This window comes from Juglans microcarpa x Juglans regia, chromosome 4D, assembly GCF_004785595.1.
Source record: "Juglans microcarpa x Juglans regia isolate MS1-56 chromosome 4D, Jm3101_v1.0, whole genome shotgun sequence".
Taxonomy (NCBI): domain Eukaryota; kingdom Viridiplantae; phylum Streptophyta; class Magnoliopsida; order Fagales; family Juglandaceae; genus Juglans; species Juglans microcarpa x Juglans regia.
In genome coordinates this window covers 14,731,937-14,804,025 of record NC_054600.1, presented here as the reverse complement: position 1 = coordinate 14,804,025, position 72,089 = coordinate 14,731,937, and the positions used below count along the sequence as shown (strand labels likewise).

Genomic DNA, 72,089 nt, shown 5'->3' with positions numbered 1-72,089 from the left:
TCAGCTCCTTGTTCTCGTCTTCATGGCGAGTGACTTTTCTAGCTCACCTACCATGGGACGAGACGCATATTTCCACCTCACTATGGGACATTACAGCTCGAGAGTCCACAAGGTGCTTGATCCCCCACATGTTGGACCAGCTGCACTTAGGGGTGGGCAACGGGGCCCCACACCTCACTGCCCTTCCCACGTTCGCCCAGCCTCAGCATGGCGGGACGGGGCGGGCAACCCCGCTCTGCCCATGCGGGGGTGCCCTGCATCTAGAGCCCCTAGCGGGGGCGGGTGGCGGGGAGGGCCCAACCCCGCCCCGCATTTTCCTCGCCTCGCCTAGATTTATATATATATTTTTATATATAAACATAAATATATATTTATATTTTATAAATTGTGTATATATAAATATATATTACAATTTGTTAGACTTGTTTACAAAATATACATTTGTAAATTTAAAAACTACATAGTTTAAAAGCTAATACACTTCAATTTACACAAAATATACACTAACAAATTTAAAAATTACTTAGTTTTTAAATTATAGTTATATTTACAAAATTTAAATTTATAATTTGGGTCTAAAAATATATTTTTAATTACTTTTGCACTTAAAAATATTTTTTAAACAAAGTAAAATGTAGTTTGTTTTTAAGTAGATGGAGGCAGGGCAGATTGGGAATCCTCCCTGTACCCCTCCCATCGGGGCGGGGTACCCCGCCCCCGCATCCTGGGGGCAGGGGAAGGGGTGGCCCCGCCCCGTAGGGGCGGGTAGCACCCCTTAGCTGCACTTTGTGGCACCCGCTGTCATTCTCCTCACCGCACCAATGGAGTGTCCCTCAATCTTTCTTTCCACTCAACTCTATTGGCGATATGTCCCTGTATGTTGGTGGGGTCTTCACAACGTGCCTAAGACCATAGTATTGAATCAAGATCCAAGATTTACTTCCCATTTTTGGAGAAGCCTACCACCGGCGATGGGTACAAAGCTAAGGTTTAGAAATGTGTATCACTCGCAGACAAATAGATAGTTTGAGCGAACCATCCAAACACTAGGGCTGTAATTGAGTCAAGCCGAGCCGGTCTTTGACTTGCCGAGCTTGGCTCGACTCAAAATACTCGAGCTCGAGTCCCCGCTAGATTTTTTTTTATTATTTGTTCAAGCTCGACTCAATAAGTTAAACTCTCAACTCGAGCTCGAGCTCAAACTCGTCCCACAAACGTGTTTGAGTTAAGCCAAGCTCGAGCTCGAATTGTTTATACAATTAATAAACAATAAACAATTAATAAATTAAATAAAAAGAACAAAAGATCTAATATTGAATTTATAAAGTAAAACCTCTATTGAATTATAAAATTTAAAAAAATTTATAAATAATTAATATCTAACTAGTTGATATTTATCCAGAATAACAATATATTATATGCCTACATATATTATTAAGACATACACTTAGTATGATAGTATATATCTATTTCATATATGGTTCCCACATACTAGTATATGAAATTATTAAATTTTATCGACTAATTATTATATAAAATATACCTATGAAGTATATTCACTATATAGACATAAGTAATTAGATTACATATTATATATTTAATTATAAAAGTGGTATGCTTATATTATTAGCTAATACACATATATATATGTATATATACATAGGTGTATATATATTTATCAATATGCATGAGTTTTAATCGAGTCGAGCTAACGAGTCGACTCGAGCATAAACGAGCGGGCATTAATGAGTCTTAGCCGAGTCGAGTCGAGTTTTGTCGGATATGTATCATTTACAAATTTAGCGGGTATCTACTTTCACAAATGATCTTTTTTTTCACGAGTTAAGTTCGATTCGAGTTTAACTGAGCGAGTACCGAGCGAGCTATCGAACAGACTAGTTCATTTACAACCCTACCAAACACTGAAAGATACGATAAGAGCCTACATGCTAACTTCAAATGCATTTGGGAGAACCATATCCCACTCATCGAGTTCGCCTATAACAATAGCTACGAGGCAACTATCCAAATGGCCCTTTACAAAGCTTTCTACAAGAAGAAATGTAGGTCATCTTTATATTGAGATGAAGTTGGAGAATGTAAGGTCATTGGGCCAGAGTTAATCCAAGAAATGAAGGATCAAGTCAAGGTTATACGAGAAAGGATAGTGACAACACAGTGTCGACATAAAAGTTATGTTGATACAAGAATATGAGACTTGACTTTCGAAGAGCGTGATTGGGTGTATCTTAAAGTGTCATAGTGTCACCCATCAAGGGCGTGAAGAGGTTTGAGAAGAAATGAAAGTTGAGACCAAGATATGTTGGGCCCTATTAAATAATGGAAATGGTAGATCGAGTAGCATATAGAGTAGCACTACCAAGAACCCCGAATAGTTAGTTTAAATGAGATTTAGTTACAACTGACTATGAACTCCATGGCAGTGTCATCCCATTTTCACTTTGGGATAGGCAAAGGTTGCAAATTCTCAACATGTCTTTGATATTCTACCTTCACTTAACTACACGTGAAACATCTTTAGATAAAGTGGGCAATATCCCACTTCATTCCTTCCTACCAACAGTTTTTCTTCAAATCTCCGCACATTTTTGTATTACCCAGGTGTTCTGAATGAGCCTCAGTGAGCATCTTTCCTTTAATCTCCTAGTCGATAGGGATCACCCTTTGACCTATATACAACACGGTTCCATTTTCATTGAGACTGAAGTGCATGGGCCCTTCAACTTCCTAACCCTTCGTCAAATGTCCAATAATTTTGGATCTTTTCGTTGATGCTCTTTTAGTCCATCACATTTAACTCCTGCATCGAGGCGAGGGCTTTCCCTTGTTGTGAACTTTCCACCAGTAGTCACCTCATCCCATTGAGGAGGGAATCCATGTTTGTAGACCCATCGACTCCCTTCATCTAAGATTTTCAACTTAAAGCATCGATGACCAAATTGGCTTTTCTGAGATGGTACTTGATCTCGCAACGATAGTCACTTATGATCTCCAGCCATCTCCTTTGCCTTATATTGAGGTTCCTTTGGGTGAAGAGATGTCCAGACTCTTGTATATATTTAGCAGACTTCTCTGTAATGATAATGTTGCCAAATCTTTAAGGCAAAGACCACCACTGCCAATTCCAAATCATGGGTAGGGTAGTTCTTTTCATGGTGCTTCAATTGTCGTGAGGAATATGCTAGTACTCTCTCATCTTGCATTAGAACACACCCAAGTCCATACTTAGATGCATTACTAAACACCACCATTGGCTTGCGAGGCTCTGGAAATGCTAATACAGGCATCGTGGTCAACATTTTCTTCACTTCCTTGAAACTCCTTTCGCATTACCTGGTCCATATATATCTAGTGTTCTTCCTAGTCAATGTTGTGAGTGGACTCAAAAGTTTAGAAAATCCCTCCACGAATCTTCTGTAATACCCATCGAGTGCAATCAAAACTCCTAACCCAATCTATGACCGCTTCAATCTTACTTGGGTCTACTGAGACTCTTTCCTTGGATATCACTTCATCGAGGATATCACTTCACACTAGGATGCTCTCGAGTCAAATAAGGTGCACGTATAGTACCCAAATACCTTCACTTGTCTTGTTGCAACCAAACCTCATAATTCTTACAAAAACATTCTAATGATCAATGCATGCTCATTCTAGACCTAGGGAGTCCGTACCTATAATGATGCCCGCCTTCTGGGTTTCTGGGGCGTATTCATCACCACCCATGGTGTCAATGTCAATGCATACACCCTTGCCTACATCACCTGTCTTTGGCCTCCTTTTCCTCCCATAGGGCTAGTCCTTCCTTACTGGACTGCCTTCGGGCACTCCTTGGCATAATGTCTGACTTGACCGCATCGATAGCATGTGAGCGTGAGTTAGTGATAATTCTCCTAATGGGATTTGTTACAGTGGTCACACACTAGTGCCCATCCTCCCATGCGCATTCCAATGATAGCTTGTGGACATACCCCTGTCCTATATGCAAACTTTTGGGGTGATCCAGATCTACTTCCTTCCCCCAACAAATTTCTAGCCCATTGTCATGGCCGCAAGACTACAATACTCCTACTTAGAGATTGAGGCCACATTTACTAACCTCTGGAAGTCTTGTATTTGCAGGCAAGTCACTTGAGTTCGTAATCACAGCTGTAACCCCCATCTTGGAAGCACTCATCATGCATTTCTTTCGTGGCGATAAAATGTGGGGCAAACCTTCCCAACTTCACAAACTTAGTAGCATATTGTTCGACTGTCATGCCACCATGAACTAAACCGGTAAAACCTTCAACTTCTGCTGCCTCACTGTGGTAGGGAAATATCAATCATCAAATTCCTTCTTAAACCTTTCCCAAGGAATGGCTTCCACAGATCCTAGTTCTGTGATAAGCAGTTGCCCCTTGGCATCCCACAAAATTGCTACTTCTACTTAAAATAACTAGCTAGCATATAGTATTTTATGATCCTCCGTCCAACTGCACACTTCAAATGTCCTTTCAATATCCTTAATCCACCTTCCTGCTTTTGTTGGCCCTTCATTCCCAAAGAACCTTATATATCAATAGGCTAAGGATCGTTTGTACATACATCCTCTATGTTCAATGTGTGGGTGATTAACTTGTTGTGTTTGCAATTGCTATTGGAAAAAATCATGCTGTCCCTTCAACATGTCCTTCATACGGTCGATCGCTTGGCCTGTGGCGTGGTTTCCATCGTTACAAGGTTGATCATCTACGTGATTGCCCCTGGGTCATCTAATATGTGAAACTCTCAGTCACACCAAATTGTAATCATGCCACAGAAATCCAAGCCTATCACTCTCACGCTTGAGCCAAACTTATTTGCTAACATATCGGCCTATGATACCCAAAGATTTCAGCCTATCACACTAAAGGTCACATATTATTGCTCTAATGCTACCCTAAATAATATTATGGATATACCGAGAGTCGTAAAAGCTCTGAGACCAAGTTATGGCACCCCCAACCCCCATTGTAGTTTGCAGAGGAAGAACCACGATGCCCGAGATGTGAGCCAATCAGCCACACCCCTTTCATTTGTGGGGATCTCACATTCTCGTATGCCAAGCACATGTGTATGTGGAAAATTTATCACAGTAGAATGAGTAAAGGTGATTAGTCGGAGACTAGTACTAGTTGTACTAGCAAAATTGTACAAATACTCCTTCATCTAATAAAAATATCCATACGTCATCCTTCCTTCATCTCATATGTAATTACATACTATCATTAGATTATCGCCCACATCGAAATACAGAACACCAAAAATTGTTTATTGTTTGTCGCCTAACTACAATAAACATCTTAAAACTTACAAATATATTAAACTGAATGGAGACATTCCTCCATGGCTATTCTTCAGGTTAGGTAGGTCGTTTATTCTTGGGTTGGTCTTCTGGACTACATATGTATCAAAGTCTACAGTTCCGAGGAGTGGAACCGTAGTGGGACTAACATAAAGATTTTAATGAAGCCTTAGTAAGTTAAACTCATAACAACACTAATAATAAGAGACAATGATAATGAATATGCATAACCAAGTTCCTGTAAATAAAATCGATAACACATATATCTTAAGCATGGTGGGGAATCACCCTCTTTGCAAGACACACATATTCATTAGCATAGCAAGGAATCACCAACTGAGCAAAATGCATACATTCATAAGTAAGGTGAGGAATCACCCGCTGAGCAAAACTTGTATAATGAGAAAAACATCATGATCATCACTAACTACGAGGAATCACTCCACACATCCGACACGAGAAATCACTCCACCCGCCCAACATGAGAAATCACTCTGTCCATTTGACACAAGAATATCTACCCTGCCAATGCATGGGACATATTCACCAAAGTAGCACAGAGAGCGCTCCACCTAATCAACACAAAGACACTTTCAACCCATGTTATCAAATGGAGTTATACATAAACAATTCACCCCGATCATCACGGGAACCCCTCTATCCATACGAAACTCATGGTCCACCAAGAATGGTACGGGGAGCCCTCAACCCGATCCCATGAGTACAAAGCACATTAAAGGCACATCACTCTAAATCACATCATCATGAAATCACACCATCAAAGTAATCAATAAGTATAGTGAGAAATGTATTTACTTTATGAGAAAAAGAGATGAGAAGTAGAATATGACATCATGAATATACCCATAAACATTTACCCCACATTTCTAGTATCATCGTAGGAGTGAACCTACCTAGACAGCAACTAAATGTTAATGGTCATGTTGGGATCGTCGGCCTCCTTGTGGATGAAAACTCTAAGCTCTTTGCTTTGTCGAAGTCTTCAAATAGTAGAAGAGAGAAAAGATAAATACTTTCAAATCTCAAAAGTGAGATGTTGACTATTGTCCAATGCCTTTTATACTGCAGAACTGTCAGTTACAGTCCTGACGGATCCTAACCTCTAATTGACTAAAAAGGCAATCTTGAATCTCGGTCGTCCATGTGTCCTCTGGATTGAAGAACGGTAGAGACCGAGTGGACTCATAGGACAAGGCGCACACATCTCTACTACTTGCCTTGAGACTAAGCTTGTAGTCATTCTCCTTATGAGAGTTGCCCATGTGGCATTAGGCCTTACTTCTAAGGTTAGACGATATAGGCTACAAATCTGTAACCTCTTCCCCAAGCGTGCTCCTATTGTGACTTTTGTGATGGCGCATAGGCTTTGGGTACATCACCTGCTGCCTTCTAAGCTCCTCCAGGTTATCTCGGAGTGCTCTCCTCCTTCACAACAAGCTTGCCTTTTGTATGGTTAGCACATCCTTTGCTCGATGGGTGTAGGGTGAACCTTCTTTAGTCACCTTCTACTGTCCGCATTTGCCAAGCTCTCTACAACATCCTGCTCACCTTACTTCTTTTTTGATTGCATGTTGCTTGCTTAACTGCCTCATTTCTGCTAATGTTTTGCCTACATGAGGAGATTCCTTCCCTCGACTCAACATGGTCCACACATCGCCCAATCTCGTTGTTGCCAAGCGACAACCCAGGGACGTTACTCAATTTTTAAGCGTTCCCGAGTAACCAGAGAAGCTCTACTAAGATAATTTTCCATCATAGCTTGGATTCGTGATACACACACACACACTTAGAACTCCTTGAAACCGATACATTAAATACTTTGAAATCACATCATCAAAGTAGTCAGTAAACATAACGAGACAAATATGCACTTTCATGAGAGAAAAAGACTAAGGGAGGTTTGGATTGTGAGTTGAGATGAGATAAAAGTTGAAAGTTGAATAAAATATTGTTATAATATTATTATTTTTTATTATTTTTGTTTTGGTATTTGAAAATTTTGAATTGTTTGTTGTATTTTGTGTAGAAGTTTGAGAAAGTTATAATAATTAGATTAGATGAGATGAAATGAGTTGAAAGACTTCTTGTATCCAAACAATCCTAGGAAGTAGAAAATGAATATCATAAACATAGCCACATAAGTAGTTTAGGTGAAGTAGAAAATGAATATCATAAACATACCCACAGAGACTAAGAAGTATAAATTGAATATCGCCCATGTGGCATTTGGCCGCTTTACTTATCGCTAGCACGCCTTTTGATCGCTTGATATATAAAGCTTTTCCCTTGGTCATCCAAAGTGGCGTTCGACTTGCTCACATGCATTTCTTGTCCTGTAAATTTGCTCACTATAATGTGTTGCTCGCCCTACAATGCTTTCGGCTACACGTTGTTCAACTAACTACCTTCTTCTCGGCTGCGTTTACCTTTGTGTAGGGGAGTTCCTTCCTTTGAAACTGTACAGTCCTCACACACTGCATGGGTGCTACGGTACCCCTAGAATGGAGAAGATGATCACCTACGTGCATAAGTTTTATTTTTGGTCTATAATTTTATATTATACAAGTTGGTCCAGTTTTCATAGATTTGATCCATAAGTGTTAGGATCTCCTAGGATCTACTTGACGGTTGTTTTTCTTGCGCCTTGTATGCGGTTTATCAACTCACTTAGGTCTATCAAGGCTTGTTTGAAAATAGATTTCATCTCAAAATTCTCATCTCATCTTATCTCATCACATCTCATTTTCAAACATAATTCAAATACAAAATTTTCAAATTAATCATTACAATTTTTTCAAATTAATCATTACAACTTATACAATATAAGTCCATCTTTAGTTAGGAGATGCTTTAAAATTTAGTTTGACACCATCCAATCAAATGCTGAGAGCTCAATTTCATGTACTCCTTTTAAAAATTAGGAGAACCACTAAATCATTCCCAAACAAAGGTATGAAAAATATCCCCCTTATCTGTGAGTTTCAACCAAGAAATTCGAATGACAAGATGAAAATCAATGCACATCTTAACAGCAATATGAAAATCAAAACCCAATCACACGAGATCCTAATCTATGCAAATCTAAAGGGTAGTGCTAGTGTGCTACCCAGCTTTGATCGCTGAACATGCCCACTAGTACAAATTTTACTTTTTATTTTTTTCTTCTTTTTTTCTTTACATTTTTTAACATATTTAAATATTTTAAAAAATAAAAAATACACCAATATACTAATAGTCACTTCCTTAATCAGTAAATTAAAAAAAATATATGAGTGGTCAAAATGAGGCGGCATAGTAGCATTATTCAAATCTAAAATAGAAATCCAAGTTTTGATGAACCCAGAATTCTCCAATTCAAGCCTGTGCTCCACGCCTCTAAAAGCAAACTCCATTTGACACTCACAACTCCTTCATTACAATTAAATTCTTATACACTCACTGCCCTCAGTAAGTGTTCTTCTGTTAGAAATTTAACACACGTGCTGGGGGTAAGCCATTGAAGAAATTTTAACACAAATAATTCTGCAAGTAACTAATTATTTGTGTTAAATTTCTTCAAAGAAAGTTCCACAGAAAATTACTGACACAAGCCCAAACAAAATATTTAGTTAATTAGTTAAATTCCATTGTATAATTTAACTAACAAATTAGTAAGTATGAGTGTTCTGAAATACAGCACTAGGTGCCTCGACAGCTTCCATAAAATATCGTTCAACCTCAGATGTACACTGCATAATATTCCTTGTTGCAATGAGTTGATGACACTGGTGCATAATACGATGGCATGTAACCCTTATGGATGAGTTAGTATCATCTAAGGAAGTTGTCGACCCCATCGGCCTCGAATGTGAGGAGCTACCAGCTGCGGATGGAGGTTGACAACTATTGCCGTAGTGACTATATAGGTCATTAATATCACTTTTTAGCACTCTAATAAACTTTGCAGCCTTCACTGCTCCAAGGATGGAATTTACCCAAAATTCTAGAACGGCCAACTTATATCGAGAGTCAAGGATCATAGCCACAAATAGTAATCTATTTATCTTCTCAATATTTCTCCAATATTTATCATATTTGGTCTTCATCCTCATAGTCATAGCAGATAACAATTCTCTATAGTTAGCACAACTACTTTGCAAGTGGAAGTGAAGCTCCAAGAGCTCATTGAAGTACAAGTTCGTAGTTGTATATTTGGATCTAGATATCTGCATGGTTATGTCATAAAAAAATTTTAAAAATTGAACAAAGTACCTCATATTAGTCCACTCTGAACTCCGATTTCGACTATGTCATCTAATTCGGAGCTACTCCAATTCCGACTCCAATTTTTTTAAAAAATCCAGATGTAAAACGACGTCGTTTTACATCTGGATTTAAAACGCTGGACCCCTTCCCCTTCCCTTCTCCCTTCTCTGAACCTCTCGAATCTCTGTGTCTCGCTGCCTCGTTCCCTCTTTGTTGCTACCGGCCTGCAATTGCTCTTTGTGCCTCCGTAGTGCGCAACAAGATTCCAAGCTTCAGTCTCTGTTCAGCTTCAGCCTCTTGTAACTGGTAAGAGTACCTGATTCTGAGTCCTAAAATTAAATCAAGGAATTAAATTTTATGTATTCTTTTTTTCCATGTTGTTGGGTTGCCTGAAATTAGTTTGTTTTGGGATTAATTGTTGTGATTCTTGTGAAGTTGTATTGTAGTAAAGAAATGTGTTTGATAAAATGTGTAATGTGTTTGTAAGTTGTGTTGTATGCATGCAATGGGTTTGATAAAATATGTAAGAGATGTGTAAGACATGCAATGTGCCATCATTCATTACTAATTAACTATCATGGAACTAATGCATGCTGGAAGTATAGCTTAAAGTGGGAGGATTAGCCTACGCAGATGTGGTCATTAATTTGAATATTTGATGGATGGCACGCTGATGAGTGCCTGGCTACTTTGTGACTTTATCTATACCATTGAGTCTCTCTGTTTCATAATTCATTCCACGCTGCTTGACACAATCTTATTCATCAGTCTCAACATTGGTTTCCTTTTGCATAATCCGTGTTAGGGAGTGCTGGTTCTGGTCATTTAAAGCCGAACACTTGCATTAGTCATGGTATTTGATTTTTAAAATCCCTTTCTATTTCATCTTCGTTTTAAGTTTTTAACCATCATCCTCCACTTATAGAAAAAAGTCTTCGGGGTGCCAAGTTTCTTGAGGCAAAATGAAAATGATTGAATTTGTTCACTCCGGTTTTTATTTTCAAATTACAAAATATAGCAATAGAAGCAGTGAGGAGTCAGAATCAATATGCTCACATAGCATCATAATCATTCACGAGCAGGCTTATTAGTAATCAGACACAAATTAGACACCACCTGGAGGCTTGCTAATTGCTAGACACAAAGTGTCCAGGTCCAACATTCAAAACTCGTTCTCACAGCTCCTTAATACATACTTCCATCCATACAACATACCAGACTCATATGTATTTAACAAAATGATAATAAACAAAAAAGTATGTTATTGGCTACCCATAAAAAAAAAAAAAAAATAGAGTAGGTTATCAACTTGGTGATTGTGGCATTGGCCATGTTCTTGTTTATTTACGTGAATGCACATCAAATGTTATGGTTTACTATACATGTTACATTATGCAATTTGCAGGCAATTCTTTTCTTTCCTTTTTTTTTTTTTTTTGAAAAAGGTGATGATTTAACATCTCTAATACTCTATTCATATGAAGCTCTATGTATAGGAAGCTTCTACAAAAACAAATCATTAGTCTTAAATGAGAGAATTTCATTAGTTTTCTATATATAAAGACTAGATTCCCTCCTCCCCTCTAATCAATTACAAAAGCCTATTCTCATGTTGCTTGAGAATGAGACCACATTAGCAGGGAGGGAGATAGTTTTGCTATTTATAAGCCTCACATATCACACACCACACATTTTTTTTTTAATTTTATTCTTTTTAAAATAATTGAATTTTTTTACTCATCATCCATATATCACATATTTGATAAGAGAAATAAATAAATAAATAAAAAGAATGATATATGGTGTGTGAAGCTTATGAATAAAATTTTTCTAGATGCTAATACCTATTTCAACTTTGCATTAATTGATTCAAAAAAAAAAAAAACTTTGCATTAATAATAATTTCTTCGGAAGGTATTACCATTTAACTTTGTGTTCCACTTTAGGCCTCTACTTTCCTGTGCCTTTTTCTGCCCCTTTCAAACCAGATGCAACTCTCAAACATTATTTAATCCTTTTTCGTAAGTTATTATTTGTTAGTTGGGAAAGGCAATTCAACATATTTCATAAATTTTATTTGGATTTTTTTTCAAATTAGGAGAAATTGATAAAATATAAAGCAACGAGTCCAGCTTGGAGCAGTTCCGCTATGCCTGTCAAAACAAAAGCGTAAACCCGAAACCCAGATAAAGAAATTTCAGTTTCCCCACCCCCTCCCCCAAAAAGAACCCGTTCAAGAGATCCATTCACTATTTGAGACCCGAGGAAGAAGATCATGATGCGAAACAAGGAGGTATGACTGGGAATATATATATATATAATGGGTTTTGCATTTAGATCCTGAATATTTACTCTTGACATATATAGGAAAAAGAGGTAAAGAAAGAAGCATTCAGGAAATATTTGGAGTCAAGTGGGGTTCTTGATGCTCTAACTAAAGGTTTTTTCTGCTCTCTTTAGATCAGAATTTTTAGTTGAGTTGTATATTTTATTTTTCATGTCTGGCTTTGATCACTTTATTAACCTTTTTTTTCCTGGCTGTCTTCTTTTCAGTTCTGGTTTCATTGTATGAGCAGAATGACAAACCTTCCTCTGCCCTTGAGTAAGTTCATTTTTTAAGCAAATGCATTCGTTGAAACCAAGAGATTTGATTTCAAATTTCTGTGCGTGCGTGTATGTACTTTGGCAAAAGGATGGGCTATGTAAAGTTCTTCTGTATCTTTGTTCGGATTAGTTAAAGAGCTCTTCACTTTGACAAATTTTAGAATTGGAAGAATAATTAATTCCCTTTTCAAACCATTGGGCGTATTTGCTTCTTGTGCAAACCATAGGGCTTACATTACATTCGATGGAAGTATTCTCAAAGGCGTGGAAGATATAGAAATATGGGTACTAGCAAAGATCGTCAAATCTTATTGCTATATACAATCTAATGCTGCATGTTATACTTTATAAAAACTGACATTAACTGACTTTTAAATTCGCCATTGAGCAGAAACAGGTTTACCATACATGCAAAGATATAAAATTTCCCAATGCAAAGTAAATGCTTGATCAGTTTATCTGTCCCATAAGTGAAAAGAAGGATAGTGTTTTATAGCATTATCAAGAATTAGGCAACCTCTAAGGGCCTGTTTGTATGCCATTAAAATAATGAAATAAAGGCCACCTACAATTATTCATTTAAAAATTGGTCTTTGGAGTTTTCCATTGTCCAATTGCACTTAATTGCGCCTACTGCTTTCACTGATGCTGACTCCATCTCAATGTTCCTAGAAAATTGCATATACGTGTCGCTGCATGTGTTTACAAGCCTTTGAGATATAATATCTTGCATATTTCTTTTGGCAGATTCATCCAACAAAAATTAGGTGGTCCATCAGTGTCAGAATATGAAAAGCTACAAGCTGAAATGTCAAATTTGCAAATAAGATACGATGAGCTTTTAGCAGAACACCAAGAAACCTGCAAAGAGGTGGGTTTATGGTTGCGAATAATGCACTTATATATCAGTGGCTAAGGAGATCAATATAGGATTGATTCCTCATGTTTGGATACTTATAAATTATTTCTCTATAGGTGACTAAACTTTTGATAACTTTTTTTGAGAGGTAATAAAAAATTTTATTAAATACTTCCAAGCCTTAGCCCAAGCACACCAAATGTAGACAAGAGAAATGTCTAACTAGGAACATTAAAAGATAGTAGAAATCATGAAGAATTAGCCTGTTAAGGACCTATAGCTGAAACCCAAATAAACAACCTTTTGGTAACTAATGTGAAGACTAGTGAACATAACAAATGTGGGGGATGATAAAAATGCAGTTATGAAACTTTTAATAAGAACTTCTGAACAGAAAAACTACTAATTAGAATTATGAGTTTATGGGAGTTTTTAGTGCAAATCTGGATCCCTTTTTAATATTATTTGTGTGAGAAGAATACCAATGAACAGAATACCAATGTGGCATTGCCCGGCTACCAATTTTTCCTGCTATTATATCTCTTACACATGTCAGCCACATGTAAGTCATGTTGCTGGAATTATTGTAAGTCATGTAAGTCATTCGAGGCCTTTTTGACATGTTCGGATGTGCCCAAAAGAGTTTATTGGTTGATATGGGGTTGTATCTGCCACTTACCTGGCCTTTAGTATTAAGGCATTTGAAATTGAACTGCTTAAGTGATATACAATAGAAGAGAACTTACTCAGAATCTCAATAAAACATTACTTTGTTTAAAACTTACTTTATTATAATTATTTTTCTCTTCAGCTCCTTAGAAATAAAAAAACATTAGGACTGCTCTTCCAGTGTTGGTTTTCGCATTATAAAAAAAAAAAAAAAAAAGAAAGAAAGATCGTGATTCACCCCCTATAAGCAATTTTTCTGAATGTTGATCAACATTTGTGCCTAAATCCTTGATTAATACTATGACAGAGAGGTATACTTTCATTTTAGGTTTGCATCATTTTATTTTTTCTGGTTTTAAGGATGTCTTTTATAACCATTACAAGTGGAAGTACTCAATCATTTAATCAAGTATGAGGCTTCTTTCACTAAACTTTTGCAATAATGACTTGAGTTTCATACCAATGGTGGGATTTGTAAGAATGTCCAATATAGATGTCAAAAAGATTAAAGTTATGGATTGCTTTGTACATCTTTTGTATCCTTCTCTTGCTAATGTAAACATTGTAAGAGTTTTGAAGATTGTGTTGACAATGCTAGTTTTGCTTTGTATAAGATCAGATGAGATTGTACAACAATATTTGTTGTAGTTCCCAACATGGAGAAGGTCTTAAATGATTTGGACTATTTGGCATTGCTGTTCATAGTGGCAATATGCACGTGGGATTAAGCTGTTCTAGCAAAGAAAGGTGCTGAATGGTTTTGCTTTGGTAGATCACCTTTCTTCCCAAGATGCATGCTTCATGATATTGTACCTGCTACCTACTTAGTGAAGGCACAAAATGAAGACCAAATTGATCATAAGTTACCCAACCATATCATATGAAATAGTATGGTTTGTGTCTATAACTGCCTTTTCTTTGACATTGATGGACTTAGGATGTTGAATTTTAATCCCATTTAGAAAAGTGGTCCTTAAATCTTCAGAACCCTTTATCCTTGGAAGTGTGCTTACTTTGGTTTTAGGATTTCTTACACTTTTTTCCGTTTTCTTGATAGGTGTTTCTCTTGTATCTGCCCTGTGTTTCTCTTTTGACCATTCCTATAATTCTGGTGTTCAAAACAATTGTCAAAAAATACATCTTTAATAAAAACTGATCAATAGTACCTACCTGGTTGGTGAAGTAAAGCTAGTTGCCAATTCATTTTTTCTTCCTTGAGTGGTTGCCAATTTCCCTTCTTCAACTATAATTATTTCAAGGCAGTTCCTTTGATTTATCCAGCAAAGTAATATATGGTAGTCATTTTGCAAAAAGCATGTTTGGCCAAACAAGAGAGGATGTCTGTACATTGTGTTAGAAATTTCTTGTTCAATACTTTACACTATTGGTCGATTGTAATTGATTAATTGCATGAATTTTCATGAATTTCTTGCACTAAACTAGCACATATAGGCGATGCTTTTGTATATAACCCTATAATTGGGCTCGCTCTTATCTCTTATAATCAATAAAATTTTATTTACGAGTTAAAAAAAGAACTTTGGCCTCATGACAGTCTTTCTTGCTGTCTACTGTTTCTTATTTTCAACTATACAATGTCATTTTTTTAGCCTTATCAGAGGTATAATACAAGTCGCCAAATTCTCACTTTTGTCACAGCTGGAGGAACTTAAGATTTCAAATGCCATGGAAATGCCATTAACAAAGGAGACCATAGATGAGAAGGCTCACAAGGTTGTGTTTTGAAGGAGCGTTCAAAGAACTTGTACATTGTTCAAAGCGTTGTTTCCTAGAGTGCTGTATCCATAGCATTCACCTGGACTTTTAACGTTGTTTTCTTCTTTTCCGTTATTTGACTGTTTTCTGTTAAAGAAAAGGAGAGGGAATTTGGCTGATTTCAGTGGTGATTATGTTCATATCCACCTCTCTAGTTTTTATCTTTGTTGAAATTCTGCTGTTTGGCAGGAATAATTACTCTTATAGTAATGCACTTGCTTTGAATTTATTTATTTATTATTATTAAGTACATTTGCTTGAAGTTATGCCGATTGACCAAAAGTTTTCTTCTTCATTATTCCATTAAAGAATGAATCTAACATCATATATAAGAAAAAAAGAAGGAAACAATAATTAACTTGAGATGGGCTCACATTATTCTAAGAGCCAATTACATGAACAATTTCCATACAGTCGTAGAGTGCGGAAACGTCGTGTAATCACTTTGAAAAAGAGTAGAGTCTACTATTAAAAATTTAATTTTTTTTTATGTATGTCTCATATTTATTTATTTTTTTCAAAAAGATTATACAACACTTGCGCATTCTGTATAATTACATGAGTTGCATCCAAAATCAGTGTTTAAGACACATTTCCTACTTTTGCAAGGCCCAAAAAAAAAAACAACTAACTTCCAGGGATGCGCATTCGTTATGCTAACAGAAAACAGCAATCAGGGAAATCACGACAATGACCGAACAAAATAATGCCTGCGAGATTTTGAAGAGCAAAGTAAAAAAAAGGTTATAATCTGCAACATAGAATTTGGAAGACAACATACATAGATCCGGTGGTGTTGTGTCTGTGTTTTTGTTTATATGATTTGCATTGCATACTTACAGCAATTGCAGATGCAGCAAGGCCAGGTCGTTCCCTGGGGTCTTTAAGATAATATTTTCCCAAGTAAAGCACCATAGCATAATACCAGAGTGGTGGAAACACAAATCCCAGAAGAAATCTGACACAGACAGACGCATTTAGATTGATTAAAAAAAAAAAAAATTATATTTCCTGTTTGTTGGGAAGGACAGACAGTTGCCATGACTTTTTTTCATTTTCAATGTAAAAAGGAAACTCACGAGAACCAGCCAATGCCACATCCAAAGCATGGAAGAGGCTTATCGTAAGGCCCTGTGGATTGTCCACTTCCTAGCAGACTAAAATCCCCTTCGTCAGCATGGAGTCCTCGCACTTGAACCTGTGCCATTTCCTTACTCTTATGATCATTTTGATCTCCACCTACGCACACCACGGCCATTAGAAATTACTCAAAACCAATGAATACTGCAAAATCATGTAAAGATTTTCTGCATTCGCCCCCCCACCCCCCCCACACCCCAACCCCTCCCCCGTGCATGGTAGAATTTTGTTGTTGTTGTTGTTATTGCAACCATTATTGTATCTGAAACACGGACAACTATGGCGGCCAAAGAGAGAGTGATATGAAATGAAAGTTCGATTAGCATCCCCAAAAAAGAAAAGAAGAAACAGGAAAGAACATGAACTTTGCTCCATGATCAATGTAATTCCAACGGTCTTGTCCTGATCATTAGGTTCGAGTACTTCCATTGAGAACCGTTTGCTTCCACGTTCCCTGCGTTGCTTATGATCAAGTTGAACACGAGTAGTAATTTGTTCAATATATGATCTGTACACATGTCAAGAAATGTAGTCACTAATAAAATAACCAACTTTTGAAAACTACTCTGGAAGAAACCCATCTCGTAAACAGAGAGAGGGAGAGAGAGAGAGAGAGAGTCCTACCGGGTTGCAGATAAAAATGGAGAGGAACCCACTGGTACAGAGTAAGGGACAGGATCCCTTTGTTCCCGTTTGAAGTTAAGGTTTACTCTTTGTAACCGAAACAACTGCCACTACATTTGAAATAAGCCTATCACTTATTCGTGTACTTTTTTTAATGGATTTTTTTAATTTTTTGGTCTAAAACAACTATTTCATTAACATAATAATAACAATAATAAAAAGGAGTCTTGCTAGCACGGCTCCCGACAAGAACAAAAAGGTTTTTTATTTTTATTTTCTTCATTCAATTTTTTTATACTTTTAAACATTTAAAAAAAAATATTACGTCATTAAAAAACACTTCCTTAATCATTAATTAAAAGAAAAAAAAATTTTTTTATTGGAACCCAATCGAGACCCACTCTAGGTGACAATAGCATTCTGGGAAAAAAAAAAATATATATATATATATATATATATATAGAAGAAGAAGAAGGTATTTTCTTTCTCTCGGCGCTCTAGGTATTTTTAGGTATATACTTGGGAGTCGTGTTCTTGTTCAACATACAAGTTTTTGTCATTCCTCCCCACTATTTTTCCCTTTAGCGGGGCATTCTCTGTTTAGTTATGGCAGAAGATTTGTCGTTCAGTGTGGATAAATTGCATGTCACACATCTGTGACTGTGACAATAGGGACCAAATTCATAATGAGTTTGGGTTGGATAATAGGAGTTTAGTAATTGGCCTCAGCCTATGACCCAAAGCCCTCATCTCTTTTATTTGCTTGAGTTTTGTTGAGTTGGGCCATGACCCATTTATTGTTAGTTTTAGTTGTAGTTGTAATTGTGGCTTTATATTTACCGTTGGAGTAAGTGGCCTGTGGCTCAAGAGTCGAACACAGAGGTCATATAAGTAGTAGAATGAGGGACTTGTAATGGGATCCAAAATCATTAATGAAAATATTTTCCTATTATCTTTTCTCTGTTTCTCTTGGAGGCTAGGTCAACCTCGAATCTGACCATTTTTTTTACATTTTCTCTCATATTTTCTAGTTATCCAAATACTACCCATCAGGTATGTTACAAGTGGTATCCAGAGCCAGTCTTTTCTTGACATCGTCTTCATCAATTCGTGAAAATGGAAAATATTATCTCATCTTTACTCAATAGCAAAGAGCTGCTGGAACAAAATCTTCATCGCTTCGACGCTCTCCATCAACATTTGAAGGATTTTCGAGAGAGCCACAACAAAATACACCAAGTATTTCAACAGTCTCTGGAAGAATTTGCTAACAACTTTAAGAATTTAAGCTATTTGGAGCAGGTTGATACGATGCAGGAAAAAGAAGATGAAGAACAAGCAGCGCGCTCGGTTCCTTATGGTGAAATTAACAAATGTGAACTCAACATTCCCAGGGATGATATTCATCGAGATAGAGGGTACCATGGAGCTGTTTATGTGGGGATGTTTGTGGATTTTTGACCCTGGTATTCGCATTCACTATCTTTCCCCAAGTCAGATCTGGAGGAATTTACTAGCAAAGACTGCGATGATGCGGGAACCATAGGGGCTAAAGGTGGGCGCATTCATTGGATGTTTGAAGGAGATGCGATGGAGGGTTTTTGACATTCTTGAGGGATTTCTCTCTCTCTCTGAATATCTCCTTCTCTCTCTCCGAATCTCTGTGATGCCGATACTTATCTCGATGCCAAGAACGCTTTTGGTCGGGGCTGTCGCTGCCATTCTCATCGTCAGCTTTGGACCTCCTAGTCTTTCAGTCCTCGTCCTCTATTTTGGCCACTCTTCCAACCCCGTCTATCTCCATCACGATGACGCCCCTTGCAATTTGGCTTGGGAAGGGTCCAAGTTTGCTAAATGGGAAAGTGCATTTCGCAAGAAGCAAGACCTCACTAGCGGCAATATAGACCTCAGGGGTGACTTTGCTTCTTAGGCCAAACCCATACCAGAATTCAGCACCTCCTCAGCACTTCATCGCCTCACACAGAGGCTGAGACCACAGAAACCCATACAACTTCCCTTCCTAAGCAAATCACACAGACCGTGCCGTTGAGCTCAACCTAGAACAAGAATATTACCGAAATAGTGGCTTAAGGGGTGACATTGAAGCTGGCAAAATGCATTGAGGTTGGACTACCAGAATTGATTATATGGGGGCATCATACAGTTAATGCTGGAGATGCTCTTGCAATGATGGCTGCTTCTTTCTTTGCTATCATAGAGTCCGTAGCACATCCATGTATGAGGAGCATTGTTCCCAAACAAGTTGGGTCCTGCGAACAAGCAAGGGCTCAAGGGTGCATTTCAGGCATATGTTCCTTTGCCAGCAATGTTTCTCCCTTAGTTTTATCTCCTCTAGCAGTTGTATTCCTGTCTGATCGAGCACCTTTCAATTTCCCTGGATTTAGCATTAGGTACATTGGATTTGCTATGACGATAGCTTACAGAGTATGATGATAAGGGCAGCTCCTCCCTTCGTTCAGAGGTAATGAGCATCCTTTCCCGATTAAGTGAGGTCATTAATGAAGAGTGGATATCAGATAAGACTCGCTTCTTTTATGAGGGTTTGAAAGTGGCAGAGGCTAAATGACTCAATTGTGCAAGCCACTTGCTCGTAAGAATCTTTATCAATGGTGATTTCCATAATGAACAGAGGTGGTAAGCACAACCTCCCTGCCTCCATTTTCATTTTCTATCGAGATTTAAAAATAGAAGGTGTTTTTGAGATAGTCGAAACCCAGTATACTTTTCTTGTGATCTGTGGTGGAGGGCCATGGAGAAGTCTCATGGTTTTGGAAGCTTTAGGAGCTAAGAAATTTGCACCTCAGCTTTTGAACTTTTTGCCACTCAATGTTGTTTTTAAACCCTTTGATAGAGGAAGGGAGCGGGGGTCTAATATCAAAGGTTTGTTTGATGTTGGTAAGGTGCTTGAAAGGGGAGGATTTGTCATACGTCTATGGCTGTGACAATAGGGACCGAATTCATAATGAGTTTGGGTTGGATAATATGAGTTTAGTAATTGGCCTCAGCCTATGGCCTAAAGCCCTCATCTCTTTTATTTGCTTGAGTTTTGTTGAGTCGGGCCGTAGCCCATTTATTGTTAGTTATAGTTGTAATTGTGGCTTTATGTTTACCGTTGGAGTAAGTGGCATGTGGCCCAAGAGTCAAACACAGAGGTCATATAAGTAGTAGAATGAGGGACTTGTAATGGGATCCAAAATCATAAATGAAAATATTTTCCTATTCACTTTTCTCTATTTCTCTTGGAGGCTAGTTCAACCTCGAATCTAACCATTTTCTTTACATTTTCTCTCATTTTTTCTAGTTATCCAAACACTACTCATCAGGTGTGTTACATTGCATTTGTTTGAATTAGAAACTGAGGAAATTCTTTTTCAAGAGTCGTTTCCTATGTTTACATTGAAGCAGTCCAAGTGTTGTCTTTTGTTCAAACTTTTGACAAGCAAATTCATTAACAAGAAAGACTTCAAGAATATGATGAAATCGATATGGAATCCTAAGGGAATTAAGTTCCATGATCTTAGTAATGGTTTATTTCTTGCCTAGTTTACACCTTAGATGTCATAAGTCTGCAGACAGCGTAGTTTCAACATGAGTTATACTACGGTCACCAGCATATACTCACAGTGCTTATGGGAAACTGTGACGATACCATACGTTATGATGTTAACGATTGATTAAATGTGACTTGCTATAAATGATGAAATGTTATATTTTTGGTAGTTAAAGGGAAAAATTGTTCTCTGTAAGAAAATGTGTGTCTCAAGTTTTTGAAAATATCCAGAAATCTGGATGGGAGACATATATTGATTTTTTTTTGCATCGCACTCATTTTATATTTATCCTTCATCATGCATAATTTCTCTTTGTGCACGTTGGTTGTCTAACTTACTTAGATTTCAAGTAAATCTCACCCCTTGTGGACCCACTGTCATTCCACTCGGAACTATAGAAGTTGTGTCAAGACTCGATGAGGATAGACCAGTGGATCCGATTGATTGAAGAGGAGCCGAATCTCAATAAAAGATTATACCTCATTTTGATGTTTATAGCCCTAACCCTTCGTGCATTAGAAAGCATGAAGCAACTGATTTAGCCATAGAGACTTATTATCAAGAATAATTGTACCAAGATTATGTTACCTTATGATTTGAACTTATAATAGTTACGAATGACATTGTGATGCTTTAGTTTATTCTGGCATAAGTACTTCTTAGTCACCCATTTTCCATTGCAGTTATTACATACTGCTAGATGCATTGCATATTAACTGCCATAAACGGGAGTATGTAACCTTGTGTTATATGTCTCGACACTCTAAGTCTCCGTTCCATTCCAAGCGGAGGTTGGAGGCATCACACATCATCAGTGGCAGATCTACATATGGCTTGAGGGGGGCCATCCCCCCCACCCCCCCTAAAAAAAAAAATTCAGAATACAAAATAGCCACTAAATTTTATTCATAATTCCATGTATATAGAAATTGGCCTCCCTCAAAAAATTTATAATTTCCTTATTCCCATATGCTTTCTAAAATTTTGTAAAATTTTAATATATATAGAAATGTCTATCTCTAATTTTTTTGGCTATAACCCCTAGATTCTCTATAATTTCTATATATTATCTATTTTTAAGGATGTGACCACACTAAAATTAAATTAAGACTAAGATTAGGAGAAATAGTAAACTATTAACATTGATCCCAAAGTTTTTTATTATACAATATTAAGTTTCTTAATATAGAATCTAAAGTGAAAATACCAGAAAAATCATTTAAGATTGATGATTTATATGAAAAATAGTGGAGATGATTTATCCTCTAAACTTCATTGAGCAATGAAAAGTTTATTTAAGGTTTCTAGTATTCTATGCTTAATGTGACACCAAAATAGATTTGATAAACTAGCTCGCTTAGATATTAAAATGAAAGATGACATTCTACAAGGTCACTTGAAAGTTTATACAAAGAAAACAATTTCTAAATATTTCATATTTATAAAAAATAATAATGGATCAATATTATTCTATGAAATATTGTAGTGAAAAATCTGAAACAGACATTAAGTTGTGTTTTAAAAATTTTATTTCTACATTATTTGGCAAATTATCAAGATTTCATTTTATATATGCTTTATGATTTTGTAATATTTTTTCATTTTACATAAACATTTCATGCGATAGAAAAGTTGATCCTTAAGAAAAATTGTTGGTTTCGCTACTACACATCATCACTGGCGAAGGGAGTTCTTCCTTCCACAATGGTTCAAAAATCAGAGGAGAGGAATGTAGCTTCTATCGTAAAGGTTGTTCCGGTGAAGGGCTTTGGATATCAGCTAATGTGATGCCCCCAACCTTAGTTTGGGATGTAACAGAGACTTGGAGCGTCGGGACATACAACACAAGGTTACATACCCCCATTCATAACAGTTAATATGAAATGCATCCTAGTAGATACCTAGTAGTATGCAATAATTGCAGCAGAATAAAGGTGACTTAAAAATTTTATGCCAGAATGAACTAAATATTCCAAATGATTAATTAGCCATAAATAGATACTACCTCACTTTAGAGGTTCACATAAGTTCAGACATAAAGTGGGAGATAGAATCTCCTTAATACAGATACTACATAGTCTGATCAAATTTCTCATCTGCTCTATAGTGTATAGAGTCATCGCTATAAACACTAAGATCAAATCCAGCCTCTTCTCAGGATCGGGCTCATCCTCAACCATCTGAAGCCAATGGTTCATCCTACTCATTGTATCTCAATCCTAATACAACTTCTACCATTCTGGGAGGAATGGCAGTGGGACTACCACAATGAGATTCATTGAAATCTCAGTAAGTTAAACAACCAATTTGCACAGAAATAAGATATGCACAATTAATGATAAACATGAGATGCATGCTAGAATGCAGAAAAACCCATATTTGTCTCCCATCAAGATTTCTCAATGTTTTCTAGAAAAACTTTGATGTACATTTTCTTGCAAAGAATATTTTTCTCTTCATCTTTTCAAAAATATAACATATCATCATTATTAAAGCCATCATTAACATAATATAACGTATGGTATTGTCACAGCTTCCCTATATGCACTGTGAGTACCTGTCGGTAACTATAGTACAACTCACGTTGAAATTACATTGTCTGTAGATTCGTTACCCAATGCATTGGAACCATAACATTTCAATATAACATACCATCATAACATATGCACCCATCATTATTAGGTGTCATAAATGACTTTGCTCTAGCAATCTTTAAGAATGCATTCGAAACTCGTTGACGGTTCTTTATGAATTCAGGGGTTACCACTCCAATTTTACTCACTCCAGAGTAGATAGAGGAGTTCCACTAGGATAATTCCACATCCTAGCCTTTGGGGTCGTGACAAAATTTATTTTCATGCAATGCTTGAAAAATATGTATTTCATGATATGTGCATATATTGTAAGTTTTATGAAAAATGACATTTATAAATGCAATATGCTAAAATGTTGAGAATTTCACATGTCATGTAAGAAAGTAATCAAATGCTCAATGACGTATTGTATGATGTTCATGCTTAAAACGACATTTATAATGTGAATGTGACGCTAATCATAAATAAGTTAGAAGCTAACTTACAAACTTTTCGAGTACTTCAGAATTTGGTGTAGCTGTAATGAAAGTTATTCTAAGTTAGGAATTGTCAGACTAAGAAAAACTTTCATAATCAAAAAGGGTTTAAACAACGATATATACAAAATTGCCCCTATATTTCTCAAAATTTTCACTTAGGCCCTAACTTTCACTATTTGTATTTTGGTTCCAAACTTCACCAAATTTCAAAAACTTCATATTTTTCAAGTTCTAAATCCATATATGACCTTAGAATTGTAAGAATTAGTCAACTACTATGCAAAACGCTATCCAACCCATGACATGCATTTTGTGGGCCTTTTTGTGATTTCAAGCCTATTGCCTCTTTGGATGCATGTGTGATCAAGTTTCATCAAGTAGCAAACCTTAAATCTGATATTGGAACCATGTTCATAACTTAGATACAGCTCACACGAGTTCATCCCAACACTTATGCATTGAATAACATCGAATCATCATAAAGGTTTGTTTCTAGCTTCTCTTTGTTAATGTGGATTTTAAAGCCTAAATGAATCCATGCATTCTAAATCTCATCTTGATAACAAAGCATTTCTGCATGCGTAACACTCATGCTTTGGAAACTTAGTCAAGATTTCACAAGATAAACTTCAATCAAGTGGAAACCGAAACATGTTTAATGATCAACACAAGATATTGATTTATAAACCTATCATGACATGTTGTTTTCCTCAAATTTAAACCTTCAATAACTTTTCGAAGACATTAGCAAAACATATAAGATCATATCAAGATATGTCATGGTTATAATTTCATCCCAAAATAATTTATTCAAGCAAGATTCCACATCTTAACCGAAATGCATGTCCTCAAGTTAAACCTCATATAACTCAAACAAATCTTCTTTCTCATACCATAATTCAAAACCTAACATGTCAATCTAACACCTGATAGAGTAAGATTACTTACCCAAACCGCGGCTTTGAAGGCTCTCAAGAACAACACACTTGAAGAATCTCACACTCAACCACTCAGTTTCACCCTTCTCTCACACTAGGAGAAATTTGCTCTCAAGAACAATAAAAGAATGCTTGAGAAAGTTGTGTGAGGAAGTGGTGTGAGGAAGTGAGGGGTGAAGGGGGTATTTATAGGACTCAATGGAGGGGTGAGAGGTAAGGAGGGGCACATTTTGCTAAAATGAAGTGAGTATGATTGGTGTGTGTGGGTGGTGGAGTGCTTGATTGCATTTTCAGATTTTTCATGGCTTGGTTAGTTGAATAGTGGCCTAAACCACTTGATTATCTCCTGGAAAAGAGCTAAGTGAAGGCTATAAGTGCAGGTTTTGAAAGTTTTCATAAGTTAGAAGAGAAATCACATGAGAAATCCAAGTTGAAAGGCAATGATTTTGGCTTTACCAAACTGTCCAGATTTTGATTCCTTTCTTGTCCCTCTTTCTTGGTCTGATTTGAGGGTATTATTACCTCTATTTGATGGATTTTCTAGGTAAGGTAAAGAGGCATGAGTGGCTCCCAAGTGATCATGTTTGAGCAGAAAATGAAATGGATGAAGTGGGTGGTGGTTTAGCCAAGTGGTTCAAGTGTGCCACTCTATTTGCCAATCGGTTTGGCTACCCTTGGGAAATAATTGGACAAGCTTGCACTTGCGTGTTTTAAAGCATTTCCTAAAGAATAAATGAAAAAGTTGGTGCTGCAATCGGTTTAGTCAAGATCTTAAGTACTAGGTGAATAGTTGGTGCTTTGGTTTTGTTTCTTGGAACTGTTTTACACACTTGCTAGGTATGATTCTTAGGTGATATCATGAGTATTAAATAGGTAGAAATTGTAACGCCTCAATCCTGAAGGTTAAGAGAGTTAGCTCTTAATACTTAATATCGACTTCAATAACACAACTATAAAATCCAGAAAACTCCATAAAATGTGAATCCATTTAATCAACTCAAATATCTATGTTCTTTCATGGGGACAACAAAGAAATTCCCAATAACATAAATTAAAAAAAACTCTCCAAAAACTCAAAAATATCCTTAACTCATCAAATCAAAATAACCAAAAATAAATCAGTTTACTAACTACGACTCTCAAATAAGCACTTGTACCATCAGACACTTATTCCACTATGGTCGTCACACCTTACTAAAACTTTCTACTCTTATTCTCCAGCTGAACCATCAAAATTATCTGAAAAATATATGGAGATAAGGGGTGAGTTATCAACAATTCAGTAAACAAAGGACATATACCAGTGTATAAATATGAGCATTTACAAAGTTCAGAATGCAGAACATAATCTTTTCTTTCAGAATACAGAATCAGAATAATGTTTTCAAAATGCAGCGTCAGAACAATGTTATAAAAAATATCAGAGCGAAAGTTTGAAATATTCATAATCAAAATCCATTTGGCATAGCATAAACTGAAACATCACATCTTATCTTATCATATCAGAACAAATACCGTGTTTAACCCCTGTGGTAGGGTTGTGCAAACCCCGGTAGCTAACCGAGCAGAAACAAAATGTGAATCTTCCCCTTATTCATTCTCGGAGCCTCGAGTGTGCACATAGGAAAGACCACGCAGAAAATCACTTTGTTTCTAAAGTGGGTGCACCAGAAACAGAAAAGTTGGTACCAACCCGAACAGAGGCCACCGTTTTACACCCGTGGTAAGGTCAAAATGGAACAAAAACAGAAACAAAATGTTATGCCAGAGGTTTTTCAGAAATTACATCAGATCATATTAGAGTACAAAAAATCTTCAGAACAGAACAAAATCATATCACAACAAAATTTATGAAAAAAATTTCATATTTGCTCTCTTTTTCAAAGTTTAGAAACAGAATGTCAAAAATAAACTCATGTCTACACCAGTCATGACAGAAAATACTTTCTTCTTAAACAGAGTCTCATGCGTAATGCAGAACAAATAACTGAGGTAGTTCAAATTTATTTTCATAACCAAATATGTATATTTTTCAAAAATCAACCTCAACTCATTTTATTTTAATGCAAAGTCTAGCATAGGAACCCCGCTTACCTGGATTTCTTAGCTTTTTCAGAATTTTCTCAAAAACGTCGAACAATAATTAATCGCCACCTATAACATAATAATGCAACTTTTATAAATTTCCAATCGAATACATATTTCAATATTTAAGCCTAAGATGAAAAAATAGCCTATTTTATTTCTTCAAAGACCTAATTTCACGTAATCCTAAAATAACGTCACATTTTCTAAATTCATCAATGCCCAAATAATTAGTCCGACTAAAACACAAAATCTAACTTATTTACTAATGAAATCAAATTATAAGATTTAATACTAGCTATTATACTTATACCAAAATATTTTAAAAAATTAAACAACTACAACTTAGATTCATTTTGGTAATTAACATAATCATATTTTTATACTCATATATTTACTAATTTAAATTCTATCCCTAAATATAAATCCTTATACTACAAATAAAATCCCACGCATAGCAGATGATAAAAACATGATCGGTACATACTCAATCAAGGGCATTTTGGGAAAGAAAAATCATAACCTGCATGGCTCTTTGAGAAAATAACCTAGGATCTAAAATTACGCGACAGGGGGCATGCATACCAAAAACTATGTGTAGCGGCGGCTTGGGTGGAAGTCTACGGCATTACAGCTGGAGGCAGTGGCAAATCACGATGGTGGGGCATTGAGAGAGAGAGAGAGAGATGAGTGAGAGAAAAAACTCACGTAGAAAAAGAGAGAGAGATGGAGAGAGAGAACGAAAAGAACGGCGAGGAGGCCGTGGCACTCTGTGAGCTTACCAGGAGGTGGTCCCGGTGGTGGAGAAGGATGTTGTCCCGGCGGCGTCGTACTAAGAGAAAAAAATGACGAGTGAGAGAGAGAGAGAGATATGAGAGCACCGAGCAGGAGACGGAGAGCTCCTTACCGAGAGAGTTACATGCGGCGATGGCCTGGGTGACCATCGACGGTGGCACGGCTAGGCGTGGCTGCGATGCTGGACTATGGGTTCCCTTTGCGCCGCAAAGGAGACGTCCGAAATGGTTGGTAGTGTGAAACTGCCGTGCTTGGAGGAGCAACCAAATGCTCTGTTTTTCAGACCCAAAATAGAGGAGTTTCAGTTCACTATGCAAGTGGTTGTTCTCGGCACTTTGGTAGTGGTGCAGTGGTGTACGGCGGAGGAGCTGGAGCTCCAGTGATGGTCAAGTGGAGGTGACACACTGCGAGGTGGAGCTGCGATTCGTGGAGATGCAGTGCATGCATGGGTTGCATCGATTTTTGTATGGGGCCAGTAAGAGTTCTTGGCGGTGCACGGTGGAAATGGGTTGTGCTGCGGAGGAGAAAGTGCTTGAATTTGCTTGGTGGACGAGTTTGACGGAGGCTGAGCCGTAGTGTAAGTATGCTGCGAATGTACGTGCGTGGTAGAGGCGTTGGGTTGATTTTCAGACAGTGTGAAGAAACTGAGTTATGGTGTTGCAGCTTGGTGTTTTGCAGAAGGTATGTGTGTGTATATATATATATATATATAAGTGATTGAACGTAAAATGAAAACCCTAGAGACGTAGGAGACGTGCAAGTGCAATAGAGTGAATAAATACCTTAGATACGTGCATGCTTATGACTAACGGAAAGAGGCGTGTAAAGGTGGGGAGTTTTAACAAATCAAATGAAGAGAAAATGGGGAGAAATATATATGGTTGTTTGATCAAAGTAATGATATATCTACCGCTGCTGAAAACCCTAGTGGGAAGCTCAAGTACGTGCATGGGATGTAGGGTCAAGAGAAAAAATCTCATGGAGTAGGGCTTTATGGTCCATTTTAAAAATAATATAGAAGAATGAATAAATAAGTAAATGGGCTCTTCCTTAAATTTTCTTGGCCCATAAAATAGTACTTGAAAAATTTTAATTGGATTTTTCACATACTTAACCCAAAATATGAAAAAAAAAATAGGATTGGCGCTAGGCCTGGGTGTTACAGAAATCTTCTTGAAAACTAGTTGAGGAGGTGTTGGTTTTCGGTCATTTAATGAAGGGTCACTCGATTTGCTTCAAGTGTGCCGATTGGTGGGTTTAGTTGGCATTGACATGCCTTTGCTTCAAGTGACATGGATTGTTTAAGTCTAACATTCAAGGGTTGTCTAAGAGTGATGCAAAACAATTGTAAGAGACAAATATTTCAGATATTAAATCATGAAGAAGGGTTTCGAGAAAACTATGCAAATCATGATGCTTGAGTTACTATTCAAGGGTGAGATGAATAGTGATCTTAACTCAAGTTTAAAACTTTACCAAGGTTGAAGGGAAATCCTAGGGGCATGTGGTTGGGGTTTGGGTAAAATGGAAACCAATGGTATGATGTATATGGGTCCCATTTGGAAGAGTGAAATAAAATGCAAGGCTTGAGCTTCAGGTGTTGGGCTTTTATTGGACCATATGAACAAGCCTTTGCTATGGGCCTAGATGTGGACTTATCTATGGGCTTTATGTCTAGATTTATTAGGCCTATCATTGGCCTCAATAGCCCACTAGGTTGGGTCCTAACTTTGGGTCTTTCTTCAATTGGATCAACAACCTTAAATCTTACTAAGTTGGGCCTAACAACCTTATGCTTACTAGGTTGGGCCTAAGATCTTATATCCAATAAGTTAGGCCCAAGTCTTGTGTCCAACAAGTTGGACTTAAGTCTAGGTATCTCTCCTTAGCCCTCATACCCAAAAAGCTTGGGCCCTTATTAAACCAATCTCTTGGGTCTTCCCCAAATCCAACTAGTATTTAACCTAGATTACTTAATCCATTAATGTGGCAAACCTCAAATATGTTGTAACACTCGGGTCCAACACCAAGTCTACATTCTATAAAATTTTGGGTTTATATGTATGAAAAACCCATAAAAACCTAAATTTTAAATTTTAAAATTGAAGAAACATAAAGAAATCCAAAATTTAAAATTAAATAAACTAAAGTGAGGAAACAAGCTAATAAATAAATAAATAAATCTAAAATTAAACTATAAAATTAAAACTAAAACTAAAGTTAGAAAATAAAAATGAATTTCTAGTGTAAATTAAAAAGATAAAATTATTTTTCACATGATTTTAAGTTCTTCATTCGATTGTCCAAAACATTTTGTACTGTGTATTTTAAAAATGATTTCTTGCCCTTTTAATTTTTTATTTTAAAAATGTCTTTTTTAATTTTATTTTAAATACTTTATTTTTTACATGTGGCATATTGAAGGTCATGTGGCACCAGTCATTGGCGCTAATATTATATTTTTAACAGATTACTAGTTATTTGTACTAGAGAAATGTTTTATTCACAAAGTGATTTTATAAAAATAAATTCACAAATTGACGTATATGATATTATATTATATGTGTAAGGGACAAAATATCCAGGCCAGCCCAATAGGCCACCACTAGCAGACAAGAGAAAGAGTAGGAAAGCGGACGTCCCCACCACTACCGAGGCGCACGCGAAAAGAGGGTCAGATAAAAAAAGCAAGCAGCCAAATGGCTTGGGGACTTCTACTTCTTCTTCAACCTCTCGAATGGGAGCTACAATGAGAGGGTCTTCTCTAGCAAATATATTCAAGATCTCCATTATATAATAAGAAATGAGAGGCTATGAGAGACTGTAAACAAGCATATTATAGTGGATTTCTCTTCTCCAAAAGCTCATGCACGTGGGCATTATGTCGAACCACATAAATCCCTCTGTCTCGATCTTTTACTTTCCCTACATTTGTTTTCTATACATCGTCATGGATGTACACATCAACATCGTACAGCTACACTAGACCACTGCCAGGGGCACCAGACCACACCAATCGAGGCTCAAATCGTCATAGCGGGTCGAGAATGACTTTTTTTCCCATTTATGCATGTTGTGCAATTTTTCTAATATAAACAGTTGGCGCCGTCTGTTAGATCTAATTCACTTTATACGCCAGAGGTGAGAAAAAGGACGATTTCCATGCGCTGAATAATCTCTGAATGAAAAAAATGAAGCTTCCTCTAGATAAGTACTATTAACTTTCCTGCTTTTATTTTTATTAATGACATCATTGCAAAAATAGGGCGAGAAAACTCTTCCTCACCCATGTAGTTGATAATACTGTAGACTTAAGTGCCTGCACACAGCACTTGCAACTCAAGTGACTGGGCCACTTATCTTCCCAACCCATGGGGTGTAGTTTATGCATGACACACATGCATTAGCGGGCAAATACTGTGCACTTAAATGCACAGTGCCTAAATCCTTGACACTATGCTCTATGCACAGTACCCAGACGCATGCATAAGAAGGTGAGCACTGTGCACTTAAGTGCACAATGCCCATTGGCCTTGCACATCCTGACTATGCATGGCATAGTGCCATGCACATTGCAAGTGCATCTAATGGATGCACAACCGAGAGGCTCATGACAGCCAGCCGTGAACCCGACGGACCTGCCAGCAAGAACCACGTGACCCGTCGACAGTTTTTGTTGGCGACCGACCACCGCCTGTGAAGGTAGCTCAGTTAAGACAACCACATACATAACCTTGCATGTGGTGAAAAGCACAAAGCCAAGCCCCGTCGTTGCACGGTTGGGATGCCTGGGACCACCCAGTGGCTCGCTGGCACTGTCTACCCTCCCTAGGGTGGTTCTTGATAGGGGTGGGCTCCGACTCCGACGGAGTCAGAGTTGTCATTTTCAACCTCCGACTTCGACAAAAGTCGGAGCCGAATTTCCCCTCCGACTCCGACTCCGAACGTAGTCGGAGTCCGATTCTGATCGGAGCTCGGAGCTCCGAACTCCGATCGGAACTCCGACCTCCGATCGGAACTTCGAACGGAGGTTGGAGCTCCGACCTCCGATCTGAACCCCGACTGAAGTTCGGAGGGAGTTCCGAACGGAGGTCAGAGCTCCGACTCCTAACAAAATTTCCGAACTCAATTTCGGAAATTTTGTTCTTTTTTTATTATTATTTAAATTTTATTGTTCAATTTCGTTTCAGATAGTGAGCAACATATATATATTTTTTAAAAGTGAACGATCTACAAATATTTGGTTTATTCAAGAGTTTTCAATAATTTAAATATTCGTTCTGATTTTGTTACTGAATTTTGATTATATTTTTAATTTGTTTTATGTCCGCCTGAACTTTAGCATTAAAAGTGCTCATGACTCATGAGTTGAAAATTACATAAATTTAAAATTTTATAAAAAAGAATGATGGTACGAATTTCTATAATTTGATTAATTTCAGTTGGATAATAAATTCTAAACGTTTGAGAGAGGATGGATAAGTACTAATAGAAATCATAGAATAAAGAGTACTTATCTCACGTCTTTGCTCGGGATATAACTACAAAAATATCACTATATAAATAGTTTAAAAAGTAAATAACATGTATGATGTAGCCATAAGTTATAACAGTCTCATTTATAACGAAATAACAATATGACTCAATCTTGAAATATAACTACATAAAAATTAAACATGGATTTCACTCAAATACTTTTTGTTCCATTGGTCATGCCTGAAATGAAGATAGAAAGTAGCAATCAATAAATGAAAAAAAGTTGATAATAAAAAATTGAATACGGTAAAAGAATAATTTGATTCTTACCAAGAAAGGAGGTTCTCTCAACTCCATCCCAACTCTCAAGTAGCGTCCGTTCCAGACTCTCAATCATCGGTAATTATGTTAGGGTTCACAATTAGATCTATAAAATCATAAAAAGTAGAAGTTAGAAACATTAAAAATAATGAAATCATCATTTAAAAGCATATAAACTTACCCGATTCAAGCCTATAGCTTTCGGCATCAACGCAAAGGTATCTAGTCCAATAGGCGTTTCACTTATCCAATTCTGTGTGCAAACGAGGGCCTCCACGGTTGACGGTGACAATGAACTCCGATAAGCATCCAACACGCGACCTCCAGTGCTAAATGCCGACTCTGAGGCAACCGTAGTGACAGAAATGGCTAGCACATCTCGGGCCACACGAGAAAGGACTGGATACTTGGTGGAATTAACTTTCCACCAAGTTAATAACTGAAATACATCACTAGGTGCCTCGACAGCTTCCATAAAATATCGTTCAACCTCAAATATACAATGCATAATATTCCTTGTTGACATGAGTTGATGATACTGCTGTATAATACGATTGCCTCTAACCCCTACAGATGGGTCAGTATCACCTGAGGAAACTGTCAATCCTGTCGGCCCCGAATGTGAGGAGCTACTAACTGCGGATGAAGGCTGAGCACTAGTACTGTAGTGATGATGTAAGTCATCAACATCACTTTTTAGCAATTTAATAAACTCTGCAGCCTTCACTGCCCCGAGGACGGAATTTACCCAAAATTCTAGAACGACCAACTTAACTCGGGGGTCAAGGATCATAGCCACAAATAGCAATCTATTTATCTTCTCAATATTCCCCCAATATTTATCATATTTGATCTTCATCCTCGTAGCCATAGCAGATAACAATCCAGCAGAGTCAGTACAACTATTTTCCAACTGGAGGTGAAGCTCCGAGAGCTCGCTGAAAAATGAGTTCGCAGTCGTATATTTGGATCCAGATAGCCGCATGGTTATCTCATAAAAAGTTCTTAAAAATTCAACAAAATAACTCACACTGGTCCAATCATGTGCGTCCGGCGCACAAAGCCCCTGTTCTGCTGGCTCCAACAAAGCATACCTCAGGCCCCCATCCTCGACCTCCATCCGCTCGAATGCTTTTTGGTACTTCTGTGCCACATCCAACATCATGTATGTAGAATTTCATCGAGTCAGAACGTCCAAGCACAGCATACTAGAACATTCAATCTTCAGATCTTCTGCTATTGCCTTAAACTTGGCAAGCCTTTGAGGGGAACCCCTCACATATCGTACAATGTTGCGGACTCGGGTTATGGAATCATGAACCTCTTTTAATCCCTCAACAACTATGAGGTTAATGATATGAGCACAGCATCGAACGTGAATAAACTCGTGGGCCCGAATGACATCATCTCTCACCGTCGTGTTCCGCTTAAACCAATCAATTGCTGTTTCATTCGCACTGGCATTGTCAACTGTAATACACAGCACTTTTTGAATTTCCCAGTCCTTTAAACAATCATCCATCTTCGCCCCAATGGATGCACCTTTATGATCCACAATTTCTTTAAAACCAATAATTTTTTTATGCAAAATCCACTCACTGTCAATGTAGTGTGCTGTGATACACATGTAGCAGACGTTCTGTATGGAAGTCCATGTGTCAGTCGTAAAAGACACTCTCTGGCCAGTGGTAATAAACATCTTCCTCATCTCCTCCTTATCCTTCGCATGCCTCTTCATACAATCTCGCATCACTGTATACCGTGATGGAATGGGAAATTGTGGCTCAACAAAATTTAGAAACTTTCGAAAGCCTCTTTTCTCGACTGTGGTAAATGGCATCTCATCAGTAATTATCATCTCTGCAAGCATGTCCCTCAACATCTTCTCACTGTATTGAGGGATGACCAATTTCTTAGTCTGTGTACCATCAGTGGCTGTAGAAGTTTGGTAACTGAGGTTGGTCTGATCAGTGGCTTGCAATCCCTTCGCTATCTTATATCGTTGACAACCATTTAGATGTGCTATTAACACACTGGTACCTTGCTTCTTCGAATGGCATCCACACAGTGATCCACAGTAATGGCATCTTGCTACTGGGTTCGTAATTTCACCAGGAATTTTGGTGAAATGCTCCCATGTCCACGACCTCTTTTTAGAAGGTCGTGGTGGTTGATCTTGCTCAATGGGCATCTCCTTCTCTTCGTTGAACATATCCTCATCCTCTATATCAACTGGGAGTGGAGTCGACTACTCGCACAAGATGTAGCTGCTCTAGATGTAGCTACTCTAGATGTAGCTGCCCTAGATGTGGCTCTAGGGGTGGAAGTACCCACCGGTGTAGGAGTTGTAGCATTGGCATCCGCCACATCCCCTTGTGGACGATCATCTCCACTATGTCTAGGATCCATATCACAATCAATGAAGCTGAAAAAATTAAATTAGAAGCAAAAAATTAGTTTAAAAATAAACTAGGCTATTGTATTATACAATAGGACATGCATTATCGTATCATAATATATTATCGTATCGATGTATTATTACATCGAGGTTCGGTTGACGTGCGCTCGACTCAGCGGAACCCATCCAGAGAGGTTTGCTCGACGTGCGCTCGACGTTCGCTCGAGCAGAACCCATCCAGAGAGGTTAGCTCGACGTGCGCTCGACGTGCGCTCGAGCAGAATCCATACAGAGAGGTTCGCTCGACGTGCGCTCGACGTGGCGCTCGAGCAGAATCCATCCAGAGAGGTTCGCTCGACGTGTGCTCGACGTGGCGCTCGAGCAGAATCCATCCAGAGAGGTTCGCTCGACGTGTGCTCGTTGTGGCGCTCGAGTAGAATCCATCCAGAGAGGTTCGCTCGATGTGTGCTCGACGTGGCGCTCGAGCAGAATCCATCCAGAGAGGTTCGCTCGACTTCAGCTCGACATATCGCTCGAGCCAATGTTCAATACAACGTGCGCTCGACTTGCGCTCGACACCTCGCTCGAGCGCAAGTCTACAATACAATGTAAAATTCAGGGTTTTGAGCGCCGTGTTGGGACTATATTGAATATTCAATACAACCAATTCACAAGAATCACAAGTGCTGGCTCCAATTCATAAGAGACGTGCTTAAATTAAATTTAGGGCTCATAAATTTAGGGCTCACCGTAGGTGGAAGCTGAACAGAGGAGCAATGAGGAACGGCGGCACGGAGGAGCAACGACGAAAGGCGGCACGCTGGCACTGGGACGGAAGACGCGAGAGAGAAGGGATGGTTCAGTCACTGGGACGGGAGACGCGAGAGAGAAGGGAGAAGGAAGAAGAAGAACTGAAGAAGGAAGAAGAAGAACTGAAGAAGAAGGGGGGGAACGTATGAAGGAAGTCTTCCTTAGGAAGACATATGAAACGACGCCGTTCCATATTAAGTGGAACGGTGTCATTCAATAATTTTTTTTAAACCCAGCTGTAAAACGACGTCGTTTTACAGCTGGGTTTAAAAAAAAATTCGGAATGACTATTCGGAGCTACTCCGAATTCCGACTCCGAATTTCGACAACTCTGACTCCATCGGAGCGGAGGTCGGACGGAGTCAGAATTCTCGAAATTTTGCACACCCCTAGTTCCTGACCACCCTAACCGACTGGCGGCAGCTGTTGGCCACACACATCATGCACAAAATGTGCATGACTAGCTCATGGCACTGTTGTGAGCTCCATGTCTGTAGTGATCGCCGACAACTTCTGTTGACGTTGGGGTGGTCATCGACCACCCCAGCAAACTGACGGTGACCGTTGGCAGCACAAGCAGTGTATGAAATGTGCACCAACGTGCACGACGAGCTCACGACACTACTGTGAGCACCGTGTCCCCATCGGCGATCACCACTTGAACCACCAGCACCTTCCACTACCTTTGAGGTGGTCCTCGACCACCATGGTAGGCATGAGGTGGCCCCTAGCCAGTACTCGACCATCCAACAATGGCCACTCTACGAGTCAGCCACTTGACTACCCGCACCCTGTTGGCCGGCATCTTATGTCATTGGCGAGGTGCTCCACCCCACGGTTTCCTCTCGGTCATGTCCTCCTCGGCTACATGCAAAGGCACGTGAGGGACCGCCCGCCAAGCTGCAAGCAAACCTGAGCACTTGCTAGGTCTAAGTGCTCAGCCTGAGTGACTGCTAGCCCACACGCATAGCTGAAGTTGCCCCGAAGCGCCTCGACCACAAGTCTCATGGACATACATGAACATCACGACCACCCACTCGCTGCAGCATGTTGCATGGCCCATGCAATGCGCTTCACCAGCCCCTCCTCGGCGAGTAAGTTCCCAACCAACCCCTCGGACAGAAGTTGCTCACCCAAAGCTACTCCCCAAGCTGCTTGTCCAAAGTCTGATCGCCCAACATGCTCACCCAAGGTCTGATCGCCCAACATACTTGCCCAACAAGCTCGCCCAATCCTGCTTGGGCAAGAAGCCCCTCGCCTCAACTGCTCAAGCAACAGACCATAGGTGACAAAGCCCCTGCCCGAAAAATGAAGTTAGTCAGCCGCGTTCAGCACATCGAAATTCACTCAATGGTAATAAAAAAAAAAAAAGAAGAAGAAAAAGCAAGAAAAGCTAGAAGAGAAGAAACGATGACCAGCAGTGGGTGAATTCAATCAAACAAAAATCGACTACAACGACTAAAACTCCTCGGTTTGTCTCTCTTGAAATTTGTGTGAATTTTATTCATGCTAACAAAACTGCTTCCTGTGGTGGGGAACACCGGCTACGTAGCCCAGCTCGAGTATTGCCCAGATGTCCCAATGTAACTCCATCAGGACAAATTGTTTGGCACTAACGTGCATGCGAGCAAATCGAACCTCCGTTATCGCCAAAACATAACAACCCACATGCCTCACTGACACACCTCTAACCTTTGCTGCACTCTGCCAGGGCAAGTCAAGTTTGTCACCCCACTTTGTGATTTGGGTTGTTTACGCTAACCGAGTTGACATTTTTTGGCATGGACAAACGTCTCCTTCAGCTAAGCCGAGTCCCCTGACTTTCCATGACACAACAGTCAAACACAAGTTCATTGACTTGCTGACCCTCAAGCTACCAAGCCGGGTCCGTTGACTTACGATAATGCATTGATCAGGCTAGAGCCCTAGGACTCGCCCACACGATCAGTTTGACACAAGTCCCTTGACTTGTAGACCTTAATGCACCGAGTCGAGTCCATTGACTTGCTAACCTTCGTGCTCCAAGCCAGATCCTTTAACTTGTCACGATTTAGAGCCCTAGGGATAGCCCACACAACCAATCGAACACAAGTTCCTTGACTTGCTAACCTTCGTACTACAAGTCGAGCCCTCGATTCACCACAAAGTCAGGTTGGGCACCAATCTTAGGACTTAACCAGACGGCTTGTCGGACACAAATCCCTTGACCTGCTGACCTTCATGCTACAAGTCGAGTCCCTCGATTCACCATAAAGTCAAGCCGGGCACCAGTCCTAAGACTTGCCTAGATGACCCATCGGACACAAGTCCCTTGACGTGCCGACTTTCATGCAACCAAGTTGAGTCCCTTGACTCGCCTCTGGACAACAACACCAGCACAACCTCTTCCCAACAAAGGCCGAGTGTTACACCCAGACCTTCACCACACGCCAGCAAGACAATTCAGGTTTGCAAATTTTGCACTTGTAATTGGAGATTATTTACACTAACCAGATTGACTTTTGTAGTACTGTCAAACATCTCCTACTTACCTTCCCGTCGAGGGTCAACAGGTGGGTCTAGCCTCATGGCAGCTCGATTTTCCTCATAGTGAAGTATGGATCCAGTCTTTCGGTTGCCCAACATTACTCCTAAGATGGCATCTCCCCCAGCAAATGTTGTGTGTTTACACTTATGTCATAACTGCCTCTCCCAACTTATCTTCGGCAATGAGTCAACAAATGGGAAAGGTCAAGGGCTGCCTGGTCGCCCAGACGAGCTCTGCACTTGCATCTTATGTCGTCAAGTACACCTCTGGCCATATCATAGCTCTGCACTAGCATCTTACGCGATCAAGTGCACCTCATGCCACATCCGAGCTTCAAACTCCCATCATACGCGGTCGAGTATATCTCCTGCCATATCTAAGCTCCATATTTGCATCTTACGCGGTCGAGTACACCTCCTATCACATCTAAACTTCGCGCCCAGATCATACGCGGTCGTCCCGCCACATCCGAGCTTTGAGCATGCATCAAAAGCGGTCGAGTATACCTCCAGCCATATTGGAGCTCTGTGCTGGCATCTTACGCGGTTGAGTACATCACCCACCACATCTAAGCTCCGTGCTTGCATCTTATGTGGTCGAGTACACTTCCCGCCTAATTTTGCACTTCAAAATCTTTATCGCTTAATGTGAATGAAACAAAAACTAGGGACTAACTCCCGAAATTTATTTCTTTATGGATTTTAGCAGCTCATCTCCATTGCATATTTTATCTTGAAGATTCTCAAGACCTTCTTTCGGATCCAATCGACCTTAAGAATCGCGAGCAACTATAAGAGAGAAGATATTCATGCCCAAGACTAGGCTCAGCCCACCAGGCCACCACTAGGAGACAAGAGGAAGAGTAGGAAGGTAAGAGAGAAGAGTGTGGCAGGAGGCTAGAGGGTATTAGTGTCAGGAGAAAGTGGGAAAGGGAGAGATGGTCAGATACGCAAAGCGGACGTCCCTCACCACTATTGACGCGCAAGTGAGAAGAGGGTCAGATAAAAAAAGGAAGCGGCCAGACGACTTGGGGACTTCGACTTCTTCTTCAACCTCTCAAAGGGGAGCTCCAGCGAGAGGGTCTTCTCCAGCAAATATATTTAAGGTCTCGATTGTATAGTGAGAAATGAGAGATTATGAAGGACTGTAAACAAGCATATTATAGTAGATTTCTCCTCCCCAAACGTCCGTAGATGTAGATATTATGACAAACCAAGTAAATCTTTGTGTTTCAATTTCTTACTTTTCCTGCATTTGTTTTCTATACACCGTCATGGATGTACACACCAATACCGTACAGTCGTATCAGACTAGTGCTGGGGGCACTAGACCACACCGATCGAGGCCCAAATCATTATAGCGGGCCGGAAATATTTCTTTCTCCCATCTCGGCCTGCTGTGCGATTTTTTTAGCATCAACAATATGAAATATAATGTATTTACATTTATTGGAAAGTAAATTTAACGCATTATATAAAATATGTTAGTTTATGAATTTATTTTTATAAAATTTTTTAACTATAGTACTTCTAGTAATGTGTCTTTATTATCGAGACCAATTTATTCAAAAGGTTGAATATAAAAGCTGATAAATAGGATCTTATTTGTTTTCACAAATTATATATTTCATTTTATTTCATTTAATCATTATAATTTTTTTAAATTTTTAAATTAAGTACAAAAAATAATTATTTTTTCAAATATCAAAATAAAAATTATATTCTAATAATATTTTATTTAATTTTAAACTTTCATTCGATTTATACATCCAACAATACCTAAGTTTTGGATCTGGGTTGCTACCTGTTGCAAAAATGACACAGCATCTCCTGTATAAATCCAATGCCTACTATTGCAAGCCAAATCTCTAATTTTTATTTCTTTTCTCTTTTCCTCCACCGCGGTACTCGTTTTGGTCGAACCAAAACTAAACTATAATTCTTTATCTTAAAGTCCAGCCATGTTGACAATAGCCTGGAAAGTCAGCCAAAAACATAAAAGTCAGCCAAAAACATAAAAGTCAGCCAAAAACATTTTTTATTAATTTTTTTCAAAAGTTTCCTAAAAATAAATTTAACTAGACCAACGAGAATGTCCTTACAATTGTTGTTGTGTTATTTGCCTGCTTGTATATAAATATTAAAGAATATAAAATATAAATATTTTTTATATTAGTTACTATGTTTATGAAGAAATTTACAGATCTAACTAATCTCATAATGCCGGTTTTACAAGAGAAAATTATTTATTCCTTGTAAACATGCTCGAGATCTTGTCTACAGGTAACGTGAGATTATTTCTCAATACCATTCCTTACGTGCAAACTAGTATTTTTTCTGATTCTTGTCACGAGATAAGTAGTATGAGCCCATATTCGTCCTGTGACAAGTTTTGATATCATGAAGAAATTCATGAGTCTAACTTATCTCATAAAATCTATTCTACAAGAGATAATTGCTCATTTCTTATAAATATGTCAAAGACTTTGTTTACAGACAATGTGAGATTATTCCTTAATAGTTTAACGGATAAATCGATGATTTTTTTAATTATTAGCGTGTTTAATGCGTAAATAAATGGTTTTATTTATTTTTTATTTTGTGTTAAAAAATTATATTTTTTGTTTTTAAATACTTGAACATATATATTTTGTTTGAAAAATTATAGTTGATGAAATGTGTTTAGGCACGTAATAGAGTAGTCATTAAATTTTATAACAGTAGATATTTCCTGTTATTTTTTCAACAGGAGGCAAGCCGGATCCTAAGTTTTATAATTAACGAAACGTAAGCATAGAATCATTGTTTTTAACGATGTTGACGGTGGCGCTTTTAACCTCATTAATATATTCAAAAAGGTCAATCATAAAGATTATTTTAAAGTTTAAATCTTTCAAAATATTATAAACTTAAAAAAACTAAATGATAAAAAAATAAATGGAAGAAGTACAAATATAATCATAAAAAATTCATGATTACTTTTATAATCTTAGAACTTTTGAAAAAAGAATAGAAATAGTAATTATACATGCAGTATAATCTCTTTAAAAAAAAATAAAATTTATTATTAAAAAGTTAATTTTTTTTTATATAAATTTCATATTTTATTCATTTTTTAAAATAATTACATAACGATTGCATAATTTATAATTATAAATATCTTTTCTCAAATATTAAATACTAAATAAATGTTTAAATAGTGAATTAAGATAAGATGAAATGAGATAAAAATTAAAAATTAAAAATTAAATAAAATATTATTATAATATTATTTTTGTTATAAGATTTTAAAAAATTTAAATTGTTTATTGTATTTTATTTTAAAATTTGATAAAATTGTAATGATCAGATGAGTTGAGTTGAAATTTTTTTAACCCAAACAAGATCTAAATCAATCCAATTTCATTAAAATTATTATTCCTTTTAGTTTTAAAATCATCAAATAAACTATTAAGTTTTAACAAAAATTAAGAACTTGAAAAACATGTTGCAATCTAAAAAAAAAAAAAAATTAAAATTACAATGAATAAAATGCTTGTTTAAATCCTACGCCTCTGGTTTTTTATACAAATGTACTATTTTAATATTTAACGATTTAAAAATATCATTTGTATTATTTTAATATTTAAAAATTAAAAAATTAAAAAACCTAAAACAAATATAGGAAATGGAGGTAAGGCTAATTGGATGCGAAAAATGGAGTCAAATCATAAAAAAAAAAAAAAAAAAATCCAATCGAGCGGTTGAGAACACACAATTCTTCTTCTTTTCTTTTATTCAAAACAAAAAAAAATCAATTCCTTTCCTGAAAAATTAAAAGAAAAAAAAAATAAAAAAATCTCATTCCACACACTCTCTCTCTCTCTCTGTCTCTCCCCTAAAATGGAACCCAGTGAGAGCCAACTCAGCTCCTACTTCCGCCACCACCACCACCAGAACCCCATCACCACTACGACCAACGCCGCTGTCTCACCGACCAATGGGCTCATGCCACCTGCAGAAGGTGGCGGGCTCCACATGCTCTACTCTCACCCGTCCTCGGTGCCTTCTTCCGCGGTGACGACGACGACTACCACGACGTCTTCGCCGCTGGAGGGCACGCCCACGGCTAAGAGGAAGCGAGGGAGGCCTAGGAAGTACGGCACTCCGGAACAAGCCCTTGCCGCCAAGAAGGCCGCCGCTCAGCAGCAAACGACGTCGTCTCACTCCCACTCTTCCAAGGACAAGAAGGACGCCACCTCTGCTTCCTCCAAGAAATCTCATCTCGTCGCTCCCGGTGGGTCTTTCTCCATTACCCTTTCTGTTCCTTCTCCTGGTTCTGCTTCAATTCCTCGTTTCTGTGTGGGTTCCTTTTGCAAATTTATTGAATTGGGTTTCTTTCTTGATTGTTTGATATATGGGTGCTGTTGGTGGGTTTTCATGACTACTATTTGGATTTTGATGCTTTAATCAGGATTATATATTTAAATTCAATTGCCTTTCCCCCAAAATTATCACCCATTTGCTTGAACTTTAAATTTGGAAGGATTAACGTCTTGCTTGAAAACACATATACTTGAAGTTTTGAATCAACCAATCAACCTACTAATCCTGGAAAGTACCCCTTGTTAGGAAATTATGATGAAAATAATGGAACCCAAAGTTCTAAATAGATTTAACATATTTAACAGTAATCAATGCATTATTGAGTAATTCACGCACATAATTGTGCCTCAAACTAATATGTCTTGATTTATCGTTATACGTCTTGCTTGTAGCTACTCGCAAGGTTGCTTCACTATCACAATGTATCGTTACTATAGGAAATGATTTAGTCCAAATTTGTTTTTTTTTTTATCGGTAAACAAAATTTTATTGGTCCAAATTTGTATGTCTACCAACAAATTCCTAAGCCATTCCACTTCTTTACATGCAGTTGCCAAAGCAATAAACTTAGATCCCATGAGGTCGTAGCTCCTCCTAACGTAAAAACCCACCCACTTGTAGACTTTGAATTTGATTCTACACTATTCCATCTTGCATCACTGTATACTTCTTTTTTTTTTTATAAGTTGCATCACTGTATACTTCTAATACAACAGGTTCCTTTTGGTAGTTGTAATGCCCTAATGAAAGGCTCAAACCACATGATCTATACTCCAAAAAGAGTAGTCAATGATATAATTGGCGTCTCATTGGAACCTTATAAAGAGCAAGAACTCCTTCCCAAACAATGTGGGATCCCATACATTGCCTACTCGTGTCCTTGTAATCTATCCTTATCATGTGGGGTGTCACAATTTTTCCCCCTTAAATTCTTGACGTCCTCATCAGATCAGTCCATCATAGGTGGCACGGCTCAAGTTCCACATTTCTGGTGGGAATAAGCTCTAATACCATTTGTAACTTCCCAATGAAAGGCCCACACCACATGCCTATACTCTAAAAGGACTTGTTAATGATACAATTGGAGTCCTATTGGAACCTTATAAAGAGCAAGAACTTCTCATTCTTAAGCAATGTGGGATCTCATACACCATTCACCCTTATCCTTATAATCTATCCTTATCATATGGGGTATCACAGTAGTATAGACCATAATTCATAATCCCTTTCAAGTATTTCAGAACTCGAGAAATTGCATCTCAATGCTCTTTACTTGGATTGCTAGTAAAGAATATTTTCTAAAGAAATTTTCTATCATCATGCTTAAGCTTCCTCTTGTAATCATTCCATGTCGAGGGATATTTATTAACAATTGCTCCCACCAAGAAATTTTCAGCAATATCAATTCCCATCGATTTAAGATCACCAACGATAAGCAATAATTCATATGCTTGGGTTAAAATTGGCTTATCGTTAGTCATCTTAAAATCCATAAAATTTAAAATAATGGACATTTCAATACCTGCTTCCTCGATTTTATATTTGTTTCCAAACTCTTCCATAAATTTGTTGCCGAAGGAGCAGACCGATAGACATCATATATTGAATTGGACAATGCATTGAGGATGTGACCTTTGTATAGAAAGTCGTCCTCTTTCTGCTTCCTGCGCTTCTCCTTCAACTCGGCACTTTCTTCTGAAGTAGGATCGGGAATCGCCTCCAAGTCATCTTCCAAAATGTATGCGATCTTCAAAGTGGTAAGGAAGAACATCATCTTTTTTGCTGCTAGTGAATGAAATTCTGACCATTGAAACGATCAAGACAAACGAAGTCTTGGTTCTTCACTTGGATGGACTGCATCGTCTCCATGATACAAAATATGTTCTAAAATTGTTAGAAAATTATAATGAAAATAATGGATTCACGAAGGCAGAAAATAAAGATCTGGACTCTAAGGCTCGATCATAATGGTGATTTCTTTAGAACATATTTTGTCCCCTTTCAACGCGCTATAGAGTATTGATAAAATTGTTCCTAGGATGAAGCCCTCTATCAAAAAATAATCTTGTTGTTCTACAGTAGCACTTTTATAGAAAAACTCAAACACCATTTTTTTAGAATTACAAGATAGAGAGATATTTTTTAGAAGATGCATTCCAGCGGCGAGGAAACGGCTAGTTTTCTTGTTACGTAAAAAATGCTGTCCAATGGCTAGTTTTATGTTTCATAACAAATGCTGTCTAACGATTAGTTTTTTATTACGTAACAAATGCTGTCTAATTGTTTCCTTCTTCATATATTTCAATGAGTTGACATTCTCCATCAATGCACAATATTTTATTTAAACATGTAAGAAAAATGAAATATTGCATTATTATTTAAAATACCCGTAATAATATTATCGTTTTAATAAAATCTAACACCCCTTGTACCCTGACTTTGTAAAATGATTGAACTACCCTAATAAATCTTACAAAATGCTTGAACTATCATATAGAAATCCCATTTAGTTAGGCAATGTTGTATTAATTATACCATGATTTTCATTCCTGTTTGATTTTGTCAGGTATGTAGCGTTTCATTTGTATCCAATTCTTCTCTATTTAAGCTAGTAGATGCATTATGGCTTATTCATAGTGACAATTACACATTTTCTTAGGCATTTGGAGGCCGGATGCTTTTGAATTGATCATTTTGTTCCTCGTCTTTTTACTTTTTTCCCCTAAGTTTTTCTTCGATTTCGATTGATAGAATCCTCAGGTCCTATAGAAACCTTGTCAAATAGTATCAAATGCCTGAAGCATCATAAGCTTTCAAAATTTATTGTTTTACCTATTATGTTTTTTTATATTTATTTTTATTGATTTGTGAGCATTAGGTAAACTTTACAATACTTATGAGATGCACCTACTTCCAACTGATTGATGCAGGCAATGCAGGGCAAGGTTTTACGCCACATATCATTACTGTAGCTGCTGGTGAGGTATAAATTTTCTGTTTGACTTGAAGACTTTTATTGTTTTTTTCTTTTTTGATGTACAAACATGCATGCAATACATTCTTGAAGATGTGCACATGCAAGTAATACTCAAATAATCTTAGTAAGGTTTAATTTTGATTTATGCCTTATTATTTACTTTCTGTAATTCATTTTCCCTTTCTAGCTGTTGGAGTGGTTTGATCTTTTAGGTTGCTTTCCTTTTTTGGTTTATGGTTTTATCTAAGGGTGAAATTTTGTGCTTCTAAACTCTGAAGTCGGGAAAGTTAGTAACTTGGAGGCCACATCTGATGACAGTTATTCGAGTATTTTCTCAATTTTCTTTGTTTTTCCTTTAGGGTTTTAGTTTTGTGCCCAACAACTCTTGGAGGTCCAGCCCTACTTACTGGGAATTGTTGTTAACAGAGATCTGCAAACTTCTACCACTGTAGATGATATTCAGGCTGATCACTGCCTGCAACCATTGGATTCTACCTGAATTCATCATGCAAATGTTTTTTACGTAGAATGTGGGTTCTTTGTCATACGGTTTACCTGACTGCCTATGCTTGTCTCATGGTGGACTTGGTCAAACTGGTGTTCCACTCCCATGTGTTTTTGTGAGACAATCCTCTGTAGAAGTCCCAACCTCTGTAAAGGAGGCAAGTTTTGGATTTGGGCACCACAAGGGCTAGCTACCTGCTCCCGGCTGAGCCATATGAGATCTGCAATATAGTAGCTGTGCGGTGATACCACTATGAGGATAAGTTGATGAGCTTCATTGATCATGATAACTCCATGTAAGAAGTCTGGAGTGTTTTAGGAAAATATGAAGATGGTGATGAGTAACAAACAGTGGTTCTGCCCCATAATATCAACGTATTGAGCGGGTTGGAGATGTAACAGTAATATTGGTAGTGTCTTTTGTGCTGGTAAGGATATCTACATAATGCGTTCAGATTATATGAGAATATTATAATACATTACGGTTAAAAAGTACGGTTGGAAGAAACTACTTAAGATGATTGTAAAGGAGAGAAAATATCGAAGAGATAATGATGATGAAGTCTCCTTTGAAGTTTGAATTTCTTTAACTCATGAGAAGTTGAATAGATAGAGAATACCACCTTTTAATATGGATAGTGTAAATTTTAAAAACTAAACATATTAGATCAACAAATTACAGCCAAAGAGGTATTTTTTTTAAAAATAAAAAGGGTAGGAGGGGGCAACCTGAAGTGGCCTTCCTACCTAGGCTTGACCGTAATAACATCTTACTCATTGGGAACCGAACAGGAGGAGCCTAGGCAGCGGGAAGCTGCAAACCCTCCCTTAAGTTGAGTTTGAGCCATAGTTTAGTCCCCAGCCCCACAGTTTAGTCCCCAGCCCCACTAGGGAATTCAATAAATCCTTAGGCAGCTAATACCAATAGTGTAAGGTGAATCCATATTCAGATGCAATCCATGGACCTAATACATGCGAAACTATCTGGGAGTAACCCAAGGATCATTGAGCCACCACCACCCTTGGTGGTTACGGTGAAAGAAGTCGATCACTGAAAGTGATCTTTAATGGGTTAAACTCTGTTTGTGTATCCAAATCTCTTTGATTCTTGATAGGCCTTTCATGGCTTTTTTATTTCTGTGACCTGATCAATGGGTTATTGTCATTCTTTTTATTGACGTTTCTTCTTTGGGATAGGTATAAAAATAGTCTGCATTTTTGTATGATTATCTTTTTGGTTATTAGATTTCCCATTTCATCGTTTTGCTCCCTGAGTTTTACAATTTCTGGGTGGACTAACCTAGGCGTCTGCCAGGGTCAACAAACCCAGTCAGGTCCTGGGTTGGTCACCCAAGTGACGCCTATGTTTGTGTTTTGTTACTTTTTTCTAGTTTATATTGGTTTTCTATTTTGGTTTAATGTTCTTTTGAGTTTTAGATCTACTTTTATATGTTTTTTATGTTTTACACTATTTTCAAATTTATTTTGGACATTTATTTTTATTTATATTATTTGAATTTTATTTATTTATATATATTTTTATTTATATATTTATTTATAAATCATGAAAACTTGATTTTTTAAGCATTTGTTTTTAGTTTGTTATCTTGTTATCCATGTTGCACGCCACATGTCCAAAAACAGACACATGGCATGTGTGTTAGCATTACCTTGAGATCAATTAATGGAATTTTGACGGAGAAACCTAACACAGATTGTTTTTGTACTTAAAGTCTTTTTCTATGAGTAAGTTAATTTTATTTAAATCACAAAGTGCCACAGCTCAAGTACACGAGGATTTATATAGTCGGAGACACCTAACTAGCGGGCTAAAGAAAAAGAACACAATTGTATGAACTTTAGAAAGCTAGAGGAACGTAAGAATTGAACATAAAGGTTCTTAAATCTTTTTTTTTTTAATTGGCACCCTGTGTCCAAAAACAAAGTCCCGACTAATCCCTGAAAAAATTAAAAATTATTTATAAATCATAATGGCTCTTAAATCTAACACTGCCCTCACAGCATTCGAATGTATGAGCATTGCTTTGCCACCAAATACACCACATCAGACATAATGGAACAATCAAACACTTCCAAGTTGTTGGGGCTCGTGAGGGAACTTCTCCAACAAGCTATCAAATCCATCACCCACTAAGGTGTGACTTTCACAATCTAAAAGTACGAAACTTTGGTGCGTGTATGTCTCAAGCCACATGCAATGAAGAAGAGAATGGTCCACGCTTTGTTCACCCTGCGTACACATACAGTAGCAGCCTATTACTAAAACATTCCTCTTCCTCAAATTACTCACTGTTAAGAGCTTCTCCAATGCTGCCAACCAAAACAAAGAATGCTATCCTTTGACGCCGCCTTGTTTCTCCAAACAATCTTCCAAGGAAACAAAGGGCCATCTTGGGGGAGAGAGTTTAGCAAACGGAGTTGACTACTAAGGTCTGTATTTTGGAATGAACCTGAATTATGTATCTGCTACACCACTTCTCAGCCTAGTAGAGTAAAAATAACCAAAGAATGAAGATATCATCTCCATGTCCAATTATTTGTATCTCTAATGATGCCATAATTAGGTGAATCTCTGTGGTAGTTACTGAAGGTTCAGTAAACAATGCCACATGTGATTTACTGTTTTTCTCTTTCAGCGATAAAAAATTAAGTACATCTGTAATGGAAGTAATGTTCCATTGGTGTCTATATTTTAGAGATTTGTAAAAATTTCTGCTACCAACCCCTCTTTACAGCAGGAGATTCTGAACAATGCTGGGAAAGTTGTCTTCAAAGGCTAATGCCTGAATCACAAATCATGCCAAAATCTAATCTTAGACCCATCCCTCACATCAAATCTACTACATGGAGAGAAATTGTCCCATCCTTTCCTGATGCTTTTCCACTCCCCCATCCCCAAAGACGTGCTAATCTCATTTGTGCTCCATCATCCCCTCATATGACCATATTTATTTTCTACAATGCCTCTCCCCTCATGGCCTAATGCCATAAACACTCTTGGATCATTTCCATTATTGCTTGATTCGAGGATGTCGTTTGGAGTAAACTGCACTTCAAGTTTTGGGTAAAATCTGAATGAGTTCTTGAGAAGGTGAAACAATGGTGGTTGTCATATGAATTTCAAGGACCTCCTAGATTTGTTATGGCCAGTGAACTGCAAGCCTTGAAGCTAGATCTTAGAAAATCGAATGAGGAGGTGGTTGGCCATGTTGGGAAGATGATGCGTCTCCTTGTGGATGAGCTGCAAGGCTTGATATTATTGAAGAAGATAGAGCCTAATCCGAGTTTGAGAGGTTGAGAAGGCCTGAGGTCTCGACTGAGCTGGAAAGGATCATCCTTTTTGAGGTGGTGAGTTGGAGACTAGCCAAGGGCTTTGTGGCTAGAGGAGGGCAGTAAGAGTACAAGATTCTTCCATTGGGTGGCTAATCCAATTAGTAGAAATATTACAATCGACTCCGTAGTTGTTGTGGAAATCCACAATAGCTTCTAAATTTGGTTGTGCTTGGCGTGGATGGTGTACAAAAGAGGTACATGGCTGGCATGGGGTGGGGCTATGTAAAAGTATCAGGAAAGTATATGGAATTTTTTCTGGTAATACTTGACTTAAGGTGGGTGATGGCTCTGGGACTAGATTTTAACACGATTTATAGTGTGCTGGGTTCTCAAGGAAGTTCTCCTAGAGGTATATAGTATTGCACATGTGCAAGAGTGGTCAGTGGCTGATTTATTGTAGTTCTCCAATGGCACTCATTGGAAGGTTAGTTTTTTTAGATTGGCTCACGACTAGCAAGTCCATGCCTTCATTTAGTTCTTCAATCTCTTATACTCTACTAGATTACGTTTGGAGGTGTTGATAAGATTCTTTAAGCCCCTCCCAAGTAAGGGAAGTTCAGTGTTCAATCTTTTTATATGGTCTTTATCACTTATTATAGTGATCCCTTCCAATGGAAGTCTTTAGTGGACTAAAGCACCAAGAAAGCAGTTTTTTTTTTTTTGGCTTAGACAACCTCCCTAGAGAGTATCCTCACCATGGATAGTCTAAAGAAACGTCATATTAGCATGGCAGATTGGTGTTGTATGTGCATAAAGACCTGGAAATTTGTTGACCACATTTTTCTTCGTTGTGAGATAGCTAGTGCCTTGTGGAATAAATTTTTTTTTTCAAGGGGCATTGAATACTATATTCAGTCCATATTGCCAATGAATGACTCAGTAGCTATGAAAAGGAATTAATTTGAATATATTGAAGTCTCTTTTTCTAACAATAAATTTATCTCATATTCATTCAATAGTGTACAGCTTCGATTCTTTTAAACTAATAATTCCTTTAATTTTGTTTGGGCCATGCATAATTTGGAACGCATCTACATTGTCCTCCAGGGGACAATTGGATATTGTGGGGCCCCACTTGTTTTGCCTTTTTCATGAGCATCATTGATGCATGGACCAATAGAAAATGAAAGCAACTGAAGCCAGATCCAACTGAAAATACTTTGTAGCGGCTCCAATGAGTTTGATTTCATGGATGAATATGTTTTTAGACATTTCTATCTCAAAACTGCAAATGTCCTCGTTGAATGTGGAGTCTTTTTGTTGACTTCCTCCTCGCAGATGATGAATAAGTTAACATGCTTGGTTTCCACCTTTTTATTTTTCTTTCTTGAGATTATCATGTGCTTACATCTTTCGATCCAATATATATCTATCCTTGGTGGCTGTCCTTACCTTGCTTGTTGGATACTGATTTGTTTACTTTATTAGTTAAGATGGATGATATATTTGAACCTAACACAAAGTATGGATGCATTCACTAGGATGTGGGCCAGAAAATTATGATGTTCATGCAACAAAGCAAGCGTGAACTATGTATTTTATCTGCATCTGGTTCGATCTCTAATGCTTCTCTTCGACAGCCAGCAACTTCTGGAGGCAACATTGCGTATGAGGTAAATTGCTTTTATTTTATCAAATGGGAATTTCCAGAATGCAGATTTTGGGAGAAAAAAATTCTACGAGTATCAAGAATAAATGTTTTAAAATCTTGTGTATCCTTAACAGAGTTTGGTTGTCGTTAGCCCATTATATGGTGACTTTTTGTTTGCTTTAATATGGCATGATGTGATTAAAAAATAAAAAATAAAAAATTGAAAGTTCATTTGACACAAACACACACACACACACACACACACTTAGTGTTAGACATGGTTGGGCTTCTTCTGCGGTAGGTGGCACAACAAGATTGTGTGTGAAAAATGAGCTTGGTGTTGAATTAGATCAGTAGAGTCTCAAACTAAAATTTGAGCTTGTAAGTAAATGTAGGAATTGTTTTTCCTTATGTGTGCTATCTCAGATCCTGGCCTTGATTAAATCATGGCTCTATTGGACCATTAGAATTGGACTGGTAAATTCAAGTTAGTAGTGAAATATGGCGTGTTTGTAATTTTTTCTTGGGCTTTAAACGCGAATTATAATTGCTTTCTGTAAACAACTTCAAAATTGCCCATTCTCAAAAAAAGGCACGGGGATTAATTTTTACAACTCATGCGAGTCCACATAGTTTTCCAGTTACCTACAGTCAATTATTTTTAATGAGGTATATTGTGCTGGAAAACATCTTCTATTATATATATATATATATATATATAAAGTATATTTCGATGCTAAAAGAATATTCTTATTCTTTTCTGGTCAATAGAATCAGTATTTGATGATTACATTGTTTGTATCTGCATGGTGGCAATATACTTAAAGCATCATATTGCAAATGGCTGGCCACTACTTTGTCTTGGCCCCTAACTAGCATTAGATTCTTGGTGGGCTGCAATTGGGAAGAAGTCACATAGATGCACCCCTAGGCTTTAACCTTTTTAGTTGCTAAGTTGTCCTCAATATCTGAGTATGGTTCCAATATTATTCTACATAGCAACTATACATTCTACTAATTTTGTATATATGAATGCTTTATTGGCATGTAAACTTCCCTTCTGAATTTCGTTAATTACTCTTTTCATCATGGTAATGTTAAGTTTCAACATCAAATTGCTGGCCATACTCTTGCCAAGATAGATATATATTTTTTAATAGGTAGAATAAAGATATGGAATAAGTTCATGAAAATTTGATAGAATTATTCAAAAGTTGAGACAAAAAAATTTAGTGAATCCAAAGAAGGTTTTGAATGCCATTTGTACTTTAAGGCTAGGTCCTTTTTATATTAATAATTAATATGTTGGTTAAAGTTGATTCATTTCACTCGGAGCTTAGTATTTGAGTTCCTTGAAATCAAACTCACGAAAGGTGTAATCTAAGACAAGCCTTTTAGTAATTTGCAATTGTAATTTGCCTTTCCCAGTCTTTTGGCTAGATCAAATGTACTAGTCAATAATCACTAGAAAGCTATTTTATGAATAATAGAGGATGCTAATTTAACCTACACCTATGTTTTCTGCCTAGAAATTATTTTTCAATAATCCATATATTGAATAAAACTTCTTGATTACCTATAAAAAAAATCAATAATCCATATATGCTTTGTCTGTATTTCATTTATCAATTTGAAAGAATATCTTTTGGCCTTACAACCCAAAAGATCATCTCCTTTCAAGGTTAGAGGTTTGGCTTTGGGTTTAGCTCCTCTTGGAGAATTGTGGGGTTGAGGGCTATTCTAATAAAAGGAAAGGAAACAATGATGTTAGTAATAGCTTCTTTATATGAAAATAAAGTAATGAAATAACTAAAATTATGAAAACCAAATCAAGATAATAATCAAATCAAGAATTTGATTTGATTAGAATTTGATTTGATTATTATCTCTTAACACCCTCCCTCAAAAACTTTAAAATCTTGAGTTTGAAATTTTAGTGTAGCCTTCATACCCGTTTGTTGATTGCCGATGAGATGATGAAAGTGGCAGTGGTGATGATGAAGTTACTCGCAGCTTGAACATCAAACTTGGAGATGTCGCCAGCAATGGGTAGATAATGGGCCAAAGCCAACAAAGGGCTAACAATAGGCCGAAAAATTGAGTCAACTGGGCTAAAGATGGTCTTGCTCAACTATAGGACAAAAAATAGAAGGCCAAAAATGGGTCTGGGGCTTCAAACAATGCTTGCAATAGACCTTAAAGAACAATTGAGCTAACAAAGAGCCCAATGAAAAGAGGGTTATAGCCAATAAAGATACTCCAAAAGCATTGATTTGAGACAAAATATGGTTGAACAATGATGAAGATTCTATGAAAGAGATAAAGCTAGCGGAAGGATTGAACAAAAAAGTAAAATATTCCATAGGATCGAGCCTGGCGTTAGCCAATGGCTCTGATACTATGATAGAAAATTGTGTCTAAGCTTTATGGATTGATTTAAACAAGTTCAGTTTTGAAAATGAGAAATGATATTTTCAGTCGTGAGTGTGCAAATGCCGTGCAATCCTTTTGAAAAAAATTGAGTAAATACGGGACCCACAAAAAAAAAAAAACTAATTTATTAATAGTGGGTCCCACTCTTTTTCAAAAGGATTTCATGGTGCTTGCGCACTCCACGGCTATATCTAGCATTACTCTTTGAAAATAAGGTCTTTGTCGATAATTGAGAATTATTAGCTTCGCAAGGAAAAATTGTACGAGTACGCATGCTTTTTTGGCATATGCATTTCAAACTAAAAGGCCTAAAATATGAATTGAGAATGTAGGATCAATAATAACATTTAACACTAATTCTATGCCATGCTACAAAGTTATTTGCCATTAAGAATACATTGTTGTCCTAGATTGGTACTTCTTAAAATGTAAACTATAAGATGTGAAGCTTTATAATGCTGTCGAAACATATTTTGATTGGAGTGATGAATGTGATGCCTAAAGTGTAGGCCATCTACACTTGAATATCCCCGTAGAAAGTTTCATTTAATTCTACCTCTTATAGGATTTCAAATGAGGCTTAACCTGTCAGCATTTTGCTGAAATTTCCCCCCCTCTATTTTTAAAGTGCTTGTTACTTATCAAAAAAACTTTTAAGTGCTTGTTTAAACGAAGGCACATGCATTGTTTGGAGACAATGCATTTTCCCCTTTCTATGTAGCGTTAATATTCCTACAGTCTATTCTTATCGTGTTTATGCTAAGTAGTTTTGATTTAGCAGGTGTTTTTTTCTTTTTAATTTGGACTTATCTATGATGTAGTAATATGCCTTTCTTCTTTCTGCCTATCTGGTGAGGCAAAATGAAAATGAAATCCTGAAAATGAGTGGTATGAAGATCCTAAAATGATTCTTGGGGCTGTTTGAGAAACTTATATGATTTGACTGCTGGTTGTAATGTCGGTCTAATGGTGCTGGTCTGTTAATATGGATGGGTACAATTTGAAAAATTGCTTAGACTGCCTTTTACTAAGAGAAATCTTCCAATTATTTGGCTCCAGTTGCCTAGAACAGCTGGTTGAATGTCTGAGTCACCCCAGTCAATGGTTGGGAGACAGACCCTTATTATAAAATTTTAGAAAAAGAAAATACACCTCTTTATTATCCTGTTAATCATATCATATCAGCTTTTACGAGATTTGAAGTTTTTTCTCTTTTTAATGCCTGAATGCCTCGGAGGGTAATATTCTTGTCCGGTACTAGTTTGTTAGTTGCCTACAATTATGCATTTTCATCTGGTTCATTCCTTTGTTCCACTAGAGAATTTGATAGTTTGACGTGTGGCTCTTGCTCTGTCAATTTATGATTGTTTCCTAAAATACCCCAATATTAGGGTCGGTTTGAGATTATTTCACTCTCTGGATCTTATGTGCGCACTGAGCTTGGAGGGAGGACTGGCGGGTTGAGTGTTTGTCTATCTAGTACAGATGGCCAAATTATTGGAGGAGGAGTTGGAGGACCACTACGGGCTGCAGGCCCAGTACAGGTACTATACTCACACACACACACACACTGTGTGTAGGGCATGATTGGGGTGGGTTAGCTGACATCATCACTCAATCTTGGTGATTTGAACGTTGACAAGTTTTTGAAATGGTTCATTGCCATGTATCAGACGTTAGAAGATTCTTTCCCCAAGTTCATGGCCTTGTTCTGTTTGTTTTAGTTAGCAGGTTGGATCTGCTATTTGACGTACTTTTTAATTTCATCCACAGGTTATTGTTGGTACATTTCTGTTTGACACCAAGAAGGATATCAATGCGGGGGTAAAAGGTGATACTTCTGCTAGCAAAATGCCATCACCAGTTGGTGGGGCAGCAGTATCAAGTATTGGATTTCGCTCAGCTATTGACTCTTCTGGAAGAAATTCAGTCAGGGGAAATGATGAGCCCCAAGCTATTGGAGGAAGTCATTTCATGATTCAGGGCATGCAGATGACAACTTCGCGGCCCACAGATTGGAGGGTTGGTCCTGATGCTAGAAGTGCTGCTGTTTATGAATTAACAGGTATCATTTCCCTCTATCACACACACAACAACCAAACACACGCATGGAATGAAATAGAATGGTTTCATTTTGCAGGAAGAACAGGGCACGGAGGACACCAATCTCCCGAAAACGGGGATTACGAGTAACTTCCAGATTAGGGGTTACTTTCGTGGATGGAAGGCACTGTTTTGAGGTAGATAGATGTATAATATTATGTGTACCCAGCACCTCGTAGCTCTATCAGCTGATGCTGTTATATAGTATGCTCCACCTGTCCGAAAATTGCATGCTTGTGCACTTCGTATCAAATATTTCTGTCTTCATTGCTCAAGGCATAATTGCATTTATTTTTAAGTGTATTTCATAATGGGTAGCTGGCTAATCCTTGTTTACGCTAAGGTAAATAAGGTAGTATGCTATATGCAATTGCACTTATATTTTCAGAATAGTACTATTTGGCCATTTGCTATGGATTTTTTTTTTTTTTATATTTTTTTTTTTTGTAGAAGCCAAACTCCGTTCCCAACCCTATCAAAAATGGATTATTAGATAATGCGAATTGAATTCAAGCAAATATTCATGAATGAGACCCTTGAAGAAAAGCTTGCACTGCTTTCCTGGCATGTTGACATTGAGGTAGGGTTGTCATTTTAGAGATAAGCGTCTTGGAATATACGCTCAAAGTTCATTTTTGAGTAGTGTTTTATGTATTTACACTTTTTACTTATAATTTTATTTATAAGATTTATTTTGTTCGTTTTCTTTTGAAATTCAAATTTTATGATTTTCAACATATCAATAACTGACACGTGGAAAAGTAAATTTTTTGTAAGTTTTTCTTAAGTACATTTAACATTTTCCGTTCATTTTTATCCAAACATTTTTTTTTATCCATTCGGGTTAAGGTTAGTCTCTTAATCCAATACAGAATATTTTTAGGAAAAAGTCACAAGATGAAGTATATTATAGCTTAACACTTGCTTTAAAACGCTTAATCCCAAGGCCAAAGCAATATTCCTACTAACCCTTCTCTCTCAAGTGATGCAGACATATCAATCCTCTTTAATCCCAATAAACACAACTTTTTAAGCTATATCGAGAGGTCATAACATCATTCATTTTCTTCACCCGAATTTAAAGCGATGCTGCCAGAACATGAACAATGAACTCTTGCTAAAGAGAGAGCTTTCATCTTTTTTTTTTAAAGAAAAAAGTAAAAAACAAAAACGTAACAACCTCAGTTACCAATTTGAAAAGGAAAGGACGTAAATGCACACATCTACAGACCCAGCACAAAGTCTGTACAACTACATTATCTAACCAAGTATCGTGAATAAGCAAATTGGTGAAATCTTCGGAAAAAGAAGAAAGAAAAATAAAAAGCTAAGTTATTTTTTTTTTCTTTTTTTATAGGCATAAAGTGTCAGGAAGAGCCTCAACTAATTTCAATGATGCACAAGGTAAAAAGTTTTCTATAGTCCAATAATCTTGAGAGTCTGAATGTGGAGTTTCAAACTTGAAACGATTATGTGACGCTTGTACATTTTATGATTATATGTAACATGATTTACGTTGATTACACAACATGTGATTAGAATTATAAAGATAAATTTAAAAATTCAAGGGGGAAAAAGATAATCTTGTAAAATTTCAGAAGTAATTATGAATTTTTTTTTGGATTCAGAACTTTTCTAACTAATAAATAAGATGTACATGGATCTAAAAATAAACTTTTTTATGCTCCCACTTTTTTTTTTGACATCTTTTTATGCTCCAACTTGATTGGCATTTAAAGGAAAAATACATAAATAGAGATATACTGTACAATGCACGCTGGAATACAGTCTTTTAACCGTCCTTATCACTTGTGAGTCAACAACCGTACCTCGTAAGCGTCAATGACTCAATACCACAATTCGACATGAAAAATTGTATTGGACGTTCAACGGACCATTAGAGCACTTCCCAATTTGTTTTGGGTGTCAGAACTCAGAATCCTTTGAAAAAAAGAAAAAAGGCCAGTGCCCAGTGCCAGTGGTCGTGTTGATCTAAACCATTTAACGCTCCGTTGTACTATATTGAGTTGAATTCAATTTTTTATTTAAATAATAATGAATTAAATAAAAGAAAGAGTTATATAAAATTCATCTAAATTAAATTTAAAATATATTTAGATATTAAGATGAGTTTAATAATTTTTATAAAAATTTAAAAAAATGTGAATTTCACATATAAAGATGTGTTAAATTAAAAAAATTGTGAGCTTCATATATAAAGAAAGTTTGAATTAAAATAAATTTAATAATTTAAAAATTAAAAATTTAAATATTTTTAATTTAAAATAAAATAAATTTAGTTAAATTTAAGTTAATCTCAAAACTAAACGCAGCTTAAAATATTGTTTGAATTCAAAGATGAATTGAAATGAATTAAGATGAGTTGTGAACAATAATAAAATTTATAAATTAAAGTTATTAAATAATAATAAATAACAATAAAATGAATTGAAATAAATTAAAATAAATTGTAAATACAAACGACACCCGTTGAAAAGACGCGACGGTAGAAAGATAATGACATGGCTACTCTCGGGTCACACCATAACACTCGTTTTCCAAAGAAAATAACACTTTCTGACGATTAATATAGAGAAAAAATGCTGAATGGAACAAGGGCGAGAAGTAATATAATATAACAAAAATAAACAAATGCATTGTGGGTCTGACGGGATTCGAGAATGCGGACCGAGGAGGCAAAAGTGAAAGATCGTTAGTGTCTAGGTTCTCTTCATGTTAAAGTCTCTGGGTCCCACTCCCACTTCTCTCTCTGTCTCTCTCTCTCTCTCTCTCTCCGAGCTTTTCAATATACGGCTTTCTCGACGTTTATTGTTCTCCTTGTTGCTCTGTCTCTCTCTCTCTCTCCCCCGGCTGCAAATACTTCTTTGGAAGCTTCAAAGTGAGAGAGACATGCAAGGAGAGAGACATGGGTTTGCTAGATGATGTATGAAAAATCTCTCCATTTGGTTTTTCTTCAATGGAAGTACAAGGAAATATCTGACTTAACCAGGTAATTTCTAGGTGGATTTTTGCTTTGTTTTCGTGGTGGTCATTTTCTGTGCCAGTTAACTGAGGGTTGAAGATTGGCCACTGGTTAGTGGAAGTGGTGAGAATTGCGTACTATGAATATGATTTGGTAAAAGAGTAAGGTTTGAAGTTGGTTTTGCCTCCTGTGGCCCGAGGTATTGTGCTTTGAGATATTTTTTCTCTATTTTTTTCTGTTCTGTTTAGATGGTTTTGATAGATTGAAGTTGGGGATCTTTGTATTTTCAAGATTGAAGTTGGGCGATCTTTGTATTTTCCTCTCTATTGGTTGTTTTAGTTATGTGGGTTGTAGAAGTCATTGCTTTTTCTGCATTCTTCTTTAGCGGATCAGTGACATAAGTAGACATTTTTTTTTTCATTACCAAACTAATAGGAAATATAAACTGATAGGAAAATATGAAAACTCATTTTGTTCTGGGAAACTAGAGGATCAGAATAAATGGATGCCTGATATCTTTGGATCTATTGGATAGATATTCAACTTTTTGACAAAACTAGCTTAGTATTTTTGGATGATGAAATTATGGCAGATGAGCTTCGGTGATACGGGTTGTGCGAGTGTTTCCTCGAGGAGTTCTGCTATAGGAGATCACAATTCAGAATTGGGGTTCGAGGGCTTTAGTTGAATGCATGATATTGCAGTTCGGTGAGTTAGGGATTACGGCAATGAGAACTGGTGGAAAATTTGATTGAAGAAGCAACGACTTGGCTGCAATGTTAAGAGCATTAGCTTTTGGATTGGTGATTGCTTATCTTGTTCTATCTGTTGTTGCAATCGATAATGACCTTACTAATTGTAACTGTGACGATGAGGGCTTTTGGGGCATTCAGAGCATTTTAGAATGCCAGAAAGTGAGTGATTTCTTGATTGCAGTTGCATATTTTTCGATCCCTATTGAGCTCCTTTACTTTGTTAGCTGTTCGAACGTTCCTTTCAAATGGGTACTTCTTCAGTTTATCGCCTTTATAGTCCTTTGTGGATTGACTCATTTGCTCAATGGATGGACTTATTATCGCCAACACTCATTCCAGTTGATGCTGTCCCTCACCATTGCCAAATTCCTCACAGCTTTGGTTTCATGTGCAACTGCAATTACCCTGTTGACTCTGATCCCTCTTCTTCTCAAAGTCAAAGTGAGGGAGCTATTCTTGAGGCAAAATGTATTGGAGTTAGATCAAGAGGTTGGGATGATGAAGAAACAGAAGGAAGCAAGTTGGCATGTACGAATGCTGACCAGAGAAATCCGAAAGTCGCTTGATAAGCATACTATACTATATACCACACTAGTCGAGCTTTCCAAGACTTTGGATTTGCAGAATTGTGCGGTTTGGATGCCTAATGAGAGCAGAACAGAGATGTACCTGACCCATGAATTGAAAACAAGTTCTTCAAACAATTACCACCGTTCTCTCCCAATTAATGACCCAGATGTCTTAGAGATAAGAGAGAGCAAGGGAGTGAGGATTCTGAGGCCTGAGTCAGCACTAGGGGCTGCAAGCAGTGGTGGATCTTCTGAGTCAGGTGCTGTGGCTGCAATTCGGATGCCAATGCTTCGAGTTTCAAATTTCAAAGGGGGGACACCAGAGCTGGTTGACACTTGCTATGCTATACTGGTTTTGGTTTTTCCTGCTGCAAACTCTAGAGTTTGGAATTATCATGAAATGCAGATAGTGGATGTTGTCGCTGACCAGGTGGCTGTGGCTCTGTCTCATGCTGCAGTTCTTGAAGAGTCTCAACTAATGAGAGAGCAGCTGGGTGAGAAAAATCGGGCATTACAACAAGCTAAGAAGAATGCAATGATGGCAAGTCAGGCAAGAAACTCCTTTCAGAAGGTGATGAGTCATGGAATGAGGAGGCCAATGCATTCAATTTTAGGCCTGCTTTCAATATTTCAAGAGGAGAATATGAGCTTCGAACATAGGATTATCGTTGACACAATGGTGAAAATTGGCCATGTTCTCTCGACTTTGATAAATGACGTGATGGAGATTTCAACAAAGGATAATGGAAGGTTCCAATTAGAGATGCGGCCTTTTGGGCTACATTCCATGATCAAGGAAGCTTCTTGTCTTGCCAAGTGCTTGTGTGTGTATAAAGGCTTTAGTTTTGATTTTAATGTTCAGATCTCTTTGCCTGATCAGGTGATAGGTGATGAGAGAAGGGCCTTTCAAGTGATTTTGTACATGGTTGGGTATATATTGAATGTCTATAATGGACAGGGAACTGTCATATTTCGGGTTTCTCGGGAGAGTGGTATTGATGGGAAGGATGATAAACCGTTGGGAGTGTGGAGATCAAGCATGCCAGATGAGCATTACATAAAGTTTGACATTGGGATTAGTGAGCAAAGCTCCCAGTCAGATGGATCAATCTCAGCAGTAAATCATGCTAGTAGGAGGCACATCAGCAATGAAGTTAAGGAGGGCCTGAGCTTCAGCATCTGTAAAAAGCTCGTGCAGGTATTTTCTAATATTCTTTTGTCTATAAATCAGTTTTCTCTTTTATTGTTATGCTTTGTTGATTTCATTTTGCAAGTGATTGATTTTACCCTTGGCAAAATGAGCCCTCTTTCAATTCATTGCATTCTGTACCTATTTTGAATTTTCACAGAGAGTATGTTGACTTACGGTGGATTGGTATCAAATACAGTGAACTGTTTCCTTTCCATGGGAATGTTGACACATAATCTTTCTCGAAAAATGGATTTTTACCATTTCTAGTTTTGATTGTTGTATTTAGTCTAACCAATTTGGTAACTTGCTACTTTTCTACTCAAATCACAAAAGTTTCTTCAAATGATGTGTTCCGTGAGCTGTCTTGATGATGGATTAGCTAACGCATTTGCAATGCATATTTGGTTTCACCAGTAACTCCAGATCAGAGGTGTCATAGCTATTTTCATTTTTTGACATATTAACCAAATAGATGACAAAATGTTTCAAGTCTGTTCTAGCTTTAGGTTATGCAAAAAAATGTCAAAATCCAACTCATTAGTCAGCATTCTGCACTTTCCACATCCACTGCTGAAGTTACCAGTGTAATTGGTCTCCCTATTTGTGAGAATCCAAGATTTTTAGTATTTTTTCCTACATCCTAGGTGCCAAAAATGGAATGGATGGTGTCCTATGTCTCGCTGAATGCTAGTGGCTTCAAATCATAGTATGTACTCTTAGAGGAGAAATGAGACTATAACACGTGAAAATTTAGACAGTTCATGAGAATCTCTTTAAAAACCCAAGCAAGATGTTGCTTGTCAGATGGATCAAGATGTAAACTAAATACTTTTCTTGTGAGAGTGCATCTTTCAGCCATTACCCTGTTATCCATGTTGTGCCAGTGACTAGAGACATTGAAAACCAGGTGTCATTTGTGAGATGCGGCCAGGCTGATTGTCCAGAATGTCAAGATCATCTAGATTGAAGGTGGTGACAATTGATTTCTTTGACCTCCGATGTCGTCTACCCATATGCATCATTACCTTCCAACCTCAGTTTGCTCCTTGGTTATGGAATTTCTTAGCAGGATACTATTAATAACCATGCCTAATGGATTTATCTAGTTTCTAGGTTGGAGCTAATACTAGTAGTTCAATATTGATCTCCCACTTGCACTATCCTTGTTGGCGATGCTACCCTGATCAATAGAGATAGGAATTATTCTGTTGGATTTTGAAGGTTAATATGAGTAAGAGTGAGTTGGTACTAGTGGTTAGCTTGATCTTTTGGACTGCCTGAAGTGTTTGGTGGATTGTTTGCCAATGGCTTATCTTTGATTGCCACTGGGATCTTGTTTTAGGGTTCATTCAGTGTGGCACTATGTGATGGAAAGAATGGAAATAAGTTCGACAAGTTGGAAGAAATTATACTTATTGTAACACCCCGTTCCCGAAGAATAGAGATGTTACTAACATTCATAACATAATGCCCGGTAAAGAGATTCATATCCTGAAATACCTCATTTATTGAAAAACATTAAAATGTTAAAACTGAATTGAGTACAATTGTCTCGAAAACTGAAGGTAAAGTAAAAGAACATAAACTAATCCTACGAATGACATTAAAAGATTGAATTCTTGTGTAATATCACTTATTCCTTCCTAATTCTTTGTACTAAATCTACTCTTGGCCATCCAGCTCTGTGTCATATTAATCACCATCTGTGAGAATTAAACATAGAAGAAACCGAAAGACAAACAAAAATGAGTTGAATACTCAGTAAGTAGCACATCATACTGTAAAATATAATTTAGCTGCATGGACTTAATTTCTGAAGACTCTTCATAACAAACATACAGCTTCATAGATTTACAATCATACACGTAACATGACTTTCTGAAAGACTTTACATACATATATCGTCACAGATTCATATAGCATACGTATTCATCATTAACATGAGCAGAAGCATATATAATCATGGAAAACATGTAAGGTGAATGCATAATATCTTGTTTATCTTGTCTTAATCATGGAATGAAACACACTTGAGTCCGTGTTTCACTTAACTGGCGTTACATGGAGTGAAACGCGCTTGAGTCCGTGTTTCACTTAACTGGCATAACATGGAGTGAAACACGCTTGTGTCCTTGTTTCACCTAACTTGCATAACATGGAGTGAAACATGTTTGGGACCGTGTTTCACTTAACTTGCATAACATGGAGTGAAACACGCTTGGGTCCGTGTTTCGCTTAACTTGTGGTTAACCACGCTTGAGTCCGTGGCACCGTAACATTTCTTATCTTTCTTAATTCATGAGAATTTATTAGGCTTCATGAACATTTCTAACATAGCATATTCTTGTACATGGCATAGCATAACATGACATAACATAGCATATTCTTGTACATGGTATAGCATGGCATAGCATAACATGGCATTTTCTTATACATGGCATAGCATAACATGACATAACATACTCTAAACATTTTATGACATTCCATGGCATACATGATCTAAGTACTACATGAACATGGCATACATGATCTAAGTACTATATGAATATGGCATACATAATCTAAGTATTACATGGACATGGCTTGCATAATCTGACTATTCCATTACATGACATACTTGACTTGAATTACTACATGAACATCTCATGGCTTTCATATGATTTTAGTAACATTCAATCAATCAAATAACAAATTCATTCATTCAAGCATAATCTCATATTTCATCAAAGATCGTGAAAGGATTATAATCTTGACTTGTCTCTTAGCGTAGCGTAGATAACCATCATAAGCACATCATATTTTCATACATAACAATAATATTCACAGTACTCATGCATTTATATGATCATACTATTTACCTCTTAGCGCTGCTTCCTAATTTCCAACTTGTAGCGCGTTACCTATACGAGGCACTAGATGTTACTAATTTATTAGTGAACTAGTCTAGCATTCTAACTACTTAAAAATCATACTGTAGTGGTAATATAATACATATTCAATTAAAATTACTACATATTAATATTATTCAAAACCCATAACATATCCTTTAAAATATAACTTAATAATTGTATTAAAATATAGGAAGGCCCAAGGTCAATTGGGAAAATAGTCCACTTAGAATTTTAAAGAGGCATTCGGCTGAATGGGCCTAAGGCCCAAGGGCCCATTCCAGATTAAAGGAAGAAACTTCCTCTGGAAAGCACCAGGCGAACATAGAGTGCTCTTGAACGTGGGAGGGAGTCGTGCGAAATCTTTCCGAGAGAGGGGCTGAGTGCGACAGTGCCTCTGGGTGGCTGGACGTGACGTCGATGCAACTGGGAGATTTCTATGGTGGTGCGACACCGAGAGAGGGAGGGAGAGAGAAAAAGAGAGAGTTTAGAGAGAGATGGAATTGAAAACTTAATCATTGAGAGGGAGGAAGGTTGCGTGTGACGGCAAGGGCTTACCTGAGGGAGTGGGTGCGGCGGGAATAGGTTGGCCGGCGTTTTCTGTGGTGGTGTGGGAGGTGGTCTGTCGAGGTGGCTATTGGTTGCCGGGAGGGAGGCTACGTGGTGCTTGCGGGAGTAGGTTTCTTTCTCTGCGTGAAAGAGTTTTTCTCCAGGGATTTTTGTATGTATAATTCAGAGGCTTGTGGGTTTCTTATAGGCGACGGGAGGAAAGCAACGTGAATCTTTAGGAGATTGGCTATAATTCGAAATTGCCTAAACTTTAGGAACATTTTCCTACGAGGAGTCAGATTCTGAGAGGATTTTGAAGAGTTTGAGTTGGAGTTAGTCTTGAACTAGGAACCAAATCTAATATGGGAACCTAATGGATAAACCATACGAAGGTTCTGATAGGGAAGGAATCACTAATTTAATCCATCTGTTAGCATATTTCCTAAAATGATAATAAAAATAATGAAGACACTAAAAATAAATAATAAATAAAAATATAAAAATATAAAATATTAGTTTCAAGCCCTAAATTTGAACCTATATGTTACACTTATCTAATGGGGAAGAATTACTATTATTAATGGGTACACTATCTAGTCTTCTACTTCCTTTTCCATTTTACCATTCCTACTCATGTAGCTAATAGATTGAGGATGCTATACAGAGATTTTTCATAAGGTGGGTTTTGGTAATGAGTTCAAAATCCATTTAGTGGATTGGAATGTGGTGCAGTCCCATTAAAATTGGCGGAAGGGCGTAAAACATCTTCAATTTAGCAATGTTAGGAAAGTGGGTATGGTGGTATAGAAAAGAAGGGGAGAAGCTTTGGAGTTGTCTGATTGGTGTGAAGCATGAAGTCTTGGGACTTAGGGGACATTATCAATGGTTGGACAGTGGGGAGGTATTTTGGCATGGAGTGCAGTGTGGTGAGGTTGCCTTAGAATACCTCTTTCCTCATTTATTTCTAGAACTAAGTGAAAGGGTGCTCTAGTAGATTCTTAAATGGTCGTTTTGGATGGAGTGGTTCAAGCTTGAATCCTTGATTTGTGACTATTCTTCAAGGTACAAAATTAGAATCCTTTCTTGAGTTGTATTAGAATCTCTATTCCTTTGTTGAAACTAAGAAGAATGTTTGGAGGTTAAGCCGTAACAATGTTTTGGTTGCCAATCCTTTTTTAAGGATTTGAGAGGGTTTATTTTATTATTTGGTCAAGTATATAAACAGTCCTTGGATGTTGCACGATTACGTTCTTGTTTCTCTGCTTTTTCAATCTTATCATTTTGCTCCTTTGATTTTTAATTTTTTCAATAAGAACCCTCCATCGAAAACTTAAAATGGTGTGCCACACATGGAGAAAAAAGGGGTTAATTGTTGAATCAGTTCCTGGAAACTTGGTTTCCCCTTTTCCCTTTTCCACATTTCATGCATGGGTTTTATGAAACTTGCAATTTTGAACCTGTCTATCACCCATTAAGTTTATAACTTCACAATGTACCACATGGCCAATAATTCGTGTTAGTTTTTGATAAGCTGACACATGGAAGTTTCATTTCCACATCAGTCATATCATTATAGTAAATAGGAAAGATAAAAGTAGTTTTTAATATCCAAAAGTCTATAAATTCCAAAAAAAAAAAGAAAAAGATAATTTTTTTATAACGAGTAATCTCAAAGACTGTCCAAATGCAACATGTCTCTTATCTGGTTAAGCCCTGAACCCGTGTAACGTGTCCCCATCAAATGAGTCATCTAAATCATCAAAATTTTCAGCAATGGGATGTGGCTCCTTGAAATTGTTTGCTGCACCCAAGGATTCAAGCCTTGGACGGTTGGACCTAAAGGAAACATACTACCAAGACCAAGGCCTTACCACATGAGCCAACACCTAGAGATTAAATATATATATATATATATATATATATATATAAAGATAAAAGAAAAACAATTTTACCATGGGTGCTTCCAGTTGCCCCTGGCAGCCTTTCGTTCATCCAGGATGGCATGAGTACTCATGCCAACTTTTTTTAATAACTTGATTTTTTTATATTTAAAGAATATTATTTCTCTTCAATTTTCTTTGTTTCTAAATTCAATTTTCAAAATTTAATTATGACGGTTTTGATTTATTTTTATATTTAGTTTTTTAAATGATGTATGTTTTATGATTTTTTTATTTCTCAAAAGATTTTTATATTCTGTTATTAATTTTTTTCCATCTGGTATCCCATGCGAGATTCCATTAAATTACTCAATGGAATTTGATGGAGGGTTATTGAAAAAAAATTACAAACTCAAGGAGTGAAGGGATAAAATTGAAAATTTGATGAGTAGAAAGTTAATCGTGTAAAACCTAAGGACTGCTTTTGTATTTAATCCTCAATATTTTCCCTTGGAATATTATCTGGGTTGCTAAGGTTACCATGGGGTTTTCCAGTTTGGAAAGCCAGTTTAGGAAAGAGGTTGATGACGGATGACCTTATTAAAGGGAACATTATTATAGTGGACAAAGTTCAGCAGTGAGACAATTTCTTACCTTTTATTTCGTTGTCCATTTGCAAAAACTAGTGAACGTTATCATCATTTTGTTTCTTCTTTCTTTTGGGGGTCCATGGGGTGAATTTCTTCTTTGTTAGAAGAGGTGAATGCTCACCATAAAAGTTTTTGATATGGAGGACTGACTTTTTGGCATGAAAGAAATAATCAAAGTTTCAACAAGACAAGATTTTGGATAAGATATATTTTCAAGATTTTTGTACGAATGGTTTGCTCTGGACAGTCTACCATTGTGATTTGTCATTCCTACATATTTGAGTGCACACCTTTTTACATTTTTAAATGAAGTTATTCTTACTTTTCTGAAAAAGAAAAGGCCTCCATTTTGCTATTATTATAATTCAACTTCACAGTTACTGGTGATAAGTTTTCAATGGAAGGAAGTTATAAAAACACTTCAAGTGCGGAAAAAATTATTCTCCTGAGTTCTGGCAGCATTGAAATAGTGTATGCATGTATGGTTATATGAGGGTTTTTTTTTTTTTTTTTTTTCTTTCCCCGATGGGTGAGGTTATTTTTTTATGTGACAATGCCTCTCCTGCGTGCCTCTCCACTCCTTTCAGGCATTCTTGCACCCCCCCCCCCCCCCCCCCCCCCCCCCCCCCCCCCCCCCCCATCTCCACCCACACCCGTCTTTAGGGCATGCTACTGCTATAAGACCCATGTCGATCCTCACATAAGAAATTATCTTTGGTTAGATTATAGTTCATGAATTTAGGGTTTTCAGAATTTGGTCAGGGTTCTTATGAAATGTGTATGTCCTAAGAAATGCATACTTTTTTGGTGTAATGTGATTAACTGAAGCACCTGTAAGATCCTTGTGTATATTATTGTATACTTTTTATTTAAAATGCCATTTAAAGGCATTGAAATTCTAATGCACTCTGAAAATACGTTGGAAAATAGGAGTTTTTGGAGAATTTGCTTTAAAAAGATAGTTGTTTTTTTTTTCAGCAACACATGTTAAGCCTTACATGTTGCTGATCACAGGATAGTTTTTTTTCTTCTATTTTTTACATTTAATATGTTATTAGAAAAGTTTTACCTCATTATACATTCTTTTAGCTCATGAACATCTATGACCTCATTATACGTTTGCATGTCTCAAAATTATGATGCGATGGAATTGCCCTTTTGGTTTGTGTATTTCAAGTATTATTTGTAGCTTTGTTGTTTAAGAATCCTTCTAATAACTTCTGAATTTAAAATATCTGCAGATGATGCAAGGTAATATATGGATATCTCCGAATGTGATGGGTGTTGCACAAAGTATGACACTTGTCCTCAGGTTCCATACCCAACCATCTTTTGGAAGAGCTATATTTGCCCAGGGACGTTCAGCTGAGCCGGTGTCCAACTCACAGTTCAGAGGCCTTCGGGTTATACTAGCTGATGACGATGGTGTAAATAGGATCGTTACCAAGAAGTTGCTTGAGAAGCTAGGTTGTCAAGTAACTTCTGTTTCATCTGGGTTCGAATGTCTGAGTGCTCTTAGTGCTGCAGAAAACTCATTCCGAATTGTTCTTTTGGATCTTCATATGCCTGAAATGGATGGTTTTGAAGTGGCACTAAGAATACGGAAACTCCGCAGCCAGAATTGGCCTTCAATTATAGCCTTAACGGCTAGTGCCGAGGAAGATGTGATGGAGAGATGTATACGGGTGGGAATGAGTGGAGTGATCCGGAAACCTATTCTCTTGCAAGGAATGGCAGATGAGCTTCGAAGAGTCCTGTAACAGCCTGTGATGGATTGTGAAGAAATCCTTGCTTTTGTTACTACCATTAGAGGGCTCTGAGATCACGTCATTGAGATTCCGCTTAGAGAAGTTAAACTTAATATTTACTGAATATCATACAAAATGTAGTAGCTGCTATTTTCTTGCTAACCAATTCCACGTTAGAGCTTTTACTTTTCTGGGAACTTGCACAGGTCCATATATCTGATAGTGGAAAGGAACTGTAGTATGTCGTATTCTATAATCAAAGGTTTATCAAGTCTACTCTTCCTTTCAAGTCTGTTTCACCTTTAGCTTTTGAAGAACACTTATTCTAGCCATTTTATATTTGATTTCTAACTTAGTTGAAGGCATGGATGGCATTAGAGCATTTATAAGCAAAAGCTACATGATTTCTATTATTGTCATTAATTCTAATTGTATCTCGGTATTTCTAAGACAATAACTGATTTGATTCTTCCTTGATTGTGAGCTGGTTTAATCGGCGTCAGAAACCTCCATGAAATTTTATAATCATTGGGATTATGTACATCGTTTTGGTTATATTTTGCACATTAGTTTACAAGACAGATTTTGGGAAGACGATCTTGTAGCTGATAGTTTAATCAAGAGGAATTCTATGCATCAGTCATTATTCACTTTCACACACCACACATAATTTTTTTTTTTTTTTCATTAGGTGTGAGGCGTGGGGTAGACAATAGTGACTGATGAGAAGAATTTTTCTTTAGTCAAGATAGGAGTTTCTCAATTTCCAAAACAAGTTTTAGGAGACTACGTTTGCCAAAATGCGGTCATATGAAATTGTTGTTTTTCTTCACAAATATTCAAATACTCTGTGATACATGATTTTTTAGTCCTTAATTTAGTTTTGAGTTTTACAACTTGCAAGCATGGTCTATCAACTTACCTTGTTGTAAGACTCATTGAGTCGGGCTACTTTGCCGTCCAGAGTAGCTCGCTCACTTTGACCGCTAGTTGCTTTTACAATTTTTTTTTTAATTTTTTTATTCACATTTTTTTAATATATTTTAATATTTTTTAAAAAAAAAATCAATACATTTAAAATCACTTTCTTAATTATTAAGTAAAATTTTTTTTTTCCCGAGCTGTCAAGGAAAGCGATAAGAATTGGTAGGTAAAGTAATTTTTTCCTATTTATTAAAAGGCTAAAAGACCAATACTTTTTCATCTTTGTAGAACCAATTTAATAATTTGTCGAGTGCATCAAAAAATGGGCAGCTTGCAAATAGATTTTTTTTTTTATTTTTTTTTTTCTTCCTCGTGAGATGGTCTGGTTTTCTTGTAGTAAAGTTAGGGAGGGTACATGACTATTTAATTTCCATTTGTTACCTATCAAAAAAAAAAAAAAGAAAAGGTCTTAATGGTTTTAAAGAACTTAGTAAGTTTGGGGTTTCGCTTTTGAGAGAAGAGTAGATGGATAGCTTTGTCAATTTGCCGATACTCGAAGTCAATAGCGCCGCCAACATTTTGCTTATAATTAATGATAATATTATGCAATATTATGTGCACTTTCAAATTGAATCTGAACATATCAGATTTCCCAAAATATGCAGGTCCCATTACAACATTTATTTATTATTCGTTGTTTTTACAAACACCGATTACTAAATGCGAGTACCTGGTCAAACATATTATGTTCACTTTCAAGTAGCTCAAAAGTCGTCTGTATTAGAGTAATCAAAACTTTAAGGCTCCACTTTTGAGTTACAGTAAATTAATCAATTTAAATTTGAACAGTCAATATTCATCTATAAAATAATATTTTATTCTACAAATATTCTCAATGACTACTATTAAATAATTAGGTTGAAGAAAGAAATAGTTGGGAAACAATATTTTAAGTAAAAACTAAATTATTAATTAATATATAAAGTATATTTGTAAAATATAAATAAAATAAAATAAATTATTATTAAAATATATAATATTATATTATTATTTTGACTTTTAGATGGATAGTCTAATATAAATTAACCTCTCTAATAATTTTAGTTTTAGCCAAAACTTAAACTCCTCAACTTTTAGTCAAATTTTAAACTTGGCAATAGTTAGACCATTGTCAATGCTCTAAGACATACTATTATCAAAATAGTATGATATTGAAGAAAAATCTTCTTGCAAATGATTTTGTGCACCAAACCGTGCACCAATGTTAAATGTAAGGTATTCTTTTATTTATTTTTGTAATAAAAAAAATTATGTGAGTGTTGGTATGCGACCGCTTGTACCTAGCAAATCCCAGCATTGAATAATTATTTTTATTGAATAAGTATGTATTGGACCAATATCCCCCCATCTGGCAATCCTTGAGTTTTGACAGATTGTTTTGGTTAACGAAATGGATTTTGGAGTTCCAAATTAAGTGAAAGACAAAAGTCTGGATAGGTATTTCGAAATTCATAAATGCAACTGACCAGAGCATTATTAATATTAAAATTGTGTTCACTAAAAAATCAATAAGTATATATTTATATAATGTCACTGGTTGGAGGGTACTTGCAAGATCAAAGTGCCCATTCTCCTGTTTCATAAAGTAATTTAATTTTATTTAAAAAAAATAAAAGAAGAAAATGATAATGTTACAATGTAGGTGGATAATTATTTTAAAATGCCTTTCTCCCTTCGCAGACCTTTCCTTTTATAGGTATCCGAATGGTGCATTCTGTAATTGCATGCGACAAAAATATTAAAAAGTATACAATAAAATGATAATGGTAGTCGAAAGTGTTTTTGTCCTGATGCGTCGATTGAAACAATAAAACCTGAACAATAATAATAACTACTCTTGTCGTTGATGGGTAAGGCGGCGATTGTTTCCTTTTTTGAAGGGTAAGGCGGTGGGTAAAGTTTCAGTAAACACTATTAATTTTCTAGATTATACAAAATTAGAATCTCTGAATTTTTATCATGGAGGATGAATTAGAACGACTGCGGGAAGGCTTTAATCTCACAGAGGAAAAAAACTGGAAGTTCCACTCTTTGAAGTAGCAAATAGGAGATCAAAACTGAGAGGTAAAAGAAGTCTTATAATCTTTATAGTTATGGAAAAAAGTTTAAACAGGGAAGCTTTTAAGCTATAACTAAAATTTGGAACCAAAGGGCTGGATTGTTTTTAATGAAGTGGGGCATAATAGGTTTATAATTGAATTTCAGAAGGAAGTGGATATTGAGCGTGTTCTTAAAGGCAGACCTTGGTCTTTTGATAAACACTTGATTTGTGTCCAAGATTTTGA

The 72,089-nt window shown here is 37.0% G+C and overlaps 4 protein-coding genes across 4 annotated transcripts; 3 read left to right on the top strand and 1 right to left on the bottom strand.

Annotated features, from left to right (window-relative positions):
• The first annotated feature begins 11,747 nt into the window (after positions 1–11,747).
• LOC121261606 (c-Myc-binding protein homolog) lies at positions 11,748–15,750 on the top strand. Its single transcript, XM_041164051.1, has 5 exons — positions 11,748–11,906; positions 11,981–12,053; positions 12,167–12,215; positions 12,965–13,088; positions 15,405–15,750. Exons 1-5 carry the CDS (start codon positions 11,889–11,891, stop codon positions 15,489–15,491), a joined length of 351 nt encoding a protein of 116 aa, XP_041019985.1. The 5' UTR covers positions 11,748–11,888; the 3' UTR covers positions 15,492–15,750.
• Positions 15,751–16,177: 427 nt separating this feature from the next.
• On the bottom strand, positions 16,178–16,728 carry LOC121260150 (60S ribosomal protein L18a-like protein). Its single transcript, XM_041161996.1, has 3 exons — positions 16,601–16,728; positions 16,362–16,479; positions 16,178–16,231 (listed from the first exon to the last, which is right to left on the bottom strand). Exons 1-3 carry the CDS (start codon positions 16,726–16,728, stop codon positions 16,178–16,180), a joined length of 300 nt encoding a protein of 99 aa, XP_041017930.1.
• A 25,362-nt stretch (positions 16,729–42,090) lies between these two features.
• On the top strand, positions 42,091–55,881 carry LOC121259832 (AT-hook motif nuclear-localized protein 14). The gene is made up of 6 exons (XM_041161612.1): positions 42,091–42,555; positions 45,575–45,627; positions 50,961–51,092; positions 54,895–55,047; positions 55,277–55,568; positions 55,644–55,881. The coding sequence occupies exons 1-6, from the start codon at positions 42,162–42,164 to the stop codon at positions 55,694–55,696; spliced, it is 1,077 nt and encodes a 358-aa protein (XP_041017546.1). The 5' UTR covers positions 42,091–42,161; the 3' UTR covers positions 55,697–55,881.
• Positions 55,882–58,290: 2,409 nt separating this feature from the next.
• LOC121259672 (protein EIN4) lies at positions 58,291–69,109 on the top strand. Its single transcript, XM_041161350.1, has 3 exons — positions 58,291–58,616; positions 59,182–61,111; positions 68,314–69,109. The coding sequence occupies exons 2-3, from the start codon at positions 59,366–59,368 to the stop codon at positions 68,830–68,832; spliced, it is 2,265 nt and encodes a 754-aa protein (XP_041017284.1). The 5' UTR covers positions 58,291–58,616; positions 59,182–59,365; the 3' UTR covers positions 68,833–69,109.
• The last annotated feature ends 2,980 nt before the right edge of the window (positions 69,110–72,089 follow it).

What these genes read in the sequence shown, in the direction of transcription:
- LOC121259672 (XM_041161350.1), top strand. Translation starts at nt 59,366, where the DNA reads ATGTTAAGAGCATTAGCTTTTGGATTGGTGATTGCTTATCTTGTTCTA. An exon ending in TCTGTAAAAAGCTCGTGCAG is followed by an intron (nt 61,112 to 68,313) that starts GTATTTTCTAAT and finishes AAATATCTGCAG; the next exon opens with ATGATGCAAGGTAATATATG.
- LOC121260150 (XM_041161996.1), bottom strand. Translation starts at nt 16,728, where the DNA reads ATGGCACAGGTTCAAGTGCGAGGACTCCATGCTGACGAAGGGGATTTT. An exon ending in TGTGGCATTGGCTGGTTCTC is followed by an intron (nt 16,480 to 16,600) that starts GTGAGTTTCCTT and finishes TGTCTGTGTCAG; the next exon opens with ATTTCTTCTGGGATTTGTGT. An exon ending in TTGCTGCATCTGCAATTGCT is followed by an intron (nt 16,232 to 16,361) that starts GTAAGTATGCAA and finishes AAAATCTCGCAG; the next exon opens with GCATTATTTTGTTCGGTCAT.
- LOC121261606 (XM_041164051.1), top strand. An exon ending in TCTTGATGCTCTAACTAAAG is followed by an intron (nt 12,054 to 12,166) that starts GTTTTTTCTGCT and finishes TCTTCTTTTCAG; the next exon opens with TTCTGGTTTCATTGTATGAG. An exon ending in AAACCTTCCTCTGCCCTTGA is followed by an intron (nt 12,216 to 12,964) that starts GTAAGTTCATTT and finishes TTCTTTTGGCAG; the next exon opens with ATTCATCCAACAAAAATTAG.
- LOC121259832 (XM_041161612.1), top strand. Translation starts at nt 42,162, where the DNA reads ATGGAACCCAGTGAGAGCCAACTCAGCTCCTACTTCCGCCACCACCAC. An exon ending in ATCTCATCTCGTCGCTCCCG is followed by an intron (nt 42,556 to 45,574) that starts GTGGGTCTTTCT and finishes TGATTGATGCAG; the next exon opens with GCAATGCAGGGCAAGGTTTT. An exon ending in TGCTGTTTATGAATTAACAG is followed by an intron (nt 55,569 to 55,643) that starts GTATCATTTCCC and finishes TTCATTTTGCAG; the next exon opens with GAAGAACAGGGCACGGAGGA.